Source organism: Actinia tenebrosa, unplaced genomic scaffold (assembly GCF_029948245.1).
Source record: "Actinia tenebrosa isolate PJP-AT-01 unplaced genomic scaffold, QUT_ActTen_1.0 PGA_scaffold2__45_contigs__length_23673736, whole genome shotgun sequence".
In the NCBI taxonomy this organism is placed as follows: Eukaryota; Metazoa; Cnidaria; class Anthozoa; order Actiniaria; family Actiniidae; genus Actinia; species Actinia tenebrosa.
In genome coordinates this window covers 15,192,558-15,264,646 of record NW_028292579.1, presented here as the reverse complement: position 1 = coordinate 15,264,646, position 72,089 = coordinate 15,192,558, and the positions used below count along the sequence as shown (strand labels likewise).

General features: G+C 38.1%; 4 protein-coding genes and 4 pseudogenes across 4 annotated transcripts in view; 4 read left to right on the top strand and 4 right to left on the bottom strand.

Moving 5' to 3' along the window:
• LOC148909379 (uncharacterized) overlaps positions 1-391 on the top strand; it is an 836-nt gene extending 445 nt beyond the window's left edge. Inside the window, exon 1 of the mRNA XM_089034669.1 lies at positions 1-391. This exon is cut by the window's left edge and continues 445 nt beyond it. Coding sequence (XP_088890795.1) covers positions 1-383 — 383 coding nt within the window. The 3' untranslated portion in view covers positions 384-391.
• A 7,212-nt stretch (positions 392-7,603) lies between these two features.
• On the top strand, positions 7,604-8,201 carry LOC148909378 (uncharacterized; annotated as a pseudogene).
• A 362-nt stretch (positions 8,202-8,563) lies between these two features.
• On the bottom strand, positions 8,564-9,731 carry LOC148909377 (uncharacterized). Its single transcript, XM_089034667.1, has one exon. The coding sequence runs from the start codon at positions 9,729-9,731 to the stop codon at positions 8,652-8,654; it is 1,080 nt and encodes a 359-aa protein (XP_088890793.1). The 3' UTR covers positions 8,564-8,651.
• A 2,082-nt stretch (positions 9,732-11,813) lies between these two features.
• Positions 11,814-13,445, bottom strand: LOC148909376 (uncharacterized). Its single transcript, XM_089034111.1, has one exon. It carries the CDS (start codon positions 13,443-13,445, stop codon positions 11,814-11,816), a length of 1,632 nt encoding a protein of 543 aa, XP_088890237.1.
• A 7,180-nt stretch (positions 13,446-20,625) lies between these two features.
• Positions 20,626-22,999, top strand: LOC116299447 (uncharacterized; annotated as a pseudogene).
• A 17,734-nt stretch (positions 23,000-40,733) lies between these two features.
• Positions 40,734-42,479, top strand: LOC148909375 (uncharacterized; annotated as a pseudogene).
• A 14,769-nt stretch (positions 42,480-57,248) lies between these two features.
• LOC148909374 (uncharacterized) lies at positions 57,249-59,766 on the bottom strand. Its single transcript, XM_089034671.1, has 4 exons — positions 59,563-59,766; positions 59,318-59,424; positions 58,881-58,990; positions 57,249-58,548 (listed from the first exon to the last, which is right to left on the bottom strand). Exons 1-4 carry the CDS (start codon positions 59,607-59,609, stop codon positions 58,222-58,224), a joined length of 591 nt encoding a protein of 196 aa, XP_088890797.1. The 5' UTR covers positions 59,610-59,766; the 3' UTR covers positions 57,249-58,221.
• A 4,254-nt stretch (positions 59,767-64,020) lies between these two features.
• On the bottom strand, positions 64,021-68,066 carry LOC148909373 (uncharacterized; annotated as a pseudogene).
• Positions 68,067-72,089: the final 4,023 nt, after the last annotated feature.

The window sequence follows — 72,089 nt, the reverse complement described above, 5'->3', positions numbered from 1 at the left end:
TACAACGAAGAGCGTCACGCATCGCACTAGGTCAAAAACGACAAGAGATGGCATATGAAGACAGATGTAAGATACTCAAATGGAACTCTTTGCAACTTAGAAGGGAATTCCTCTCTCTAGTTGAGTGCCATAAGATTGTACACAAGATGAACGGTCTAGATTTCAGTGACTATTTTGAACTTTGTAAAAGTACGAAAACGAGAGCTAATCACCAATTTAAAATACAGACCAAATCTGCTAGAATAAATTGTTACAAATATTCTTTTTTTGTGCGAATAATCAAATCTTGGAATGATCTTCCTAATAACGTAGTAAATCATACAGATGAACCCAACGTAAATAAATTTAAAACAAGACTTAAGAAACACATGAACATTTTTTGAAGTTAGTATTGTACATATATATATATATATATATAATTAGTTCTTAAAATTATTTATTTATTTTTAAATTAGGGGACTTATATAGGGCTAACCTCAATGTCTTCCTTTTCAAAATATGTAATCTACATTTTGAATAAAGTATTATTATTATTATTATTATTATTATTATTATTATTATTCTTCGTCGTTAATGTCGATTTGACCTTCTTCGGTGGTGGGGTCAAAATCCGTTCCTTCTACTTCCATTATATATGATAAGCTCAAAGTTAAACCCCAACGTATTACCTAAGCAGGTTGGCGGACTAAAGGCAGAACGAACCTTTCACCGGGTCACCTTTACCCCCAGCAGCGCAAAGCCAAGAGAAACCTTGTATGTAGGCGTACCCCGTTTAACGGATAACCTAGTATTGGTTCCTGGTACCTTGGCTTTAAGGTTTGACCTAGCAATACAACCAGGTACGAAAATAGAAACTTACGTCGTTAATAATGCAGGCCGCAACTTAGTCTCTAAGATGAGGATCAAGTTTGCTGGGGAATCCCTTTTGGACTTAAATAGGTACGACTTATACACCGCCTATAAGGACCTATGGTTAACGGCCTTTGACCGCGCACAAAGAATAGAGCAGGGAATTGGCAGCGTTATCTTACGTAAGGTTCGCAGCGATACTAAGACACAACCTACGGATTCTGGTGACGCAACGGCAGTAGCAGACGCGACGAGGGTGAAGGCCGCCTATGGCATTAAGTATGTTATCCCGCTGGACTTCGAGGTGATTACAAACCATGGCGCGTATTATCCCAGACAGCTATCCGAGTTACAGTTTGAAGTAACCCTAGCGGATACCACAAACATCTTGCAGATGGACGCATCTGAAACAGCACTTACCGGAAGTATTCACCCCTATTCCGTTACCAACTTAGAACTGCAGTATGAGACCGTGTACAGCGAAGAGCTGGCCCGTAGCGCTGGCATGGAATACAGCTCCGGCAAGGCATTCCTTTACGACCACGTAGTGATGTACAAGACGTTCAGCTTCCTGGATAAGACGGACGAGGTTATCAACCAAAGCATTAACCTCCCCCGAAGAAGTCTCACGGGGTTGATGCTGGTGTTTGCCAAGCCCTATGAGGCCGGCAAGCGCGACTCCGAGGCGTTCTTTAACCCCAACATTACCAACGTAGGGATAAATGTCAACGGCGTTCCAAACAAGGTTTACTCCCAGGGAATAAAGCCCGCAGACATTTACAGGGAGGCAATGCGTAAGTTTGGCGACCAAATTAGCCCTGAGGAATTCTTTAATGATAAGTATGCGCTGTGGATTGACATGCGCACGACGAACGATGAAGACCTACATGGTCAGGGTCTGCGGTTGGTAAACACCCAGGACGGCATCATCTTGGAGATCAAGCGCACAAAGAATGCCTCCGCGGGCGACGGCGATAAGATAAACTGCTACATCTTTGTCGTGTCTGACGCGCAACTGAGCATAGAAATGAACCAACTTAAAAGCGTTGCATATTAAAATATCTTTCTAATATACCATGTTGCGGGTATTCGAACAAGGCAACAACGAACTGCAATGCATCGTGCAAGGCGATAAACCGTACTTTAAAGCGAAGTCCGTGGCTTTATCATTAGAGTATGCAAACTCCAGAAAGGCAGTATCAGATCACGTATCAGAGGAAAACAAGGTAACTCTGGGGTCTATAAGGGGCGTAACTCAGAATGACACCCTTAACGCACAGCCACACTCCGTGTACTTAACGGAAGAGGGCCTCTATGAATTGGTATTCGGGTCTGAAAAGCCTATAGCTAAGAAGTTTCGTAAGTGGGTGCTTGGTGACGTGCTGCCAACATTACGTAAAACGGGTAAGTATGAGATCGAAAGGCGGTTTAACTGCCCGAATAAGTTGGTCTTCAAGATCGAAAACGAATTCGACCTGCATAAAAAGGTGGTGGACTACGTCCGCAGGTTTTACCCTCAAATGCTCGTAACGCCCGGCCTAGGCGAACTGCAGGATTCGGACGGCAAGCGCATAAAGTGCTGGCAGAAGGGCTACCAGCGCGGTCAGCCTGATCTGCTCATCCTTAATGCGCATGTGCGGTACCGTGGTTTCTGCATCGAGCTGAAGACTCCGAAAGGTAAAGGGGTATTGTCTGAGGATCAGCGCCGCCTCTTAGACGGCTACGAGGAAAATGGATTTAAGGTGCTCATTAGCAACGACTACGACAGCATCTGCAGAGCCATCACGGAGTATGCGCGTGAAATTCGTCTACCTTGTAGGTGGTGCTGCAAGCGCTTTAGGAACGCAGACACTTTAAAAACGCACTTAAAGATATTTCATAGAATATATGGCGTTTGAGGCTGTGAGGCAGATACACTGGCGAGACTTAAAGGAGGGCGCAACGTACGAAATAAAAAATTACGTAGCCTTTGAAGACAGGCTACGGTTGTTATTGGCGCATGAGGGTGTCACGTACAGCCTGTGGGCGCCAGATCGCGTTCGTTACGTCATCGAAGGACAGGAGTTTACGCATCTGAGGTCGTATGGTAAGAAGGATGGCCGCTGGGCCTTTGACGTCGCAAAGTGCATCCTTCCTTCGGTCCTATGCGGGTAAGTGCGTTTAAGTGGGGTTCGTCGACAATGAGGGTCGGCGACTTTTTTTTAACGCAGTCAGCAGGGAGTTCACACGTAATGCAGTCCATGTATACTTAAAGTTGGAACCACGCCTAGAATGTTAAATTGTTAAGGAAGGTCGGAAACCCTCCTAGAAACCGCCTCAGAATGTTAAGATGTGGTTAAATTATTGTTAAGGACCCCATCAAACTCTCCCAAAAGATGCCTCAGAATGTTAAGATATGGTTAAATTATTGTTAAGGAAGGTCGGAAACTCCTCCAAAAGATGCCTCAAAATGTTAAATGGAGGTTAAAACATTGTTAAGTATACATGGACTGCTTGAAATGTAAGAAGGTAAGACTGCAATACCATGTTTGGCATGGAGTTTGCACAAAGAAGCCGATCAGCAAGGCCTGCAATGACTGTTTTGACTACATAGTGCTGCTTTGCCCCACCTACGTGAATAACCGCACCTGGACGGGCGTGGGCGCGAAAGATGACGACTTCTTTGTAGATATTTTGGACCCCAATGAGTTATCCAGCCACCTTAAGTTCTGGCACAAACAATTCCCTAAGGATACTCAGACACTCCTCATACTGGATGACATTGCCTGCGGGGACGACGTAAAGAGACGCACTTCCGAGCTCGTTAAACTCGTCTTTAGCGGCAGACATGACAATATCAGCGTTTGGTTGCTCTCGCAGCAGCTTACCAGCGTCTCTAAGCCTTTTAGGGAAAACATAGGATCTCTCGTAGTATTTTATACTCCGAGCAAGTCTGACCTGGAAACCATCTTAAGCGACTACGGCGGGGAGATATCCAAGGAACAGCTGCATGAATACATGCGGCATCTAAAGACGCACCAACATTCCAAGATGATCTTCTCTTTGAGGTTTCCTATTCCATAAAGATCTCCGATCTTTAACTCCTAATGTATATGGAGATTGAGCAGTTGATAGATGAAGTCCCCACACAGCTAAGTGAACAACTTAACATCCTTGTGTCTTCTGGGAAGTGCAAAGAAATGATAGGCAAGGAACTTACCCATGAGCAAGTTAATAAGCTGTCGGAAGAGGAAGTCAAGAAGTTTCATAAGAGGTACGAGGCTGCCCTTGCAAGTAAGACCACGGACGCCGTCGCAGACTCCGCTATTAAGCTGGCAACTAAATTACTTGGACTTGCACTGCCCATAGACGACGTGGAGCAACTGCGGAAGGACATAAGCGAGGACTATTTCATCGCTCAAGAACTTAAGATAACCTGCGGTTGGTTGTCTTTGAAGTGCGGTAAGTTAATGGCAGTCGGCTCTGCGGCTTTGCACGTAGCTCAGCACTATGACTTGAAGGAACTTACGACGTCTTGGAAGGACTTTAAGAAGGAAAGGGACGTTGAAAAGGTCTTCCAGGCGGCACTTGCCGAGGTCGACAAAGAACCTAGTCAAGTACCTAGTTAAGTCATCCGCGGGAGTTACTCAGGTCGCCTCAAGTACTTAGTTAAGTCATTCCCAAGTACTTACCCAGGTCATCTTAAGTTACTTGGTCAAGTCCTTCAAGTCCTTAGTATAAATGAGTGAATCAGAGTCGAAGGTAGAGCAACCTCGGGAGGAGCAGCAAATCACCAAGGCTAAATCTCCAGGCAGAGTCGCTGCCGGAAAGAAGCTCGCAGAGATGAACAGGAAGAACAAAGCCAAAAAAGAAGAAAAAGAGGAAAAAGAAGAGGAATCCTTTATCAATCCTGGGTACGTCATAGGCGCGTTGGGAGTTGCTATAGCAGCAGGCAGCCTCTACTTACAATGGCGGGCTACGAAGCCAAAAGTAGAACCCGTGCATGTGACGCAGGAGCCTAGAAGCAAAATACCCGTAATGGAGTAATAACCTTCTCGCTCTGTAATATAATGTCAACCGCGTTATTGAAAACTGTTGAAGAAGCAGCTATTATTACTTCCATTGTTGCGGGTATTGGTTGGGTAGGTAAGAAAGTGCTCAAAGAAGACTTTACTGAAGACCCAAGCAAGAGCTTCGCTAACTTTGCCAAGATGACCGCTGCCGTTGGCGGGGCTATCATAGTAAAGGATTACCTACGGAAGGAAAAGTACATTCCTAATGTATAGATGGCTGCGATAGGAGGTGCATTAATTGCTGCTTTAGCATTCACCGGCGCCAGTTACGCAGGTAAGTACATAGAAAAAGCGGTAACTGGCGGAAGTAGTCTCGAAGCCGAAAGGAAGAGACACGACTTAGCGCTGGAAAAGTATCAAAGGGACGTGGGGGCTTGGAATGAAAAAAGACAAGCTTACAGGGATTGGTTGGACAAGAACTACCAAGACAAAATGCAGGCGGATAAGAACTTCGAAAACACAGACTACGCCTTTAAACTCTATGCGCAGGCGCACCCAGCGGCATCGACGGGGTTAAAAAGGCCTCAGTTTAAGAATTACTACCAGCCTTCTAAGAAACAAAAAGACAATGAGCTGGTATTTGTAGGAGTTGCAGGACTGGCAGGAGGCGTAGCTTTGGCGTATTTAGTCTAATTCAGCAAGCGTAGCTTGCTTCTAGAAGGAAACTGTGTTTCCTGAAATATATGATCGTCTTTTTGGAAAGCGACAAGAATGACTTTACCACTTACTTGAATCCTCCCATCAAAGCCCATAAGGTTAGGCTCATAAGTTGCTCTTTGTACAATTCTTGGTATAATTTAGTCAATGCCTTGGTCACCGTACTTAAGGCGCCCGGCAAATATCAAGGTGAAATGCTACCCGATGGACATTACACGCCAATCACCCTTGCTAAGGAGCTCGCCAAGCGCGGTTATACTCTCACCACGGGATTACCACACGAAATGACCCTCAAACATAATATGCCAAACTATTCAGTAACTTTTGGAAAGTTTGACCCATTGGGATCTTTATTATGTGCCTCGGGCAAGTCAATTACCGACACAGCCATACCTGTAAAATGGAAAGTTGCATCCTCTTACGAAGTCTATTGCGACTTGGTTCATAGTTACAGCAATGGAAAAAAGTCTTCTCTTATGTCCAAGTTTCTGCCTAAAGGTAGCCCATTTGACCTGGTAGAATACACTCCCATTTCTTTGAGCTATGACTTGTCTCATTTAGTAGAAAGCATAAACATCACCATTAAAGTGGACGGAGAGACGGTGGATTTCAACGGACGCAAGATCAATCTTGTTTTGGAATTCATATAATGGGTCGAACTGAGGACAAGCTCAAAAGGATTTACTATGGGCCCGAAGGCTATTGGAAAGGAGCGTCAGCTATTAGAGAGCTTACGAATCAACGACCGTTTGCACGACGACGACGCCGTTTATGAGAACACCGTTACTACGCATGCGCAGCAGGAAGTGACGTCATGTGGACCGTCGTCTTCAGACCGACGACGACCTCTAAAGCAGTAATTTGACGTCGTCCTACACCTCAAGGTATGTGATGTATTTTACTTATATATTTTCGAGTCTTTTTAATCAAAAATCTTTGAAAACCATGTAGCATTTGTAAAATTTCGCTTTTTATTCCTTTTATAGTCTAATGTGAAGGTTTTCATATTTCTTTGCCTAGTTTTACAAGCCAGAAGATTATCCAGTCATCATGGCAGCCAACAACACAAAGTAGGTTTGGTTTTATCGAGATAAATTTGAGATAATTACGATAACAGTCATTGATTAGACTGAAAAGAAGAACTTTTGAATATATAATAACAATAATCTCTAATCAATAATTAATAAATTTTAAATATTTATACATTTTTTCAAGATTGTAAAAAACGAATAGAATTTGTCCATTATATAAGAATATATATTGAATATATAAGAGTGAATATCTCATTCAACTTTTTTAAATTGGCTTATAAATGCCGGGCTAGAATGCAGCAATCAGTTTTTTTAGTTTTCGCCTTTGAATTGAAATACGTTTTATCTTACATTGCATTTACATTGCTTCTTCTTTATATTCCTTAATAAATGTTATTGGTGCTTCAGGTAATGAGATAAGTAACTTCTTTTACTGAAATACAGCTGGCCCTACTTATTAAAAGTTGAACTTTTCAATGAATGTACAGTCAGTTTGAAAAATAATTTGTTATTTATATTTAAGCTTACAAGTTTAAGCTTATGAGCAATACAACCCCGTTCACATCAAAACGGTGTTTAGTTAAACTGTGTTTTATTAAAAGATTGAGAAGCTAGTATAACGGCCTGCAATAAAATCAAACGATCTAAAATATGCTCAGAGCAAGATGTCGGATAGTTTACATGCATTAAGCTTATTTCACCAAAAAGGTTGTTCAGTGTTTGTAGATATTTCTAAAAACCTGATTAGCTAAACCACTTTAAGACATGTGCCTTGTTTGGTGTAAGCCGGTGTAAAAATATTTTTATCATTGAGATAAATAGAAATAATTAGTCAAAGGGAAAACATAACAACAACATAACACACACAGACACACAAAAAATAACAAACAAACAAATCTTCCTCCAAAAACAAAAAACAAATCAAACAAAGACTAAAGAAAATTGTGCACTGAAACTTTTCTGTTGATTCCATTATAATTTGTAATACTTTTTTTTTTGAATAGGATTTCACAAATGAAATGGTCAAGTGATCACGATGTTTTTCTAGGAAGAGAGATGATGCTTTTTGAGTTGTGGAAGTTCAAAGCAGGGAGCCGGGAACGAGGAAACTGTCTAGACAGAATCGCAGAGAGTCTAAACAGTCGCCAAGAGAAACCTACATTTACTGTTTCTCAGAAGGCCATTCGGGACAGGATGAAAATTATGGAAAGGGCATTTAAGAAGAAAGAAAGGACCGAAAAAAGCGCATCTGGGATTTCTCCAGAAAAAACCGAGCTGGATGAAATTATGGAAAACTACATTCAGTTAAGAGACGAGCAGGAGGAGTTGGCCGAGAAATCATCAGAGGAAGATAAAAAGAAGATGGAGAAAAATAAGGAGTTGGCAGAGGAAATGAGAAACAAGGCAATGGAACGCCTCTCGCAACAAAAGAAAGATGGCAGTGACACACCAAAAAAGAGAAGGAAACAAAATGATGCCATGGAATATCTAAAAGAATCCACTGAGAAAGAATTCGAGTTAAGAAAGGCAGAGTTGGAAATAAAGAAGCAGCAGGAAGAAAGAGCGAAAGTTGAACAACAAAGAATGTTTGAGCAACAGCAGGAAATGGTAAGGCAGGTCCAAGATCAAATGAAAACCCAGCAACAACAGTTTCAAATGTTCATGCAAATGTTCATGAATCAGCAAAATACCCAAGCTCAGGTATTTCATGAGCTGTTGAAAAAAGACAAGTAAAGTATACATGCCTTTTCATTGATGATTCAGTTACGATTTGTTCGATTTCGATTTTTTTAATTTACAATCAAGTAATTGAATTGCATTTTTGAATGAAATGGAACATCTTAATTGTCAATTGGTAAAAAATTAATTTTGACAAAATTATTTGCCTTAAATTGATTGACTTAAAATGACATTTGTTTTTATAATAAGTTATTACTGATTATAGCCACATTTTATATTCAGCTGGAAATTTTGTTTGCCAGATATCAATAAAAACCATAGACTACTGGTCTTCACTGTTCTTATTCACTTGGCTATCAAGGGTAAAACATTACTTAATCAATTAGATGAAATAATCATGTAGGGCAGGCGGATCGATACCAAAGTACTGTGAAGTAATAGATCCATACAAAATTGAGCGTGCATTTTGCATTAGGGTACATCCTATGTACATCTTGCCAACTGCGCTTAGACCTATTTTAAGGTTGTTCTTAAAATCCAAAAATTTAAAGTAGCTTATTATGTCCCCAAAAATCCATTCTACTGAGACTCTAGCAGAGCTCATAGATTTGTTGTAATCTCGTTGATTTTGTGTAAGTACTGCACCTCTATAAGGAGTTTGTAGCTGTGGTCGTAAAGGATAAGCAAGGTCTCCATATATGCACATCGTTGAGCCAGTAATTGGGTTATAAGAGAATCTTTGGAGATCTTGCAGTAAACCAGAAGAGGCTAGCATACCACTATCGTGACGTTTGCCTTCTACTGGACCAAAAAGGTTGCCGACTAATCCATTCGGTAGAGCAACAGATTGAAATTTGATTGAATGCACACGTTTGTGTCCATTGTATATAATTTGCTGGTTCCTACCAGGACGACACACTGGACGAACCGTTCCATCTACAAACCCCCAACAGTTGTCCAAAGCTGCACCTGACTGATGAACTGCATCAGCATACAAAACAATATTTGCCGGGGAGAGAAGAGTATGATTGTACCTTGTAAGTAGATGATGCCAGCGGTTATAGATCCAGTCAATCATGTGATTATAAATGATACAAAGTTCAGGAACTGGTCTAGCAAAGTGAGGAACCAAATCTCCATATCGGCAAGGGTAAGCAAAACGTTTCAGATAAATACATAGAGCAGGAATTGATCCAACTACCAAGCCATTGTATGTTACAATTTCATCTGGTAATTGGAGCTCCTCAGCAAGTTTATAGATGTCTTGCCTGAAGAATCGAAATTGGGCCTTGCATTCATCATCTGTTAACAAGTCTAGCTCAAAACGGTCATAGTTCCAATAGGGAAAATCTGGGTTTTTTGAAGTATAGGCATCGTAAAGTAAAACAAACTCTCTGTTCTTAATAAATCCTTTTCGGTAAGCATGTAAAATACAAAGTCTCGTCTCTCTGAAGTTCGGCATGTAAACAAGGAAACAAAGGATAGAATGTTTCAAAAGAAAACTGTTAAATTTTACGAGTCAAACATAAAAACAAAGAAACAACAGTTACAAGTCTCAAAAAACCGATGAAAATTGAATTGAAACCTTTTGGCGGGAAATTAATGTAGACGCGCATGCGCGTTTTCGGCATGCCGTCGTGCTACCTTCGTAAGCTAAATTCTATTACGACGCCACTTACGACGCCAACCTAGTTGGTGACGTCACTAGAAGTCGTCGTCGTGCAAACGGTCGTCGATTCGTAAGCTCTCTATTAAGAAACTTGCGACCGCGGCCAGGGTATCAGAAGAAACGGCTAAGAACTGGCTAAGAAAACAAACCCTCTGGCAAGTTTATCTTCCCGTGCCTAAGTACATTCCCAGGCCCAGCTTTACCGTAAATGCCCCCAATGAAGTTCATCAGGCGGACTTGCTTTTCTTACCGCACGACAAGGTGAGAAGAAAGACCTATAGGTACGCTTTGACCGTAGTTGATATCGCAAGCAGATACAAGGAAGCCGAACCCATAACCAGCAAGGATTCTGGGGAAGTCGCAGAAGCCCTAGGTAGGATTTATAAGCGCGTCTTGAAATGGCCTAAGCTGCTGCAAGTGGATGCGGGGACAGAGTTCATGGGCGTGGTTACTAAGACCCTGAAAGACCACAGCACTAAGATTAGGAGAGCCGAAGCAGAGTACCACAGGGGTCAGAGCATTGTTGAAAGATTCAATAAGACCCTGGCCGAGCGCCTCTTTGGGTACCAGTATTGGAAAGAGCTGGAAGATCCCTCCAAACGCAACAGGGAATGGACTCAGAGGCTTTCCCAGGTCGTCGCGGCTTTGAACAACGAGGCGGCCAGGGCTACGGGGATGAAACCCAAGGATGCCATAAAAAAGAAACACGTGGAACACAAGTCCTACGTCAGAAGTTCGAGGGCGGTCTTCCCTCAGGAAAAGAGATTAGGCAATGTCACGGTTCGATATCTCTATGAGCCGGGTGAATTAGAAGGAGGATCCAAAAGAGCTACGGATCCTAATTGGTCTTTGGAAACTTACCAGATCCGAAGTGCGATAGCTAAGAAGGGTCAGCCCATCTTGTATTATCTTTATGATGGTCCCACGCGTGGGTTCGTCAAAGAAGAACTGCTTATCGTGTGATTACCAAAGCGTGCGTATGGATACCATCGTCGCACATCCACCTCTTACCATCAAATGCTGACAGCGACACCTTCTCTTGGGTGACGTTGTGTATTTGATGTTTAAAGGACCGCAGGGAGTTCATCCGATGCTTCTGCGTCTTCTGCGTGCGTAGGACGTCAATGTAGGACTGATGGGTGATGTCCTTCTTGACTACGTATTTTTTTACGCCCTTGGCTTTCTTGTCTGCGCCGTCTGTCTTTAGGACGCTGTACATTTTGGGTTTGAGACCCACGTATTCCAAGATGGGCTTGCCCAGCATCTCATCTTTCATCTTCCCGATGACCTTCTTGTTCTTCGCAGAGTACAGGGGATGGTCGCGTGGGTAGCCCGAGGTGTCGTACTCGTCAATGTCTTCGAGGCAGTCCGCGTAGACGTCGGGGGTTTCTATCTCCATTATTAGGGAGTCGGTATCGGTGTATAGAAGGCGGCATTTATCGCCGTACTTTGGTTTAAGTTTGTCGTAGTAAAACTCGTACATCAGAAGCTTAGACAGCTCCAGCACGGTAAAGCCGGTGTATACAGGCTTGTTGAGGAATAGGTTTGCCTTCTTCATGTGTATTACGAAGAAGTTTAGCATGTCTACGTAGCGTACGAAGCCTGGCTGAGATACGTAGGCCTCTGCTTCCTCCCGCGTATTTACGATCTTTATGGAAACGCGCTTGCGAATGTTCTCCATGGTCTTACCAAATACGGAGTTGTTCATTAACTTAAAGAGGTTCTTCTCAAAGTCGTTCTTTGCCGCGGTTCGCTTTTGCGTGTTAAAGTCGATATACGGCTGCATCCAGGGCTCTTGGCGGAACTTCAACGCGCGGTGGACCTTTGTCACACGCATTCCGTGGCGCACGTAGAATTGTAAGTTGCGGTAATGAACTACGTACTTTTTTTGTTCATTAAGTTCATAGTAAGCTTGCGGTATGGCTTGTACGTGGGGCAAAGTTTCTTCTGTAACGGGGGAAGTTGTTCAAAGGGTATCTCAATTGCCTCGGGCGCTAATGGGTAATCGTCGTGAAGGTCGTGAAGGTGTTCTGGGTATTCCAAATCCACCTCAAGAATAAAGCCTTTGCGGCTGTCGGGTCTTATTTGCATGTAAAACTCCGGTTCGCGTGGCTCAGTCCATTCAAAGTCGCGCACTGGAAGATATTGGGACATCGCCCAACCATAGAGGTTGTTCGCGTCTAGATAGAAAACGTAAGTGCTAGGTTTTTCGGGGTCGTGCCCCTCTACTTGCGGATTATTAGCGTGTGCATAACGCCTTGATGGCCCACAAACCCCACCGCGAATTCCGTCCTCCATAAATCTGTACATCTCGTAATCTGTTAAGAGGTCTAATTGGGCGTTCGTGCTCTTTAACAGGGCACTCCAAGATAACCCAGGGGCGGTGTAGAAGTTTGCTGGGTCTAATCCATAGTAAGACATCGCCATCTTCCGAAAGCTTTGAAATACGTCGGCTAATAAAACTACATCCGAGAGTAGGTAGACGTCGTGGTAATCTCCCATGTATTTGCAGTCGTGCTTCTTCCAAACCTTCTTTGCGTGCTCGTACTCTTCGTCTGATATTCCAGCCTCGTTTAGGGAACTGTAAAACTCTTCCTTTGGTGGAAGGGGTTCTTGAAATCGCTCCCAGGAATCCATGTATTCGTAGGGGTAAACTCCCTTGCGCTCTGCCTCGTAAAGGTCTGAAATTGGTGAATCTTCGTTATACTTAGCTAGGTTCGCTAATGAGTCTGCCATGAATTGTTGGGAATCTAAGAACTTTAACTTACCAATTGTCACAGACATGTACCGCTCCTTGTTATTTGGTATGCACTTAACTTCGTGGCCGTCAACGCCTTGTAAGAGGAGGTGGGAATCGTATCCGCGAAGGTTGTGAAAGAATACTGGGATATCCATGTTTGGGTCAATCTTGTTGCGGCATCTCCAATACGTTGCACCTTTGTACGCCCCGGTTAGTTCGCAGTGGTCTAAGACTTTATCTACGTAGAAGTCTTCCTCAAAAGGCTTTTTACAGTGAATGCAGTGCGTGGTTGGCTTTCCGGCCTTCTCACCCTTGCGTGCGTACTTCCCGCACTTGGGGTGTGCTTCACCAAGGTAGGCGCCGTCGTCTGACCAGCACTTCGTAACTCTCCGTCCAAATTGCAGGAGATTATGCTTGCATACGTGGCACGTCATTGACTTTGCGTATGCGGCTTGTTCAGCTTTGGACAGCTTCGGTTGCTTCGTGGTGCGTAAGCGCTGCCTAATGTCCTCTTCCTCCTCCTTAATGGCTTCTAGAAAGAGTGCGGCTGCATTCTTACCACGGTATATGACTGGGTCGTCTGCCTTGCCGTCGCTGCGCACTACAATGTAACCGTAAGAGCAAATCTCGTGAAGGCCTTTACGCTGCGTATTGCCTGATTCTTGGTATTCGTCTGTAATTATTGCCTCGAAATCTGCGTAAATGACGTAGGGAACTTTGCTTTGTCGCTTGAAATCCTCGTAGAATAAGTCTTTATCTGCTGGCATTTGAATACGCTGTGCAACTTCCTCTACGCCAAGGCAGATTTCGTCGTGCTTCTTTAAGGCTTTTAAGTCGGGAAAGGGAAGCAGGCAGGACTCGCAGAAGAACTTCTTACACTTATGCTTGGTATGTCTGTAAAATAATCGACTTAGGTTCTTAACCCAGGAATAATGACCACCTTGCTAAGATAGGTGAATGCGCTCTCCGGGGTGCTTTGACAACATTAAGGGTACAATGGTCTCTTCCCGGTCTCCATAAACGTTTTATCGCTAGGTCGTTGCGCTCCTCAAAGTCTGGTATACAACTTAACTGCATTGGAAAGGAAACGTCAGTCCAATCTAGGTCGTCTGTTGGGTAATTACTCGTGCGCGCTGTGTTTTTCTCAACTGGGTATAAGGCAGACCTGATTGCCCACTGGAAGCATTTATTGTCGTCATTCTTAACACTTATAATTGCTTTCTTTCGCTCTATCCAGGCTGGTAAAGGTACGTAAGACCCACCTCGAATTGGTACGTACCGCGCCATGCTTATTTTCATCTCCACTATTTCGGTTACTGCCCATCCCGATCCTTCTCTGGTGTAGTTTGAGAGTGTCTCTAACATACCCTCGAGGACGGTCGACAAAATCGGTGTTAGGTTAGTAGACTCTAGTACTACTAATGACTTGGAGCGTAGCCAGACCGTAGTTTCGACGTCGTCGTTCTTTATCAGGTCTAATTCTACCACAATGCTTGCCTTCAGGGCACCTAATTCTTCAACTCCCTTTGCTAAGGCTCGTCGCCTTTTCATTCTGGACTTTACCCAAAACTGCCTAAGGTCGATTTCTCCTTCACCGGGAATGGAAACAGTGTTGAAATTGTATTGTGACTCCATATATAATAGGAAATATTTTATACCTTATATAAGGTCATCGTAGTCGTATGTGCAACTTTGACAATGCCAAAACAGTCTCACACGGGTCTCAAACTCCTTTCCACACAAACATTCGTAAGACTTTTTGCATTCTTTCTTTTGCATTGACAAGTGCTTGGTTAGGTCAGCCTTCCTTTTGAATTCCCTCTCACATCGTTCGCACTTCATATATAAGACTTAAATCTTACGTTGAAGGAGAACACCCCCTTGGGACCCGAACGATCACCGCAAGGTGCCACTTTAGACAGCGAATACAGGGGTAGAGATTGAGTTGGTACCCCCAATCCTTATACTACTCAAGGTTGACTTTGAAATATCTCGGCCAAATTACATTTAAAGTATAAAATTTTTATCTTATAAAATAAGAATCATTAATCTATGAATTAATATACAATATTCGCGTGAGATCTGTATATAGCAAAAAAAATCTACACACACCAAGAATGCTTCACTGATGGTATCATGAATAAAATACTCTGAAAACATTATTCAAAAACGAATACTCTACAATCGTGAATTGACCGCTTAACTCATTAAATGATGAGGAAAAAATGCTTTTATTATAAATAAAGGTAATTAAAACTCAAGAATTTAACACTTCAAAACAAAAATTCTACATAATCTTCTACAGTGACCATCCTTGAGAAAAAGTCTTCATGAATACTTAAAAGTCTGTCCTCCTCCTCCATAGACAATCGTACACCTGTAAAGTCGACTTTTACAGAACAAAAATTGTACTTGAAAACTTGAATTAAAGTCTCACAGCATTCTTCGTCGTCTAAACAATAAGCGATGTTTAATAGTTCCAGATGTTCATGTCTTTTGAAAGCAGAGTGACAGAAAGCATAGTGTGTAATAGTGGAGCAATCTGGCATGATAAGGATTTTCAGTTTTGGGCAAGTATATGGTAGCATTAGAAAAAATAAGTCATCAATTTTACAATGACTTATGTTTAGAAATACCAGATTTTGCATCATTAAGCCTGTAAAATCCATTCTGTCTCTTACAAATTTAGTTAACCAAGCACAGCTTAAATATTCAAGTGACTTGGTTCTCCTAATGCATTCATGTACAATGTTCCAGTTCAGAAAGTGGCATTCAACGATGAGCACTGTTTTTGTTGTTTTGAAAACCATCTCACAAAATATTTTCTTTGTTACTTGGCGTTGGTAGCCTAAATCAAGATGAGTCCATGAGAATCGGTCTTTAAACAGATTATACCATCGACGACAAACCATGCGAGTTTTTGAAACTTTCTCAAAAGTTGATAAGAACTGAAATATGTAGCATAGGATTTCATCTGGCAAGTTGTTTATTGCACTGGTGAACATTTTTACCCTTTACAAAATAAATCTAGCTCACAATCCCAATGAACTCCAAGCGTAAAACAAGATAACTCTTGCAACTCATACACGTTAATGTTGAGTTTAGAAAATTCACCAAAGGCACGATATCGCGAATAAGAAACGCTGAAAACTCACCAAAAGCACATTGTCAAAGATGGAATAGTTTACTTGAAATTTACCGAAAGTTTAAATTGTAAAAATAAAAAAACAATTTCTGAACAAACTAAAAGAGCAATTTCAAAAATAAAATAAGTTCAAAAAACTAACCAAAGGTGCGTTAAAAAATATTATTAATGATGAAACTGACTCAAAGGTTTGTCTTGAAATTTAAGTTAGCTTCATCACCACAAAAAAACACAATATCGAGAACAAAATTAACCAAAAACTCACCAAAGGCACGTTAACGGGGTATTTATACATAATATTATGGGTTCGACAGCTTCAAGATCACTCTCTTAACCACTGTCATTACACAGGCTATACTGTATACTAAGTTCCGTGTTTTTTCAACAGATATTTTGGTGCTGCGCTAAGCCGAGTTCTCCGAGTTGTAGCAGGGAAAAACCTTTTGTTTTCAAAACACTTTTTCCTGCTGCAATTGACTACTTTATTGCATGGACAATATACAGGGACTGGATATTATATTTTATAGTATATATATATATATATATAAAACGACAGTATAGCCCAAGCAATGTCTAACTCGAATTGCAAGTAACAGTACATATGGCGAGGACATCAGGAAAAGAACGACTAGAAAGATCTATAGAACGTCGTAAAAGACTCAACAGAGAAAGAGCAAGACGATTTTATGAAAATAGAAAGAAAAAGAGATCTCCTTCTTTTAATCGCCAAACAAAGAAAAGATTGCTAGAAAAAGTAAGGAAAATTTTTCCATCTACTCCAGAGAAGAAAGCTTCAATCGTCAAGAGTTTACTCGAAAGCCCAAATTCAAGGCAAATATTAATCGAAAGTGGTCATGTAAATACAGAAAAAGACACGCACGAACAACAAAGAATATCAACTGTAACTTCAGCCATCAACAATGTAAGAGAAGCAATTACCACCATCAAACACAAAAGGAACTCTGATGCTAGAGTAGCAGTAAATATTGGCATTTCAATGCTTTGTGGAAGGAAGTCAAAGTGGACTGCAAACTCGCCTCTCTAAGGAACTTGGTATAATCAGAAGAAGAATAGCCATGAGTGCGCAGCATCGCTTAAATGTGTTGTCAAAGGAGACTACCACAAACTGGACGTACCTTACCAGAAAAACTAGAAATGATGCCGTCCCTGAAGAACGAAAACTCGCATTTAACTTTTGGAGCGATAAAGGTATCTCTCGACCAACTGGGAATAAAAGAGATATATCAAGACTGCGAGTTGGCCCACGTCAGTATATAGAACACGAAAAACAAATTCTAGAAAAAACACAAACGGAGGTTTTCTTAGCATTCAAGCAAATGTATCCCAACATTGAAATAGGCCAAAGGTACTTGAAAACTGCAAGCCTTTCTACGTTGTTCCCGCTCGTCCAAAAGACCGCAATTTCCTGCTGCTGCAGGACTCATGTTGAAACTCAAATGTTGTTCAAGACCTGCATGAGATATCGACAGACACTACAAAGAAGTGATGATGCACCAATCTATTCACACTTGACCGATCTTGTTGACTCAACTTTTTGTGACCGAAAGGAAGAAAACAAATACCATGATAATCACTGTCTCTCAAGGACATGCAACCAATTCGGAACAAAGAACTTTTTCCTTTTGCCCGAGGAAAATTGCAAAAATACCAATAGTAAGCTCAATGGGAGCGATTCGAATACGTTGACGTTGGAGATAAAAAAAAAAGCTTCAATTGATTAGTAAGGAAACTTCACCTGGCGAAATGTTTGAGTACTTTATTCACCTACTGGAAAGCTATCCAGCCCACCAGTTCAGAGCAAATTGGCAGAACGCTGAGTTAAAGAAATTGATAGACAATTTACCCTTAGGTCACGTTTGTTGTATTCATGACTACTCAGAAAATTACAGCTGTCAGCATCAGGACCAAATTCAGTCACTGTATTACGGACAAGTCCAGATGTCCATCCACGTAACAGTAATGCACCGTCACGCTATTAAGGAAATTGATGGAGAAGAAAGTACTCCTGATGATCCTGCAGTCATAACTGAACATTTATATGTAATCTCACCAGATACAAAACATGACTCACACTCAGTTCACAATTGCAGATCACATCTCGCAGTATTTGAAGGACATAGGATGTGCTGTTGAAACCATGCACGAATGGACAGACGGATGTGCTGCACAATACAAGAGTCGTCACTGCCTCGGTGATTTGTCCATGCCTGTTAAGGATTTCGGTTTCTCAACTATAAGGAATTATTTTGAAACATCTCACGCTAAAGGGCCACAAGACGGAGCAGGAGCTAATCTTAAACACAAATGTGATATGGCAGTAATAAGGCGTGAAGTGGTCATACAAAACGCTCGAGATCTATTCAACTTCGCTGAAAACAATTTAAAGGAACCATCACCAAGTCGGTATCAATCTCACAATGTCAGGCTAAAAAGACGCGTTTTCTTTTATGTCGAGAGTCAATCACATGATCGCAGTGATCGTTTATTCAAAGAAGTCAAAGGGATTAGAAGTATTCATAGTGTAAAATCTACTGAAGAGGAATTGAAAATCTCTACCCGTCAACTATCGTGCTACTGCTATCATTGCTTGGATGGTGATTATTCTTATTGCCTCCACAAGGATTATGTTCCTCACTGGGAGTCAAAAGAAATGGAAAATGAACAGCATGGTCGAAGAGTTACTAGAGCTATAGCACAACAAGTGACACCAGAACATGTTTATGATCTTATTTGCATCATTCAGTTGTAGCCATTGCCTCTGGAGATAGAGGTAGTGACTACTATTTAATGAAAATATCCGAGTGCAGTCACACTTTAGAGTCGAGAGTAAAAGATGACTGGGGAAGTGAGTATCCTGTCGGGGCAACGGTTGTAAAAGTTGAATTTTTCGAAAACGAATTGATAATTCAGAGTATGGCAAACTTTTACTTTTCAAACTTATCAGTGAAAAATGTGCAATCGTTTATTCGGCAACAATTACATATATTTGTCAAGAAATAAAGATTTTTGATGAAAAAAGGGACGTTTATGTTCTATCAATCGAAGAACATGAAAACATTCTCGAATCACTAAATGGATTCTAAAAATGTTATGTATTTTTCATTGCATATGTACATCATTTTCTGTAGTACATGCGTCTATTTTGTCTCATAAAAAGTTTTTATAAGTTAGATTTATACTCTCGTGCACTTTACATGTAAGAAAAAAATAGTGATTTAATTAATATCAAACGTTTACTCTTAAAAAGTTATAGAATAATTTGTAAGCATATATGTTATTGAAAATTTCGATATTAAAATGTATCAGTAATTCAATAAGGAGAAAAGCAAAAAATCAAAAGAACATATATATAGGCGAAATGTTCTGATCACAGAATGTTGTTGGAATAATACGTATGATTTGTTCATAAACAATGCGGACGGATGAATGAAGCACGATACGGACGATAGGCACGTCTTACTTAATGCACAATTGGGGCGAAAAATTCAAAATATTTGGTACGATACGTATGGAACTTTTGGGATGATAGGTGCGATACTTTTAGGCACGATAAGGACGATATGCGTGAAAAGTTTATTCTTGATTTGGGAGAAAGGCATGTTTTAACGCGGGTGAATTTTCTTGCTATTTTTCAAACGATTCTAACGCTTGTTTTTTCAATTTTTCTCAGGAAGTTTGAGCCCTAAGCTGTTGAAGGTTTCCACAATTGTAAGGAATTTCATGTGCACCTGGACACGACAAAATAATTTTAATAATGACAGAAAATAAAGATTTCATTCGAAATTTACCTCAATCGTTTTTTTCACAATTAATGATACCTGTTTTATTTATCTCTCTAAATTCTTAACCTTTTGTTTTAAAGCAAAATAAAGTTATTTTTAAGGTGCACATGAACTGCAGATTTTTTCTGTGAAATTTCATGAACAAATGTTTTGTAGTTTTTGAGAAAATATGCAAAATATAGCGTTAGAAATTTGTTACGCGATTGTACACCAATAGCGTGCGCATGGCCCTATCAAAATCAGTGCAAATTGGTCAAACTTGTATCGGATAACTTCAATATTAACACTCGCTTTTCACAAAAAATATCTTTTTACGTGAAAAATATTGTTTTATTGTCTCTGTATGATATCAAGGCTAGTTTTATTTCTGATTGTAAATTTCAAATTTTATTGCTTGGGTTAGATTAGAAGGTAATGCTGATGCAAAGCAATTTCTTGATCTATATGCAAATTCTTCCATCAATATTACAATGTTTGAATTAGTCAAGTAAGGAGAATATACAGTCTGATCTTAAAGTTTGTATATGCAATTTATTTATTTCAAGGAGAAAAAATTGAAAGAGAGCTTTGGAGATTTGCCTGGAATTTTAGGAAAAGAAAATAAACAGGTTAGTTTCTAATTTTGCCTCAAACTACTCTTTATGTGTAATTTTATTCATCTATCCTTTTTTATTCTAACAGCAGAAAACCAGATCTATACCAACTAGCATTGAAGGTATCAATAAACCAGCCACATCAGCCAGAAGAGTAAAGGAGACCATTCAGGCAGCATCGATAATACATGGTGCCACTTCAACTAATAAAAGGCCTGCATTTGATGGTCTTTTTGATACCCTTCAAAAAAGGTGTAAGATTAATGAGTTAGGTGATTATGTGCTCTCCAACAGCATAGTAACAGAATATATAGTCAATGAAGTCCAAAGGAAACAACAACCCGAATTTTATAAATCCCCAGTTAACACCATTAGAAGCATTGTAACATATTAGAGTACAGGTGTTATGGGTAAACGCAAGTACCAGACTGATCGATTAGCATCCACGATAAAGGCTGGTGCCAAAAAAAGGGGAGGGAGAACAGCCATTATTTTTTTGCTCAAGTGCCCAATACCCAAGTTGCTTACATACAAAGCCCTTATTGATGAGGTTAACAACATTGATGTGGGGTCAGTTCTTTCTGTGAAAGATAAATTTGCATCACCTGATTATGATGAGCAAGTCAGTGGGTGCTATAGGGATCTTAGGAACTTTCTTCCGAGGCTAGCCTCCTTCTGTTTAAAAACACAAACCTCTCGCAAAGAATCACTTAAATGGTTTGGGGAGACGGAGGGAACTTTCATAGTTGCCCTAGGGGGAGATGGTTGCCCATTTGGCAAACATGAGACAGCATGTTCATTTTTAGCTAGTTTCATTAATGCAGGGAAAAGGGTTGCTTCTAGCAGCGATAATTTTTTAATATTCGGTGCCAACTGTGAAGAAACATCAGAAATTGTGCACAAATATATTTTAGAGCTGTGTAAACAAATTGAAGATTTGAAAGGTAAGGTCTTTGAAATCAATGGATTGCATGTGACATTTAAATTTCAGGAACTCCCAAATGACATGAAAATGTTGGCTATGATAGGAGGGGAGCTTTCCAATTCTGCAACTTATTTCTCCACTTTTGCAAATGTAAGTAAAAATGACTGCACTGACTTAAAAGGTAAATTTGGATCTGATTCTGAATGCAAATGGAAGGCCTGGTCATATGATCACAGGGTTATGACTGTAGAGGCTGTCAATACTCTCAACACTTCTTTGAAATCAAAACCCCTGTCAGAAAAAAAAAAAAAAAAGGTCAAAGGTGACAGAATTTATAGCTAAACAGAAGAGTCGCCAAGAATTTACTCCTCCAATTGAAAGACTAATTGACACAGCCCATGTAGAACCATTGCACTTGAAGAATAATGCATGGCAGTACTTCTTCAAATCCCTTCGTAAAGAGGCTGTAGGAAAGACTCACATCCCTTCAAGTCAAACAGAATTTACTGACCTTCCACCTGATTGCTGCTTGGTCCGTGTCATCACTGCTCTCCAGTATGAGGCAAAGGCTTAGCGTTTAGCAAGGAAAGTAAAAAAATGGTTTGACGAGACGCAAGGTAGGAAAGGAGACATATCCTACTGCTTCACAGGTATGAAATCACGCTTATTTTGCCATCACTTTATGAGACTGATAAAATATCTAAGTTGTAAAACTGATACCCCAAAATAAAAACAAGAAGTTTTGGTGTTGACATACATTGGATTGAGGTTAAGAGACTGCTGCTCAATTTTCAATAGATTTGATGTAAAAGAAGGGGCTTTGGACAATCTTCAAACCCTGGCCTTGGAATATTTTCGTGCCAATGCCTTATTCTTACCATCATCAATAAATCCCACAATCTGGACCCTTGGTCATGTTGTACCAGTACAAGCGAACCAAGTGTTCCAAGCATACAAACAGGGGCTTTTAACAGTTACTATGGAGGGCAGGGAGGCCAAACATATTTTCTTACACAGATTAAGTCAAAATACCTCATACCAAAATAGGTGGTATGAGATTTTCAAACACGAGTTTATTATGCTTATATGGTTACCTGAACAAGGGCATTATACCTGCTCTTACACTCCTAGCAAAAGTGTATATATTCCTTCTAGGGTTTTTACTGATAACAACTTTTGCTATTGTGGGCTAGAAAAGACTGATCCAGAAAACACAAACTGCTATTTCTGTGGGGATCCCCTATTCCCTTTGATTCATGCAAGCGTTACGCAGGGTATGGCGGTAGAGAGTTTGCTTAATGGTCGTGGGTCGTGGGTCGTGGGTCGTGGGTCGTGGGTCGTGGGTACGAAGTCGTGGGTCGTGGGTATGAAGTCGTGGGTCGTGGGTATGAAGTCGTGGGTCGTGGGTATGAAGTCGTGGGTTCCAATTTTTTTCCAAATTTATCATTTATAAATTTAAATTTATCACTATACTTCCAAAACAAGATCGTGTGGCTTTGTTCCTATAAATTCGGTGTAATTGTGGGTTGTGCAAGGTAGTCTGTGTCTGATTTGCGTGACAGTGTTATAAAAATACACTAAAATTGGTGCCCTGGAAAACCTTTTAGCACTTTCTTACATTTCATTTAAGTATATTGGCCTTGCTGTTTAAACATAAATTTAGCGAAGAAGGAAAAAAAAAAAAAAAAAAAAAAAAAAAAAGAAAAAAGAAAAAACAAACAAAAACCACTAGTCGTCTACCTTGTTCGCTTAAACGAGGAGTCTTCAATGGACTTTATCCGTATGTTACCTAGAAACTGGAGCGACAAGCCGCTGCAAACGTGTGAAGTCGGATGGACAGCAAATTCGCGTTTAGTTCGGCATTACGTTTCTCCTCGTTCTATGTGTTTCGTTGCGAGAAAGCTTGTTTCACTATATCTTAGTAGTTCTCTTTGTGTTAATATGGAAATCCTGAGTAAACGACTTGAAAGTGCGGGGTTTACCGTTACCTACGACTCCAAGGTTGATGAGGACTGCTTTTATGCAGCGGCAGCGTATCAGTTGGGCTTAAATACCAAGAAGGTCAAAGAAGTTATATTCAGTAACTTAGAAAAGAACCGATTTGATGTAAGTATAATCAAAACGATGTTTTATTCTTGATTTTCGAATCAGAAAAATCAGAAAGAAATTCGAATAGAGTCAGCTCTTTAAAAAATCATCTCCACCATCTACATGGAATGATGAATAATCGCCGGTTTAGGAGATTCCAACACGTGTCTCCATCTTCATCTTCATCACCAGTCTCAAACCTTATATTCAGTTTTATTGGAACCAAATTTTAATTTTATGTCCTAATGTATACGAGAGATCTAGTATCTTTTCGTATTGGGTGCGACTGGAAAGAGCCTAGCTATGCCATAGATTGAAATATTTTACTCTGCATGGCTCACGGTGTGTGGACACTACAAAAATTTTTATGAATTTCGAATCATTCTCAACACACTTCTAATTCGATCGCTTTTCACATAGTCTATTTTTGCTTCTGATTGTTGGTGTAAAGTTTATGGAAATATCTGATAAGATGCTCCTCTCGTTTTCTATTATCACGCCAAAACTCAAAATATTTGCTTTTAACAACTACCAATGACAAAAAGGGAAAACTAATTCGTTTCTTTATGTTATATAGAGCTCTAAAGTTGGTCGAGTATGACTATATTCTAATAGACGATAGGCCATTCATAGACGGGTATACTTCTAAACAGATCTGTTTGGACGTCTTCGGTCGGTCTTTTGTTTTGGTTAAAGTGGCAAGAGCTCTTGACAAGAAGCAGTCCAAAACAGCGTCAAGTGTTTACTTGAACAAATTGAGAGTTGTCAACACCTTTTTGATTAAAGACCTTGTGTCCGAATTGCGTGACGTTGAACAACACTTTTTCCCCTTCCTTATAGCGTGCTGATTATTTCTCATTATTTTTTATATATAACATACGTTAACTAGGGTTTTGGAAAATGTTTGTAAACTCAAAATGCTAATTAAAAGCCATGGTAAAACGCGATCGCAATTCCTGCTAAGGGCAAGGTTCAACGCCCAGTTTAAACGTTGTGTCTTATTTGACCTATCGACTTAAGTTGCATCTCACACGGCAAGTTTGATAAAAAAAATTTAACGCAAGTTATTCGAATAACTATCTTCTAATATCTATTTTTCATAAATCTGCATAAAATACCACATACTTTTCGTTTCATTTAACTTGTGATGAAGGGGCTATGCTCTGAAATCATTTGCATTCTACGGCGGTTTAAGGTGTCAACTTACCGCTGGCTTACGATATACGTACAATACCCTAGGTGCCATGGTAGGCTTAAAATAAAAAAGAAAGGAAATATTTCTACAACATTATAAAACTGATAAAAGGAAATGTTAATTCAGATAGACAACTGCTACGAATATTTGATCTACTATTTATATTTGACATGTATTTGTATATTTTTTATGTATTTGAATATTTATAAGGAATGCTTTTGTTCGTTAATATAACATTGACTGATGTCGCTGTTGTTTTTGGTCTTTTTTCTTTCAGAAACTTAGCCGCAGAACTGCAGCCTTAGGACGAGCGAACTGGAATACAAGCAAGAAAGGGAAAGAAGCAGAAATATTAGTAATGGACGCAATGTCTAGCGAAGAGAGCTGTGTAGAAAGTGACGAAGAGGGCAACCCTAGGGTTACCAAATACTTCGTCAAACGGCTATCCTGGGAAAGTAGGGGGCTAAAAAAAATAAAAAGCAAATTAGACAAGGTATACAGAAAGAGCCATTCTAAAAGGGCTAGAGACAGAATCCTCCCATGGGAGAATTCTGATCATCTAGCTGTTCGGGATGTTCCCGGAAATATCCCTGAATGGGCCTACATTGATTATAGTATTGCACAAGATTAATTTTATTGTCAGTTAGTATACACGGACGTCTATATATGTAATTCTAGAACTTGCTGCCGCAGTTAGAATTTCATTTACAGTGTATATCCAGCTGGTCAATCCGTACATTCATATGCTGTAACAGCAATTTTTTAACATCACGCGAACTTATCTAAAAACAACGAAGCCAATCCATTGCATGTATTGATTGTGGTTGGTTTGGAAGAGGGGACTTTCGTAATCGGGCCGTTTGTATTTGTATTATTTAGTGATCATGGTTAGTTGTTATGTTATTCAAGGCAATCACACATTACAGATTATATTATATAGAATATTCATAACTCAAAAAAAACATACATTTACGAAAAAAAAAATTTTGATAAAATCAAAAATCGAAAATCAGAGAAACAGATTTAAAAAAAATGTCTTTATAAGTCTTAAAAGGAGACTTAAAACCATTTTTGCTTAACCTTTACTTAACATTTAGAGGTTAGTAAACCTGTAGTTACCATGTCTTTATAGGTCTTAACAGGAACCTTAAAACCATTTTTACTTAACCTTTACTTGACATTTAGAAGTTTAGTATACCTCCAGTTACTATGTCTTTACTGACATGATTAAAATAATAATCACGGACCTTTAATGTCACCTCTAAATGTTAAGTAAATACTCATTTTCGAGATTTACTATTCAGATTAAAGGACAATTATTTCATAAAGTGGTCTTTAATTGAGCTTTCAGGGTTATAAAATCTATTATTTCGTCCTGTGTTTGACTTAATGTATATATTTAGGCACTGCGGAGCTCCCGATACGGAAGTCACAGGTAAAAATAAAAAAGTTAAAATTAAGATCGGGCAAAAAATCTTCAATCATTTTTATTCGAGATGAAGATAATTTCTCCCATTATAAAAACAATGCAGTGACATCGAATCGAAATGCACTACTTTGTTTTCTTTGCGCGAGTATACTCTCCCACTTAGGAATTTTGCACATAACTCACCACCACCCCCAGGGCCTAGTTTTGTTCTTGGAAGATTCTTGGACAAAGTTTTTCAAGGCCGACAGTTTTAGGCTTTGAATCTCTTTTAGTTAAAAAAAACGAAAGATAACTACAGATAATCTAATACAATATCAAGTTTAGTAAAATTTACCTAGGATGTCTTTCATTGAAATCGAAAATCTGAAGATTTAGGGCAAATAAAGACCAAAAAACAGACTTGAAAACTGGTTAAGGTGGGTAGAAAATAACCTTACTTTTATAATTACGTCTTTTACAGAAAAAGACGAAGCTTACATACAGTTAAACATGACAAGAATAACTGAGACAAAATAGAAAATAATACAAAAGGCAAGGCAAAATACAAAATGACGAATTTCTTTTCAATAAAATTGCGTTTGTAACGTTTTTGAATATTATTTAGCTTTTTAAAGTGAAAGTATAGGTCTATACAATAACATCTCTCAAAAACACAAATTTAAGAGCAGTATTCTGTAAGCATAGAGAATACCTTGGCAGGGCAACCTCACCAAATCTCATAATATTCCATGCACAAATAGGCATTGAGGTACTATTCCAAAAAATGCTAATAGATTTTTGAATCTCAACATTCCTGATTTTTTTAGGGCCATCAACTCTTGAGGTGGTTCATGACCCAAATTTCAAAATCAATTTAATGGATAAAACCAGGTCACCAAAACAACATTTTTAGTTTGATATTCAGACTTTTTCGGGTTTACCATTGAAATACATCTTCGCTTGAACACAAAACAGCATTTTAGCAGAAATTAATAGCATTTTCTAATTTTGGGCTTCCTGTGTTAGGAGCCATGTTTTGCTCGGTTATTAAAAAGCTGAAATTGTTCAAATTCAAAGCGCTCTAGCTCCCTGGCCATACATCCAAATGAAATGATTTTAAGTTTGCAAACAAAGCAAGTACTCGATTTCGAAAATCCAGAAGGGCAGCTCTGGCAAGGCAAATTTTGCCTAAAAAATCCCATGTTGAATACACCATGATTGCGTGAAAATACAAAATCATACCCGCATTCGATATCAAAAGTATTTCTTAGTTAACAAAATATCAAAGCAAAACCAGTTGAAAAATGACAACAAATATCTATATTTTCAATTTGTGCATTGTTTATGTACATATATGCCACAAATTTTGCAATTTGAGCCCATTTATAAGCACAATTTTGCAACTTTCTAGATTTTAGATCCAACAATTTCTTCTCACCTTCAGTCTCGCTTTTGTGTACAACTAGAATATTTGTCTATACTTTCAATTTGTGTATTGTTTATGTAAATAAATGTCACAAATTTTGCAATTTGAGCCCATTTATAAGCACAATTTTGCAACTTTCTAGATTTTAGATCCAACAATTTCTTCTCACCTTCAGTCTCGCTTTTGTGTACAACTAGAATATTTTTCAGCATTAAATAGTACTCAGTTGTCCATCTTCAGATTAGTTCTGGGGAATTATCGATCAAGAAATATTTAACTGGGCAGTAAACAGAGACAGTCGAACGATAATTTCACAGCTGATTGTTGAACGATTGGACACTAAGCGATGGGAAAGCTTATACCATTATCGTCGCGGCATTCCAACTGATTATTAGCGAATATTCTGAATTCAAGGCTCTTTCTCCATTTTTTTTGAGGAAATCTGTGGCTGATAGACCGCTAAATGTACAGTAAATAGCAATGTAAAGACAATTTCTGCAGACCGTGGCTGTTTACAATATTGTTATGCATGAATTCATGATGCATACCGCTGACGGCAAACTAAAGCGCGGGAATCAGGTGGAATCAGCTGTGTTTACCTTCTTTAAACTATGAGTAATAAGTGTGATTTTTCAAATCTTTTAAATAATTTAGATGCATGTAAAGAGGAAGAAAGTTTTATTAAGTTAAAAGAATGCGATCGTGATATATCAGGTTATTTGAAGTACCACAAGGTTAATTTAAACGAGAATCTGAATGGCAGCTGATCCTGGCTCGAGCAGGTAACACAATCCATTATGTTGAAATAATAATGTTGTTTAGTGCATATCTATTGTATTTCGTGAACTGAGAGCTAAATCTTTTATTTTAACATTGCCTAATTTCTCTTCAATCTTTTAATCTTTAGGGGATGATTTGTGTGGTTTGTTTTCTTTCCAAATATTAGTTTTTGCAACACAGGAAACCCATGAATTGGAGACTCCAAACTAATTTGGAGACATGCGATATGACACTCTACGCCTTTCTTCTAGGCTTTTTTAACCTGTTTTTCATATATTTTTTAAAAGAATTCTCCTAATTTTACAATTGTTCAGTGGTAGCACATCATTTAACAAAGTCCAATGTTAGCATGTCTTAATGTCAAAGGTTTTACCAAACAATACGATATGGTATTTTTTAATTTATGCTATTATATTTCTAGGTATACTCGAAAATGTTGAAAAGTTTCATTCCTTCAGCATTTGCTCTTTTCATCGTGACGAATATGGGATGCGGTGGAAAACTGGAAAAATTAACTGCTGTGTGCCCAATGCCATTTCGACGCATCCAGCCAAAAGCAGGAAAGGCGATATAGGCTGCTCACATCAGTATGCAGTGAAAATCAAAATTCTGACCGGAGTCTGTATACCAGTTGGATTGCGTAAGGAGAATATCATTTATTAATACTTTTATGCGCAACCTAACGGGTGTGTTTGTTTCCCTTTTTTGTTAGCAATTTGCAGACATTGCCGTGAGAAGCTCAATAGTATATCCATCATAAATATCGACCGTCCTGAAGAAACATTGGTGGAGCTCTGCGAAACCCAAGAAGGGAGCATTGAAATGTCTTTGAAAGGACAACAGCGTCTTCGCTCTACAAGAACAAAGATATATAGTGATCAGCAGGCATGCACAAAGTGACTTTATAAGATTATGATTTTAAAAGGTCAACCAAGTTAACCATTTTGTATGCTTTCATTAGAGCGTTGAAGAACCAGACTACGACACGGATTTGAAAATCAACCTAACAGCTCAAATGAGGCAGAGGTAAAGTTTAATTGCAGATGGCACGCGCGAACATGTCTTGGAATACCGAAGAGAATTATTGAACAATTTTCTTACATGTTGTGGTATTGATCCTTTACCAAAAGTCGATAAAATGAGTGAGCATTCAGAACGAACTAAAAGATTGTACATTAGCAAAGCATGTGACATCATCTCCGTGGTTATCAAACTGATTTATCCAACCAATCCAGGGGGGCTTTGGAAGTCTCTCAAAGAGAATACTTCTATAGACAGTGCGCTTGGCATAATTCCTGAGGAGCACCAAATCTCTCCCGAGGAGTCAAAGTACCTCCAGTCATTGAGTGAAGCATATGAGAATGCAACTACATGGGCTACTAGAAGGCAGATCTTATCTGTTATGGCAGACCTTGCTCCCTACAAAACGTTGGTCAAATTCATTCCAGGTCTGACACAGTACCGAGTTACAGAAGCAAGGAAACATAAAACGTTATATGGTCGTGGTACTCCAATTTCCTTCGGTACTCAGAACAGACAGAGAGTTGACCCGTGCCAATTAGAAGACTTCATTAATTTCGTAACAAGCTCCTTTGTAGTGCAAGGTTTACCATTTGGCGAGAAAAACCTGAAACTTGAATCTGGAGAAGTCATTCGTATTCCAAACGTTATCAGAGTATCAATAATTGAGAGGATAATTGACCAGTACCTTAGTTATGCCAAGGAGACAGAAAAGACACCACTGAGTAGAAGCACTCTAAGGCGTGTACTATCAGTTTGCAGCGCGTCAACCAGAAAGAGTCTTCAGGGTCTGGACTACTTCTCAGCTGATGCTGGTAAGGCATTTGATGACCTCGCGCTTATTGTAAATACTCTAGAAGAATGTGGAATGGATTCCATCAAAGCTGAAGACATCAAAGGCAGACTTTTATCAGGAAAACAGTACTTGAAGAGTGACTACAAGGTAAGCACTCCTGAACCACCCAAGACATGGAAGTGGATAACGCATACACAATATACAACACGGTATTTTATGGTACTAATATTTTTTTGATAGGTGCACGTATCTGAGAATTCAACCATTCCAGACCATTGTATAAAGTATTCTCTCAGTAACAGCAGCAAGAAAGTTTTTCAAGCAACTTGTGATGATCATTTACACAACCAAACTCAGGACCGCTGTGAAGGCTTCAAAGTCACTCTCGATGAAATCAAATCTGAAGTTGAGCACACTCGTTTTTCAAATGATGACGAGAAAGACAACGCCACGTATATAGTTCGTGAAGCCTGCAACAACATTGAAGCATATAAGAGACATCAATTAAGGACAATAAATCAGGACAAGGCTAAACATGATGTTATGGAACTACTCGATGAACACACCGTGCTCATAGTTGATGACTTTGCGATGAAATTCCTCCCCCAGCATTTTCGCGAGTCACAAGGAAACTGGTTTGCCAAGCGAGGGATTTCTTGGCATCTTAGCCATGTAACAACAAAGAGAGCAGGTATTCTTCATACCCAGTGTTTTATTCACATTATCGAGAAGTGCAAACAGGAAAGTAGCGATGTAGTTTCGATGATGGAGAATGTAATGGCTCAACTCAAAGCAGAAAACCCAGGCATTACGAAAGCGTACTATCGTTCTGATAACGCTGCTTGTTATCATTCGATAAACACTATTGTGTCTTGTCAAGAAATCAGTAAGCGTACTGGCATTCAAATTGAGCGTTATGACTTCTGCGATCCACAAGGCGGTAAGGGTCCTTGTGACCGCTTTGCCGCCACAGTGAAAAACCATGTTAGAATCTATATGAATGAAGGCCATGACATTGTTACTGCAAAGGATTTTAAAGAAGCAATGGAGTCACATAACGGGATTCCTGGCGCAAGAGTAACACTTGTACAAGAAGACATCGTCAATAGTGAAAATGATACGCCTGAACAAAAGTGGGAAGGAATAAGTAGCCTGAACAATTTCCAGTTTGATGAAAAGGGTGTTAAAGCTTGGCAAGCATATTCAATAGGCGAGGGACAATTTTCACTTTGGTCAAAGTTTGAAGGTAAATGAAAATTGAGATAATATTTATCAGTATTCTGTCTTTTTCTGTAGATATTCCAAAAAAAAGTCTGATAAAACTGGGCAGTATTCTTCTTAACCGATCAAGCTGAGCATCTCGTGATACTCATCTTCTTTTTGTAGGTTCTGGAGGAACAACTCGTACTGAATGGTTATCTAATACATTCTCTGGAGATGGGTTTAAAGAAGTCCAGGTGATAAAAGAACCAAAGAAAGTAGTCAAAGCATGTGATGAAGACGAAGGCTCAGAGACTGCAGCAAGTGAAGATTCAAGTGATTCGGTTCACATTTTTACTTGCCCAAACGAAGGCTGTGTGAAAGTGTACCAAAGTTATGGAAAACTGGCCTGGCACATAGAACATGGGAAGTGTGAATACAAGACTGAAAGGGAGTCTCTTCTAAACAAAGCAAAAGTCATGTATGCTGAAAAGTTACTAGTCGACCATAATGTGAATTCGCAAGGTAATGTAAAATCAGGGGTCCATGAGAGCGTTCCATCTACTGACCCACTTCTTCGGGGCTGGGCTCTTCGTCTAACGAGAAAGAAGTCGAGGTTTACAGCAAAACAAAAGGAATACCTCGATGAAAAGTTTGAATCAGGAGCGAAAACCGGGAAGAAGTATAATCCTTTGCAAGTATCTCTGGAAATGAGGACAGCAAGAGACAATGAAGGGAAGCGCATTTTTAGTGTCGACGAATTTCTTTCTGAAGATCAGATTAAAGGATATTTCTCTAGAAGCTCATCAAAAAGAAAGCGGGGCAATGTTAGTGATGAAAGTGAAAGAAAGCAAGCTTCAGCTGTAGCCGAGGAGATGATGTTACAAGACATACGTCAACTGGTGGATAGAAATATCCAGATATCTCATCCAATTATAATTGATAACTATAACGTGTGTGACCTGGTAAAAAAAGACAGATTGAACAAACTTTCAATCCCACTGCTCAAAAACCTATATGAAAAGCTTGATCTCAATTTGACCGAAGTAGGCTCGGGAAAAAGAAAGGGTCCTTATATTGCACTACTCAAAAAACTTGTGGCGACCTGTTCCTGCAGTCAAATCTAAACAACGATACAATATTACGTATAATGCAGTTGTCGTTAATTTTTTAAAAATTTTATCACATCACCATTATCATATCTACTAATATAATTCTCATAATTAATGATATTATCATCTTCCATCATCATTATACTTTGTTTCATCATCATTATTATTATTATTATTATTATTATTATTATTGTTATTATGATAATTATTATTATTGTTATCATCATTATCAATATTCATATTATTATGATCGTTGTCATCATCATTATTATTATCATTATCAATATCATTATCATTATTCAGTTACGTTTGTTTCTTTCAGTCCTTTTAATGATTAAATATTACAAAAAGTCGAGAAGTGTGGTCAGCGGTATGCATCATGAATTCATGCATAACAATATTGTAAACAGCCACGGTCTGCAGAAATTGTCTTTTCATTGCTATTTACTGTACATTTAGCGGTCTATCAGCCACAGATTTCCTCAAAAAAAATGGAGAAAGAGCCTTGAATTCAGAATATTCGCTAATAATCAGTTGGAATGCCGCGACGATAATGGTATAAGCTTTCCCATCGCTTAGTGTCCAATCGTTCAACAATCAGCTGTGAAATTATCGTTCGACTGTCTCTGTTTACTGCCCAGTTAAATATTTCTTGATCGATAATTCCCCAGAACTAATCTGAAGATGGACAACTGAGTACTATTTAATGCTGAAAAATATTCTAGTTGTACACAAAAGCGAGACTGAAGGTGAGAAGAAATTGTTGGATCTAAAATCTAGAAAGTTGCAAAATTGTGCTTATAAATGGGCTCAAATTGCAAAATTTGTGGCATATATGTACATAAACAATGCACAAATTGAAAATATAGATATTTGTTGTCATTTTTCAACTGGTTTTGCTTTGATATTTTGTTAACTAAGAAATACTTTTGATATCGAATGCGGGTATGATTTTGTATTTTCACGCAATCATGGTGTATTCAACATGGGATTTTTTAGGCAAAATTTGCCTTGCCAGAGCTGCCCTTCTGGATTTTCGAAATCGAGTACTTGCTTTGTTTGCAAACTTAAAATCATTTCATTTGGATGTATGGCCAGGGAGCTAGAGCGCTTTGAATTTGAACAATTTCAGCTTTTTAATAACCGAGCAAAACATGGCTCCTAACACAGGAAGCCCAAAATTAGAAAATGCTATTAATTTCTGCTAAAATGCTGTTTTGTGTTCAAGCGAAGATGTATTTCAATGGTAAACCCGAAAAAGTCTGAATATCAAACTAAAAATGTTGTTTTGGTGACCTGGTTTTATCCATTAAATTGATTTTGAAATTTGGGTCATGAACCACCTCAAGAGTTGATGGCCCTAAAAAAATCAGGAATGTTGAGATTCAAAAATCTATTAGCATTTTTTGGAATAGTGCCTCAATGCCTATTTGTGCATGGAATATTATGAGATTTGGTGAGGTTACCCTGCCAAGGCATTTTATATATTCTTGGTATTTACTGAATACTGCTCTTAAGCTCATTTTCACAATCATCATCTTGCTCGAACAGCTTAATAAACAGTTGAATATTTCGTGTAAATTCATATTTCATTCAATAATTAAATAAATTATCTGTAGAAAGATATAAAATTATTGAATAAAAGTCTTCTTCGTTTGCCGATGGGTCCCCGCGATAGGAGGCGAACGTACGGACGGAAGTGACGTCAGCCAAGCCATGAAAAATCAACTCGATGGTTTACCGTTTTTTCTTAAGTATGGTGCTCCGCTCGCGCAGGCCTTCGGACCGCGCGGGAGCTCCATTATTAAGAAATTAGAATTGGCAACTTTAGCCTTGTTTACAACCGATTACCGAAAATACTATCTATCAGTATCAGTCGACAGTTCGTGTTTCTTTACAAATAACTATTCAGATTTCTATAAGAAATATACGGAACAGTATACTAAATTCGATTCCTACAGATTCCAACAGGATATTCTAACTTGTAAGGAGCCAGCTTGTTGAAAGACAAATTTCTCCTTCATTTTATAATAAAAAATAATGGTGGTCGGTACACTATGGGTCCACGACACAATCTGCACGCTGGAATGCTGTCTCGGTATATCTATGACAGTCACTCGCAAAATTTGCCGATCTGTTGAATATTTCAGACCAATTTTTCAAAGCGCTACTGAATAGTAGTTCTTGGAAGAAATAGCCAAACATAAGTTCGAGTTCACCTAGACTTTTTCTGGTATTGATAACGAAGAGAAATCGAGCCGGTATCTTTTACGCGCATAGGATAAAAGTGCCCTAAACATTTGCCCATATCACCGTTCAGAACTTGGTGTTGGATGGCGCAGGAGGAAGAACATTTGCAGAGTACCAGAAGAACTGGCAAAGCATAAGACCACCAGCAAAGGAGAAAAAGGAATAGGAAAAGAAGTGTCCAAGATTATTTTTCACAAAACAGAAGTACTTGCTCCTGTTGGCTCAGGTAACTGCTTTTGCTGAAATTCAAGTTCACATTTGTAAGGAATGATCACAGTAGGCACGAACTGAGACTGTCGACCAGTCAAGACACATAGCCTGGATATCTGGTGTCGGAGGGGTCGGAGGGGTCGGAGGGAGGGGATAGGGGGGTGTTGGGGGGAGGGGGGTATTGTGACTGATTAGTTTGACACTCCACTTTTTTATCTTTTTTTATATAACTCTAGATATTTGCAGATACTGTAGATCCATTTTTGATTCGCAAGATGTTACTGCCTTGTCGAACGACATGGAACATATTACTTTGGTGAGTAACTGAAATGACGTGTATATAGTGCAGTAAACGCTGAAATTCAGTACTTGTGATGTACAAACAAGTGAGATCCTTCTTCAGATTAATGCAACAATAATTACAAGAAGGGCCCTAACTATAAAAGGGGTTCAAGTATTTTTTCAAAGGGGGACCCAAATAATAGAGGGAGCACAGAATAAAAAAAGACTATAGAAAGACGTTATTACGTTTTATGCTTTAATTTTACAAAACAAAAAAGGAAAAACGCCGTCTATAAAGTCGCCATGTTTCCAGGGACTGGCCCACTTGCCATCCCCCCCCCCCCCCCCCCCCTCGAGGGATCGAACCTGGGTCGCATCAGTTTGATAAAAGTTTGTTCTTCAGTTCTTGAAGGTCAGACTGGCATTGCATTTCATCTAGTTCTTCGTCATCACTCATCGGCTCTTCGTCATTGTCAACGTTGCGCTTAGATACCATTCGTGAAAAAAAGCTAGCTATCTGTTTAGTAGTGAGAAACTCATCACTAGCAAAAAGGCTTTACTGAGGCTTTCACATATTCATCCCAAACTCTGATGCCGTCAAGGTCACATGATGTTTTGAATTTTGATCCTATTACAAGTAATTCTGTTTTATAGTTGTTTAGTTTTAGTTGATTTCTAGACATTCACTCGTCAATTTCTTTGATGCAGGCTTCAACTACTGATACTGAAGTACTCTTGTTTTCTGGTGTAAAGGAACAGCATATCTGTGTATTGTCCGCATAGAAGTGGCACAACAAAACATGTCGTCTCACAATATCACCGAGTGGTGAAGTGTACATTAAATATAAAATCGGACTTAAAACTGATCCTTGAGGGACGCCATAGTTCAGTGTGGTCCCTTGCAGCGCTTTACCTGCGATACAAAAACGTTGATACATCCGACATAGTAGATTGTTATGTCCAACAGTGTCCAATGCTGCAGAAAGATCTAGTAATAATAATATGACGTAGTACTTGTTATCAATTGCATTAATAATGTGGTCATGCACGTTGATTAGAGCTGTTTCTGTAATGTGAAAGCGTTTATGAGGCAATGTTTCATATTTGGTCCAAAGACGTGAAATACCACCTAAATAAACGTACTGATGTTTATTTTGAAAAATTTCACTTTTATTTTGAGAAAATCGAGAAAATCCATTTTGGCCTTCGGCGCCCTCTATTCAGCTTAAATTCGAGGTGAAAATGATAGGTCTGGAAAAAGCGCTCGCGTATAAAAATGAAGCAAACTAGAGAAGATCTGTTTTTGGAATATGGTAAAGGAAAGATTAATGATTATTTTAAGCTAAGATATGAATAGGGAAACGCGATCTAATAAGTCGTCAGGGACTATTTACAAACTACATTTTTCGGGTTTTCAGAGACTTTAATTTCACCCTTAGTTTGCAAAGCGCATTTTCATGTGCACCGGGTGTTCGGATTTATCTGAAATTCCAACCATAATACCTTCGAATGTTAAGCTAAATCATATGTAAAATTCAGCTTGGGTTATTAAATGAGCGCGATATACGAAACTCTCGAATTCGGATAAATTTGGCTTGTTAGGGGTTTGCATCCAATCATTACAATGAAACCAGTTCGAGGCAGACAGAGCTAACCGGCCTATATTTTCAATATATGCAGTTCTGACATTTGATTTAATAATTTTATTTGTTGAATATTGAGTGCAATACATTGTATTTCTTTGCCTTTTCTCGACATTAGTACGTTTAAAATACTGTGAACCTTAGTACCACTTCGAAACAAGCATGTAAACACATGCGACGGCACGACTTATATGATAATTTACAAACTCCCAAATAACATGTAAATTAGTACTTTACGAGTTCTAAAAAATTGTTAGATTTATGTCAAAACCAAGGCTTAAAAAACCACAATATAACTGGGTGATCCGAACTAAAAGATAAATTGCTTAAATGTTTAAACCTAGTACTGAATTTCGGGGTTTTATAATTTTTGCTCGCCGTAATACTGACCTGAGACAATGCGTATATTACCTTTAATCCAACTCACTTTTCAACACAGAATGACAAGTGTTCTACGGTTCCTTGCAGAGGTATTTGGAAATTGCCTAATTTCGCATCAAAGTATTTTCTTTAGACTAAGATTTCATTTTGAGGAAGCCCGAGATTAATTTTCACAGCCTTTTTCATTCTGCTTATGGACCTTCCAGACTTCGTCGTAATAATACTTGCTTCAGTATCGATAATGGCAATGCCGGAATGGCGTAAATGGAATCTCCAATCTCTTGAAAAATCCCGCTATCCGCGATTGGTTTCGCGTTTAAAATCCAAGTTTTTGTTTCAACAATTAAATTCCGACGAAAAAATTACATGGGCAAATAGCTGCACTTCCAAAAAATGATGTCTATAAAGTATAAGTGCCCCATTAAAAGATTTTAAAGTTCTTTGCGTTTCCCATAATTCTGCACTAGCAAAAATTAGTTTGCACCTCTCGACGCAATGGCAGAAAGCTCACTTGGTTGTTGTAGTATCCAATTGTATGTAAGTAGCAAGTGCTCTTATGCTTCAAGAGATAAGACAAAATCTTGCAAAATAATTCCTTTGGCGTCTTGTAAAAAAGATATAACATGTCACAAGAGGTCCTACGGTATAGTTGATGTCGAAAATGAAGTGGAACTAATACTTGCTCGTTGCTCTATATTTTCGATATCACCAAGCCTTTTAAATGATTTAACAATTTGCCCTTTACATCGCTTTACGCTTGGTCTCGGATGGTATCGCTGTTCTCAGAAGTGCCAAGTTCCTTCTGAAATTTCGAATCACAATAGTTCAAATCCAAGAAAATGGCCTAAAGGAGAGTGAGGAATTGGAAAGACGTTCTCTGAAGTAATTCTGGAAAAAACCGGAAAATTTATAGCAGTTGGTTCAGGTGAGTCAACCTATAAGTACATATTATATAAACATTATCTAGGGGGTAAAAAAAGGGACCATTTAGCACATTTCAACTGCTTCCCTCAAATATTTCTCGAATATTTATTTATGGCTTTTCCCGGCGGATCGCGCTATATCCTGGCGCTCGGCTCAGTCCGGTCATTTGCACGAGATCTTCGATTCGGTCTAAAGTATTGGCTTTAAATTGCACTTGTTTGCATATCCTAATGTATTTAGAATATAATCGGTGGCTTTTCTGAAATGGCATTTTAATTCATGAGCAAAATCTCGAATGTTTTTGTAACAAAACAACCAGAATTGAAATGTAACATGAAGATCGCGCTAGATAAGCCGGTGTCGCCTTAGCTAATTGATTATTAGTTTACCGACTTTCATTTTTGGCGGGAAAAAAACCATACAATAAATGGCAATACAATGACAAAGCTCGATATAGGATCTTTTGAACAGCAGGCCTATAAGTTTAGTGAAAGTAGCTTAGCAAATCCCGCGAGCACATTTTCATAGCAAAATGTTTGAAGAAAACGAAATTTACATCAGTATATATAGGGCTTGTTCGGGGGCTTACAACACCCCACTCAACCCACCCCTGGACCCGCCCCTGAAGAAATTCTCTCATAAAAATAAACTTTCCCCCACTTTATGTAATATAAAGGGTTTGGTTTTCATGATCCTTTACTGAGAAGTAGTTCAGATTTTTAGTACATGTTAAAATCACAAGGGAATAAGCCGTCAAAATTTAATTTTTAGGGTTGTGTCGCAGTTGCAGACGAATTCTCGATGCTGTTTGTAAAGAAAGAAGCCATATGACGCAATTGTTGACAGATATTGATCCTTCTACCAAAGATGAATTTGAAGAAGAAGACCTCGGTGAAGTTACTTTTCTTTTGAAAAAACTTGCATTGGTATGGTCATTTACCTCTTCAAAACTACTGGGCTACCACCTACCTCCGATTGTTGATATATTCGTCAAAACTTTAAAATGAATTTTTATTTTAGTGTTTTTAGTTTAAACTGTTTTAAGTATATGTAGATGATGGCTAGTAAACACTAGCGTGGACTGCGTCGGTGTTTCTAATGAAACAGTTATCGTAGAATGATAAGTTATACACCGTAGTGAAAATAGTAACTGACGTTTCGGACGTTAGTCCTTCGTCGGAGTCAATCATTGACTCCGACGAAGGACTAACGCCCGAAACGTCCGTTACTATTTTCACTACGGTGTATAACTTATCATTCTACGATAACTGTTTTAAGTATAATTTATTTTATTGTGAATTATATTTCGGCTATTTGAATGATTTTAAAATCCTCGTGTTCTATATGTTGCAGACGCCTAACAATTGCTCTAGCGACGTGAAGGTTGCTAGTAATGACACCCCAGGAAGTCTTTCAACTGATGAAAAACGATTAAGCATCTATATTCCACCAGACAGTGATAGCTCCTAAGACAATGGCATGAGTTCGACCACACCTTTACGACAATTAAATGTATATTTAGAAAAGCGTGACGTCAGTCCAATACGTAGCGTATTAAAAACGCCTTGGGATCAAGCATCTGGCAGAACAAAGAGAAGATATACCCAAAAAGCCAAGAAAGTTGTTGAAACTGTTATGAAGGAAATTGCACCAAACGACCCGGACATGCTTTTCGACTCTGTAAAATCAAGCGACGTCGTCTCAAGTAAACATGAAGCTGAAAGTATTGACATTTCCTTACTAGATGCTTTAGCCGAGTGCTACGAAAATGCAGGGAATTGGGAGGTTCGCCGTCAAATTCTTTCCATCATGGCTGACAAAGTCCATTTTCTAACGCTACAAAAATGGATACCAGACCTAACATGATACAGATATTACATCGCTAAGAAGCATTTACTTCTACATGGGAGAGGAACACCCGTCGAAAAATCTATCCATACGAGAATGTGCGTAACTCCAGAAAAATTAGAGCATTTCCTTTCGTTTATAACCAGTCCGCATATCATACAGGAGCTTCCATTTGGAGAGAAAACTCTTAAACTTTCAACTAGTGAGATCAAAGTACCAAACGTAATCCGAACCATCATCCCCGAAAGAATAGTTCAGCAGTACAATTCCTTCTGTAGCGAAATAGATTTTCCTTCACTAAGCCGCAGTACTTTACACAGAATACTTAACGTGTGCTCAGCATCACAGAGAAAATCGTTGCAAGGCCTTGACAATTTCAGTGCATGTGGCGCACAAGCCTTTGACGATTTAGAACAAATGGTTGAAAGTCTGGGGGATAGAGGCATGGGAATGTCATGGGCCAAGCTCCAAAAAGACAAACTGAGGTCATCCAAACGCTACTTAAAAGGAGACTACAAGGTAAGTCATAATAGTCTAATTTCATTGAGGCGCATGTATAATCATTAGCAACATGGTTTTTCATGGTATGTTTATAGGAAGGAAGGAAGGAAGGAAGGAAGGAAAAAACATTTTTGCCCATTTTGTTGCCACGAGGTGGGTCCTGGCCCCTTGGCGCGAAATCTGCAAATCGTTTCGATCTTTGCTCTTGACCATGAGACATTTTAGCAAAATAATAATACTACCTAACTACCTTGCCGATATATTTTAATCCGTATCCACTTATTATGTTATTTTAAATGTTTGTTTGCTTGTTAGGTACATGTCTCTGCGACCTCTAAAGTTGCTGATCATTGTATTGCTTATTCACTGAGTGATCCTAAGGATAAAGATTTTCAAACCCTTCGTAAGGATCATACACATGAGCTTCAGTGTGATCGCTGTTCCGTCCTCAGTCAAGTACTATAAGAAATTAAAGATTCGGTACAGTGCCCTAAGGTAAAGTGCAGTTCAGATGACAAAGAAGAGATGGAATATATTATCAAACAAGCTGATGAAAGTATTCTGGCGTGGAAAGCCCACTTGCTGAGATCCATATATCAAGATGAAGCCCGACTTCGTGTTCTTGATAAACTAGATCCAAATTCGGTTTTACTCGTACAAGACTGGGCCATGAAGTACCTACCACGCAAGTTTCGAGAAAGTCAGAGCGACTGGTTTGCAAAGCGCGGGATTCCGTGGCATGTTACGGTGGCTATTCGTAAAGTTCCAGAAATTCAAATGATCACCTTGGTTCATCTCTTTCCAGCGTGTACTCAAGACAGCTCAGCAGTACTTGCCATAATGGATGATGTAATCTATCAGTTGAAAGAAGTTATGCCGACGCTCAAGTCTATTTATTACAGACAAGACAATGCCGGCTGTTACCACTCAGGCCTTAGCATGTTAGGAGCTAAAGTTGTTGCAAATCGTTATGGAATATCCCTGGAGCAATTAGATTTCTCCGATCCACAAGGAGGAAAGGGTCCATGTGATAGAAAAGCGGCTAACATAAAATCGCACATTAATTTCTACATTAACTCAGGACAAGATGTCGAAACAGCGCATCAGATGAAGACGGCTATTCAGTCTTGTGGTGGTGTTCATGGCGTTAAAGTATCGCTGTGCAGTCCCCCTCCATCCATACCAAAAGTGAAATGGAGCGGAGTTAGTCTTATTAACAACATCAAGTACGAGAAGAAAGGATTGCGAGTGTGGAAAGCTTATGGTATTGGCCCAGGCAAATTTCTTCTGTGGAAAGAATTCGACGTTCCCAAAGATAATGCCATACCAAAACTGGCTATTGAAGATCAAGATGGCACAAATGGTACCACCGCAGGTTTCGTCCAGGTAAAGCCAAGACAACAAAAGAAAGCCAAACAATCCAAGGAAAATAAAGGCTCTGGTGATGACACATCTGATAATTCCGAAGAAAAAGATTCTATTCAACTTTTTTCTTGTCCGGAGGAAGGGTGTGTCAAATCTTACCAACGTTATTCAGCTCTTGAGCATCATGTAGATTGTGGGTCCCATAAACGAGTTCTTGAACAGACAACACTCCTAGATAAGGCAATGTTGGGTTACTCAATGAAGCTTGAAGAAAGTATTTCCTCAGTTCCTAATACAGATGAAAATGCTGGTGGTGCCGTTACTGACGCTGAAAATCCACCACCGTGTCTCAAGATGGGATGGGCGCTTAAGTCGACCGAAAGAAAGAAACGTTTTTCTTCCAAACAGAAAGATTACCTAGTCAAATCGTTTAGAATTGGAGAAATATCTGGTCACAAGAAAGATCCCAAGACGGTTGCAAAGGAAATGCGATAAGCAAAAAATGAAGAAGGAGAACGTATTTTCAAAGGGAACGAGTTTCTCACGCCACAGCAAATTTCAAATTTCTTCTCTCGCTTGAAAGCAAATGCGAAAAACCACGACACCGAAGATGATACAGACACTGATGACGAAGATATTGAGAATATAGAAAGAGAGGAAACCCTCAGTCAAATTCGTGCTGAAGTCGTAGAAGAAGCATCTCCATCTCACCCTATAGTGTACGATGTACATAACATTTGTGATATTTCAGCAAGCTCGAAACTACACAGGTTTTCCGTGAAAATGCTTCAAGGAAACTGTCATTACTTTGAAATTCCTACGTCCGATATAAAAGTGAAATTGAAGAAGCCATACATTGATCGATTAGACTCGATGGTAAACCTTTGCTCCTGCAGCTCAAAATAATTGATGGCAAAGGCGGATATATTCTTTAGATCGTCGACTTTACAGGCAAAGAGATATTCAACATAATTACCAAGTGTTTGATCCCCACTGAACTCGCTTCCAAGATTTTCTACAACCTCTCCAGCTCTCCGGATAAAACAAAACAAATGTGAACTGAACAGAATGGGTCGTTAAATCATGCTTAAGTATATTCTTTTCGGTGAACTTGACTGTGTAGTTCAGACAGTGACCCTCACAACAAATGTCTTGAACGTTTGACACGAGCATGACTGAGATTGTCGGGTGACTTGTTTAGTTTTTGTTAACGAAGTGGTCGGCTTTACTTATACGGAATGGAAAGGAACGCTGAAGCGTGCAATAGTGGCTTATCGAAGTCTTGACCAGAAGAGAGAGGGGGGGGGGGGGGGTTTGTACAATTAAGGCACTAGGACTAGGTGCAAAACATTAGCTTGTTGATATCGAAAGAAAAAACTAAAATTATCAAATAATTAGATAAATAAGACTTATTCATTTTCACCCGCAGGAAAAAAAGTACGATTTTTATATTTGGTCACATTTTTGGGTTGCCCACTCCCTTGCAATGATCTTATTTCTTGGATTTTAAACGCGAAACCAATCGCGGATAGCGGGATTTTTCAAGAGATTGGAGATTCCATTTACGCCATTCCGGCATTGCCATTATCGATACTGAAGCAAGTATTATTACGACGAAGTCTGGAAGGTCCATAAGCAGAATGAAAAAGGCTGTGAAAATTAATCTCGGGCTTCCTCAAAATGAAATCTTAGTCTAAAGAAAATACTTTGATGCGAAATTAGGCAATTTCCAAATACCTCTGCAAGGAACCGTAGAACACTTGTCATTCTGTGTTGAAAAGTGAGTTGGATTAAAGGTAATATACGCATTGTCTCAGGTCAGTATTACGGCGAGCAAAAATTATAAAACCCCGAAATTCAGTACTAGGTTTAAACATTTAAGCAATTTATCTTTTAGTTCGGATCACCCAGTTATATTGTGGTTTTTTAAGCCTTGGTTTTGACATAAATCTAACAATTTTTTAGAACTCGTAAAGTACTAATTTACATGTTATTTGGGAGTTTGTAAATTATCATATAAGTCGTGCCGTCGCATGTGTTTACATGCTTGTTTCGAAGTGGTACTAAGGTTCACAGTATTTTAAACGTACTAATGTCGAAAAAAGGCAAAGAAATACAATGTATTGCACTCAATATTCAACAAATAAAATTATTAAATCAAATGTCAGAACTGCATATATTGAAAACATAGGCCGGTTAGCTCTGTCTGCCTCGAACTGGTTTCATTGTAATGATTGGATGCAAACCCCTAACAAGCCAAATTTATCCGAATTCGAGAGTTTCGTATATCGCGCTCATTTAATAACCCAAGCTGAATTTTACATATGATTTAGCTTAACATTCGAAGGTATTATGGTTGGAATTTCAGATAAATCCGAACACCCGGTGCACATGAAAATGCGCTTTGCAAACTAAGGGTGAAATTAAAGTCTCTGAAAACCCGAAAAATGTAGTTTGTAAATAGTCCCTGACGACTTATTAGATCGCGTTTCCCTATTCATATCTTAGCTTAAAATAATCATTAATCTTTCCTTTACCATATTCCAAAAACAGATCTTCTCTAGTTTGCTTCATTTTTATACGCGAGCGCTTTTTCCAGACCTATCATTTTCACCTCGAATTTAAGCTGAATAGAGGGCGCCGACGGCCAAAATGGATTTTCTCGATTTTCTCAAAATAAAAGTGAAATTTTTCAAAATAAACATCAGTACGTTTATTTAGGTGGTATTTCACGTCTTTGGACCAAATATGAACCAAATCGATATTTTCAGTTTGGCCGCCGATTTTCGATTTTGTTTGATTTTTACAGACATGCCCTCTTATATGCCGATTGAAGACTTTCCTCCAAATTATTGTACTGCATATGTTCTTTCATTTGGTATATGACTGTTTTCTCGATCATCTTTGATAAGAACTTTGAGTACTCGAGTACTCTTCATGATTTAAGGAGTCCTTTTTTAGCTTTGGCACAATTATGGCTTCTTTTAAACTGTTAGGGACAGTTGCTGTTTTTAGGGACATGTTGATAATTTTGGTTAGAACCGGAAGCAGAATATCCGTAAGGTTATTCAGGATGAAGGCTGATATGGAATCAAGCATGCATTACTTCACACTAGAACTCTTCAATATTGTCTTTACTTTATCTTGAGACATCCTTTGAACCTCTTTAAGTTTTTTTGTTTTTCTTCAAGTACGTTAGGTACTGGTGTGTCATTTTTACGCAATTGAAACGTGGTCTATGTGTAAGGATATCTCTAAATCATAATGCTTGATTGTGCAATGCTACTAAAAGACATCCCACTCTGATCGTCTGAAATTAGAACATTTCTTTAATAGAAGTGTTTGAAAAATGGAATTAGAAATATCTTAAATGTAATCACTAATTTTGTCAATACTTTATTGTTCTTGTCTTTACAAGTAAAATGTATGTACTCTCATTTTACTGTGCGGTCTTCCATTTATGGTATGTTTCTTATATGCTATTTTAATATTATTGTACTGAAACATAAAAGAGAAAGAAAAAGAAATATATCCTAAATGAGTCTTCTTATAAACACATCTTAGCTAGCATAGAATCTTGTTCAGACAAGGGCGCCAGGACAGACGGATTGGGTTTTACATATGTGTGATTGTTTCAGTTATTCGTAGATTTCTAATTGAATTGATATATGCTTGTTTCTAAATGGATACTAAATAGTGTTCACTTATCTTTCCATCCAACGGTCTTTCTGGTTCGAATCAGCCGTACGATATGAATATATTTACCACGTCCACCAACGGTCTTTCTGGTTTGAATCAGCTGTACGTACGCTCTGAGTATTTACCGCTGCACTATCCGTGCCAAGCAGCGCCGGCGCCGCTTCGTTAGCGATTACTCACCTTTAATAAGTTAATCAAATTTACCTTCAGTACAGTAAAATAGACCGGGGTAGGAAAGCAAGAGCGGTTCTTTTGTGCTCTCGTCTGCTCGGATAATCCAATTATTTTGGCAGTACAGTAAGGTGGTCTTATGCTTTGTTTACACAGCAATGACAGATATGACTTTGGCGAACGCAAAACGAAGCCCGAACCACGGTTCGTTCTTCGTAATACGAACTCGAGGTCAAGCTAGCCAACGATCATTGTGTTCAATTTACAAAGTGTGTTATGGTGCGGTTCGTAGGGTCATAGTCATTGGTAAGGTAGTGGGTTCCTGAAATATCTTCAAAATCAATAACAAAATAAATGCCCGAAATATTTTTAGATTCTCAAAAAAATAAATGCCCTATCTGGGCCCATTTGTAGCCAACCGATCGACATATGATATATGATCTGTGATATAGTTAATATGTATCGTCATCTAACTTTCTCTACACTAGGGAATGTTGATTATTATTGTGTGTGTTCCTGTCTAAGTACAAACGGCTTTTCCTCTAGCAGGGTTTGCTTTCGATTTCCCATTTGATTTGTTCCTATGATCTATTTGCGATTACTTTATACCGGCTATTGCAAAAAGTACGTTACACTGAGGCACAGACGGGGCTGTTCTCGAGGACGGGTCTGTCATCGAAAAAGTGTCGTATTACGAAGAACGAACCGTGGTTCGGGCTTCGTTTTGCGTTCGCCAAAGTCATATCTATCATCGCTGTGTAAACAAAGTGCCCTATGTACTGCCAAAATAATTGGATTATCCGAGCAGACGAGAGCACAAAAGAACCGCTCTTGCTTTCCTACCCCGGTCTATTTTACTGTACCGAAGGTAAATTTGATTAACTTATTAAAGGTGAGTAATCGCTAACGAAGCGGCGCCGGCGCTGCTTGGCACAGATGGTGCAGCGGTAAATACTCAGAGCGTACGTACAGCTGATTCAAACCAGAAAGACCGTTGGTGGACGTGGTAAATATATTCATATCGCACGGCTGATTCGAACCAGAAAGACCGTTGGATGGAAAGATAAGTAAACACTATTTAGTATCCATTTAGAAACAAGCATATATCAATTCAATTAGAAATCTACGAATAACTGAAACAATCACACATATGTAAAACCCAATCCGTCTGTCCTGGCGCCCTTGGTTCAGAAGACAGTGATAGTGAAAATGATCAACCACAGAATCATCAAATTAGGGATGAAAGTCGCAGGGTAAGTTAAATGACCTTTTTTTTTTCTGTCCGATCAACAAAATTGATATCATAAGATTTTTACTAGTTATCAATATTTTTTAAAATATATTTGAATTAGATTTATTAAGGTGGCTCCCCTGAGTAATCCTTGATTCCCACCGTCTCTCTTTGATCGCAAAATGCGCTAATTTCAACTAAATGTCCACAGCAAGTATATACATAGATATTCAAATTTCTTTTAACACTTATTTTATTATGATCGATCATGTAAAAGGTCGCGTTTAACGAGTCATAAAATCCAGATCACGTTCTTTGCTCTGGATGATTTTGATAGGTTTCTATGAAGGCGTTTTTGCGACTCAAAAATTTCTCAGGCGAGGCACCTTAAGACAGACGTATAAAAAAAAATCGGTGTCTTTTTCACGCTCTATATTGACATCATCACCTGTTACAGCAACTTCCGCCGCTTTCTCCAACAGTCCTGCACTTTCTTACAGTCCAGCATTTTCTTCAGTACTGTCATCTTGTATTGGCCAAACGCAATCCATCATTTTCTCTAAAGGTCGTTCTGACCAAAATGACACATAACGGAGCAAAGGTGGAGTTTATCGACGAAGACCAAATATTCTTCACCTTGACTGAAGCAACCGCAAATGTGCCACACATAACAGCAATCGTGAAAGATGCTTTTAACAAGCCAGATATAATCTTGGTAACTTCAAACGGGCTAGCTGTCAAAGATTCATCTGGAACCCAAGGTAAGAGCGCAGGAAAACGTTTATCGTATTTCAATCTACTTTTACTCCTAATACAGCTTTGATGCATATGGAAAAACGATATTATACTTGCGTTTACAAATATTGAATTGCGTTTCTTTTTGTTCTTTGTAATTATTTTGCTAATTCAAAGTTTTTAATCTGTTTTTTAAAGGATTAATGTTTTGGAAAGTTCCAAGCCGAAAACTTTATGCCATACGAAAAGTGGAAGCAAAAGGCACGACTGTGAGACCCAAGAGAAAACATAAAGAATGTGAATATTAAAATGAAGATGACCTAGATTTCCTAAAGAGCCAGATTGTTGAGCTTGGAAGATTTGTGCAGGGAATGTCTGTTAAACGTGATGAAATGCACCAGTTGACCGTGTCAAAAGGTGAGGGCATCAAAGCAGCAATTGATCAGTTCCTAAAGTGCAAGATATGTCTGTCATCACCAGCACAAGCACTGTGTTGTCATCATGCTGTGAAATAGTAATTGGATGTGCAACTTGCTTAGATAGGTGGCTGGAAGAGGATGAAGAGAGAGGATGCCCTTTCTTCAGAGCAGCAAGGTTTGACTTCAAACCAGTCAAACTCAGGGGTGTGGACACTATCGTACAAGCTATTTATTAAGAAATTCTTTTTTATTGAGGAACACAATGATAAGTTAACATAACCACTAAAAAGTATTTGTTGTTCATATCACATTAGCCAATAGGTGATTTAGCCATAATAGTTGCCACTTGAGTTTTGGTGGACTTTACTGTTTTGCTAAGAAAAACGAAATTGAAAGATTAAGAAAAACAAGTGTTAGTCAACATCAACGAGTGCCAAGTCAGAAGACAAAGAATGACATCTTAGCAATTTATATTATTAGCCATTTAAAGGTGGAAAATAGTTGGCGTCAGTTGAGTTTTGGTGAACTTCCCGTTTTCATGAAAAGTGAAAAGACCAAGAAAAAAGGTCAAGTTACATAATATTGTGTTTTGTTATGTTAAAAGACCACGATAAAAACTTGATTGCAATATAAGTCATTTGATTGACGTGTAACACACCGTGGGTAGAACTCAAATAAATATTAAGACTTTCAGTAAAGATAATGACTAGGATAGTTATATCCAATTCTCTAGTTCACGCTTATGCCTGTGCAGCAAGCGATTGTGATAAAGTAATATAATGAATTAAAGCTCTTTGAAATAAAGAAGGATTTCCATTTACTAGTTGATTAAATATTGCTTCATATGAAGCAATATTTTGGAGAAGCAGTTGCTCTCTCTGCATCGACAGCTCCTGATTTCCTTGTAAAGGATCCAGACCAAAACTGCCAAATCTTGTGAGATTTCCTCCATTACCTTCATAGATCTGTGCTTCAGTCAACCCATCAGGGACCTGTTCTTCTGTCAAATTTGCAATTCCATTATTTGCTCTCATCATTTCAATAGGTGTTTTCCTTTTCCAACCTTCAGTATACAAACAAGATATGAAAAAATCTTAATGGCATCAGAATTGTTTCGGAAAATTAAAATTCCACGTAAAACAACTGTCTTACTTGCAGGTCTGCAGTTCCATGACTGAATTAGACGATTGATTTCAACTTGAACCACGTGGGTTGTAAATGTAGAAACGCAGAACTTTGTGCACTCATCGTCCATTCGCAATTGCGCAGCCCCCACCTTATTGTTTAGACAGCTCTTTACTGGGTAGTTAGCTCGTTGGTTGACCTCGCTCCAAAATCTTTCAACTGGAAGGTTCTTTCAGGGAATAATTTTTTAGTTATCATATTCATCCACAGTATTATATTAGATAGTTAGGTATTTTCTTGAAGATTATAAGCGATGGCATACGGACCTTTTTTGAAGTCGTTCGTCGATGTGGATCTTTAGTTGGGTCATTTCTAAGAGGGACAAGCAATTCTTGAATGCCCAACGATAGGTAAAATTCGAGGCCTTGATCTGTTCTTAGTTGATCCCAAAGACCATACTTCATTACGACAGACCTAAGGATTGGAGGTAAACAAATATTAGAATAGAATAAATAAATTGCATTAAAATTCGAACTTTCGTAAAAGACATGCGAATTGGGACGGGTTTTTAAAAGTCGTTATAGCATGGGCTACATTTGCATCAGTAATGTAGTGAGGGCCACTTGGATCCCTTAACATTGAATAGATTACCGCTGGCCGTCATTAGAATGCTAGATCGGCCATCTTGGATTGTGTATTTTGCTCATTCGTGAGTAATAGGACTCTTTTCATTGTTAAGTCTCCTGTAATGTTAATCGATTATCATTTATCACCGTTCCCTTGTAATTTACCATTATACCCCATTGTATTTAATAGGGCTTGACATCGTCATCTTCAAACAAGTATTGTTTCATAAAAAGGTCACGTCTAAAGTGATGGAGTACTCGAAAGTAGTGATGGTTTTACTCGAAAGTTTATACTACATAAGCCATTACTGCACACTCACTGTAATAACTGTTTATATTTAATATTTATTTACATATCTTTCTATAAAATCTAGAATACTTATAAATATAAACAATTATGATTTGTTATATTCATTTCTATTAAAGTGTGTAAATATATCGAATTGAATTGAATTGAATTAAAAGAAAAAATATTTAGAATTCTGCAAACCATAGGACCATGTTGACGTTAAACCACCAGTACCTGTACAATTTCCATAGATGGCAATGTTGTTTTTCACTGGCACTGTGCAAAATCCAACTACCATCAGGGAATGTCCGTCAATAGCACACACGTGTGTCACTCCATAGTCAACCAGCTTCTCATTCTGGTCACAGTGTAGTTTGTACCCAAAATAAAGAGCTTTATATGGAACAGGATTACGTAATCTTGCTGTGTCGTTAGCTCGAGCTCTGTGGTAATGTGGAGCAATTTCCCTCGCTGTTTCCGATAACCGTCTTTGGCTAACGCGAACGCCATTTGATTGAAAAAAACCTTTTATCATTTTCCCTCCATAGGTTGGACCCAACTAAAAATGAAGTTCAACATGCCAATTTAGAAACGAAAGAGTTGAGAAAGAAATATTACAGTCCTAGATTTACTATACCTCTGATATTGCAACCGGACCGGTTTCTTTCAAGTACTGTTTCTCAAGTCCAGATCTGTAGTGAATCTCCTTTTGATTGCAAAAGCGTCGCACCGACCGCTCGCTTAATCCCCTCGTGTTGGGAAGCAATTCGTTAAGCACCTTACTAATTTCCTTGTATGATTTTCCCTCAACTACAAGCGTTCGTATGAATTCAGGATCAAATCTTTCCATGATACGTATGTCCTCCTACCTGGACTCATGTACTATCAGAAAGGAAAATTATACAAACAGTACTCTTGCGGTCATACCGTTTTGGTAGCCCGCTTATGTATGCTACGCCTGTGATTGGATAAATGAAACAGGAACTGTATACTTGTCGCCATTTTAATGATCGGCAGTTGTCTGCATCCAACAAAGATTAACGTGGGAGAAAAACAGTATTTCATTCCTCTTCATTTAACTTTGTTTAAATTTGGGATTTTAAAATTGAGAATGATCCGAACGATAGTCTTGTTAGCGCAAAAAATGAAAAAATGAATTCCAAAACTAAAAAGTTAGCAATTTAATTTGCTAAAACCTTAAATGGCCATAAGGTGTGGGATTTTTCTCTCAGTATCTGTCAATTTTTTCAACTATTTAAACGACAACTCGAGAATTGAAAAAATGGAATTCAAAGTTTAATTTTAATTAATAACAAAATCGATAATTGGGGCCAAATTTAATAAATCCATAATTCAATCTTATCAAAAAAACGAATGGAGAAGACGAAGGTACACACATTATTTCAATCAAAAAACGCTAATTTTTTATTTTCAAAAATTAAAAAAATTATTTTTTTGGTAATTTCGTGTTCTCAAAAAAACAAAATCAAAAAAATTGGTGAACGAAATTCAATTTTCTTATTTTCAAAATTGAAATGGCCGGAAGGTACACGGACCATTAAACCCGTAGAAAAAGTGGTTGAAAAGTGAAAATCAATGTTTTTATAACAGAGAACAAATAAAGCATTGATGAACAAATGACTAACATGTTTCTTGTGTATTTGATGTCTCCTGTGTATTCATATTATATATTCATTTAATATAGATTGATTCACTTGAGTGTTATCGACTAAATATGCACTAAATTGCGACTATTAGTTAATGACTATTTTGTTTTTATTTCACAGATTATGTACCATCGCTCTATTGCATTTATGATGCTTATAACCATTTATATTAAAATGATCTTTTCTAAATATTGTAGGCTCAAAGTCCATCAAGATGACAGTAAAATCTCAATTGAGCTTCCAAAGTAAAGTTCCACATAGCAATGACATCTCAGTTAGACGATTTTACAGAACAAATCAACATCAAAAATCATCAGACACATTCCCGTACTGTGCTAAATGGATGCAAAGGTAAGTGATGTGAGCTTTTGCCATTGTAAGTTATTTCATATAGCCCTAAAGATGGCAAATATTAGCCAAAAGCTTGTCAATTAAAATAAAACTATAAATGTAGATATGAAATCATAACTCAAATGGATCCACTTGTAACAATCCTCTTTGTTAATTACTTTGTTTCTGTGAGTTATGTTGGCTCAGACCAGCTTGTGCTTCACAATAAAACTTCGCTATATTCCTTCAGAATGCATGCCGCTAAAAGTTTACCACCAGCCTCTGATCCTCGATCCAGCCGCATGGTCTGCTCTTAAACACCCAATCCGTCCCCTGAGACACCACATACATACATAAAACTCGCTTCGCTACACCTTTCCCCTTTTTTTAACTAACGACTGACCTATGAGAAGAAAGTAGTTTCCTTACCTTTTCTTTTCGTCAAGAAATATTATGACCCATGATACAAGTATTAATATTATGGTTTGGACTTACCCTTGCACCCAGAATCGTCTATTTCGTTTGGGTCTTTTCGGACGATCTTCTTCGAGATCCTCATCACTAGATTCAATGGTTTCAGATCTCATGGGTCGTTTGTTCTGTTTCGGTTTATTTGTATGTGAGCGTTTCTGCGGTTTCGTCTTCTTTTCTTGGACACGTAATCCAGAAGGACAACGAAGAAGTAAAGTTCTTTTCCGCCCTATTCCGTCCTCACTCTGAATATGATATACTGAGATATCTTCATTAGGTTTTTCTGTCACGACGAAAATGTTTTCTTCCCAAAGATTGTCAAGCTTTCCTTTAGGGGTCACGTTTTTCACGAGAACTTTGTCACCAGGTCTGGGTGTACTTGAGGGGGGTTTGCGACTGTCATATGTCCTTTTCTGGTGCCTGGCTGAAACGTTTGCCTTATCCTGAGCAAGTTTATAAGCATACCGCAAACGCTCTTTCAGATCTTCTATAAAGCCAGATCGTTTCTTGACTTGAAATCCATTAGGGTCATGGCGAAAGTAAACATCTATTGGCAACCTAGGATGGCGTCTGAACAAAAGGAAGAATGGCGACACGCCGGTGCTGGAATGCTTGCTTGCATTATACGCGTGCACAGCAGGTGCCACGTAATCATTCCAGTTAGACTTCTTCTCTTGATCCAGGGTCCCTAACGTCTGAAGAAGTGTTCGATTAAAGCGTTCACACATACCATTTCCCATAGGATGATAAGGTGTTGTTCTGGCTTTTGAAACATTTGCGAAACTACACAATTCGCGAATAACTGCTGATTCGAAGTTTCTTCCCTGATCACTACGGATTCGAGCTGGGAATCCATAGTGCACGATGAAAGAATTGAACAAAACTTTAGCTGTTGTCTTTGCCATCTGATTTAAGGTAGGCACTGCTTGGGCATACCTGCTGAAATGATCCGTGATGACTAAAACGTTTTCGTATCCTCCTTTGCTTCTTTCTAATTTGAGAAAATCCATACATACCAGCTCTAAAGGTCCTGTCGTCGTCATGGTAACCAAAGGCGCAGCACTTTGTGGCTGTGGGCTTTTACGTAGAACGCAGGCTTTGCAGGACTTAATCCAGTTCTCGACATTACTGGCCATTCCAGGCCAATAGAACCTCATCCTAGCCAAATCTAAAGCGCGTTCGGTCGAAAAGTGTCCTACTTCATCATGTATCCCAGTAAGGGCTTTTTCTTTTACCTTCATTGGTATCAGCAACTGGAGTACCTGTTCCCCCTAAAGGAACTGTTCTCCCACGTCTATAGAGTACGCCTTTGTCAACGAGTTGATCCCAAAACTTGAGTATCTTCAATACTTCTTTCTCTTCGTTTCTCGTTTCTCTTCTGGATGGCTTTCTTCCTAGCTTCCCTTCCCAGAACTCTATCACTCTGCACCATGAAACGAAGATCCTCATCACTCAAAGGAGGCATTGTAGTCTGGGGCTGATAGCATACGCCAACATCTTCTGTAGCGTCAGCATCAATGTTAGTAAGATAGCTTTCAATATATGGAACCTCACTTCTCAAGGAAAGAGACCGTGAGATGGCTCTGATGGCATCGGTGTTGATAACGCGCGAGTCATGAAATTTTTCGATCATAGCCCATTTCAAACACAAGAATTCGAGCTTATGCGCGGGATACCTTTGTTAAGACTTCCTCAAGGCTCTGCTTGCATAGGCAATAATCTTCTCATTACCACCGTCCAATTGGCTAAGAGTCGCTCCCAATTCATTTCCACTAGCATCTATATTCAAAACAAATGGCTTGCTAAAGTCTGGATAACTAAGAACAGGAGGTGATGACGACATGTTAACTATATTCTCAAATGCTTGCTGGCATTCTACCGGCCAAATCCAAAAGACTTCGCTGGCTTTACCACTCTTACTGGAGAGAGACTGCAACAACGGCGTCACAGGATCATTTAAAGGTTTAACCAACCTCGCATAGTTTGGCACAAACTTACGGTAGTAACCAGCAAATCCAATGAATGTCCTCCATTCCTTAAGGTTCTGTGGTTTCGGCCAGGTCTTGATAGCTTCGAGTGTTTCTGGATCAGTTTCTATACCTGCTGCGGAAATCACATGACCTAAATACTTTACCTTGTCACGGAAAAATGAGCACCTTGAGGATTTCAGTTTCAAACCATACTGCTCGAGCCTGGCAAATACATCTTCTAATGTTTCAAGGTGTTCTTCAAATGTTTTGGCATAAACTACTATGTCGTCAATGTAAACAACACATTTCTTGAAGTTAAGGTCTGACATGCAATGCTCCATCAATCGTTGAAACGTGGCGGGGGCATTCGTCAACCCGAATACCATCCGATTGCATTCAAAAAAACCCAATGGACCTACCGTGAAAGCGGTTTTCGGTTTATCCTCTTCTTCCACTAGAGATTTCCGATTTAGCGGATTAGCGACAGTATATTCCACGCTCATTAATCCACCCAGAATATAGCCCGAGTATCAGGCCTTCCGAGGGGGGGGGGGGGGGGGGGGAGAGAAGGGAAGGAAGCCGGCTCTCTCTTTCCCCTCTCCCGGAGAGCCTGATACTCATGCTACCCAGAATATAGGTTAACTCAGTAAATTTTTTGTTTTCTATTGCTTAACGAGCACTATTTTTTTACTTCATATTCTGAACTGGTACTGTTTTATATGACCTTTTTGAACTAAAATATGGTTTATTGATATGAGTACACAATCAGTCTATACTCAACAAACAAATTATTTTTGCTGACGAACATGTATTATATCAACTAAAATTGTTAAGGCCGATTTACACGGTACAACGTTTGCTTACGAGTGTCGCATGCAACCTGCTTACGCCATCCTTACAACACGGCTACCACTGAGGATTTTAAGACATGATTTAAAACCCTACAACAATCGCATACGACAGTGGTAGCCATGTTGTAAGGATGGCGTAAGCAGATTGCATGCGACACTCGTAAGCAAACGTTGTACCGTGTAAATCGGCCTTCATACTTCAGTGTTCTCAAATCTACAATGAAAAATCCAAGTTACACTTGTAAGCAAAGTCTTTGGAAAGAAAGAGGTTGACGAAACGTTATCAAAGTTTCTCGAATTTTCCACAAATTGTATCGTTAGGGGGAAATCAGTCTGTAAAGAAACGAGTTGATATTCTCTTTCCTACAGTCCTCTAAGAATTATTCTCCTTCGATTTGCAAGAAATCCACATGTTGCTACTACGATGGGTTGGAACGGTCTCATGTGACGAAAGATGTCTGAGGAAGCCGAATATACTTTAAGAGAACCAATAGTGTGCTCCACTCGGATACGAAGTGATCTCAGGGCCCTGTTAGCATCTCGCTGCCTTCTGTTGTGGGCAATACGTCTTGGTGTAATGAGAGGAGGGCGGTTAGCATATCCCCCATCAGCAAGCAGCCTTGCTCGTTGTGGAAGATTTCTTATTCTCCTGTGTTCTATAGCAGGAAGTCGTCTGAATGTTTCTGCATCGTTCATACGCCCCGGAAAACTGAAAAATGTATGCATTTATCTTTCAGTAGTAAACAAATGTGTCAGGGTAAACCATATCGTTATGACCATCATAATCATTCATTCATTCACTCATTCATTCATTCATTCATCCATTCATCCATCCATCCATTCATTCACTCACTCACTCACTCACTCACTCACTCACTCATCCATCGATCCATTCATCCATTCATTCATCCATTCATTCATTCGTTCATTCATTCATTCATTCATTAATCACTCATTCATCAAACTTACCCAGCTACAAGTAGTACTATCAATCCGTCTGCATCGATTACTATTTGCGTACTTATAAAGTGGTATTTCTTGTCGCCTCTATAAAACTCTGCTTGTCTTGGGCCAGATGGTCTTTGAATTCTGTGTGTCGTGGCGTCTATCATACCTACAGCGTTTGAAAAATGTGGCAGAGTGTCCAGAAAGTTACTCCAAACCCTTAGAGAGTGCCATGTGATAAAATTTTGATAGCGGACAAACAGAATTGGAACGATATGATAGATTTCTTCAGCAACGGTACTTTTGCTTATTCTAAAGATGAATGCGAGGACGTACAGTTTCGGGTATTGCCTTAGCCACATAACAACCATGAGGACTCTGTTTGTGACGTGAAGTTTGCAAGCTCTTCGTCTATTAGTTGCTGGTACTCGAGGTGTATGTCTTGGAAGAGTAACGTCTACGGCTCACAGGGCGAAAATAAATATTTAAATATTGAGTAAAGGCATATTAAAGGTGTGGTAACGGAACCTTTACATACCTTTATTCAAAATGATTAAAGATTTTAAAGCCATGTATAGTTAGCTTTAAAACATATCAATTAAAGGTTAGTAGTGGAGGCTTTACTACTTTCATTTAATGGTATACTAAATGTATGTAATGGTACCTTGCATTACGTGAGTAAAGTATAATTAAACATATGTAAAGTTATCTTTATCATCCTTTAATCATTTTATTAAACATTGGTAAAGGGAACTTAAACTACCTTTAATTATCCATATTAAAGATAGTTAAAGGTACCTTTATCATTCTTTAATCACTTTATTTAAATATCGGTAAAGGGAACTTAATATACCTTTAATAAGCCATATAAATGATAGTTAAAGGCACCTTTATCATTCTTTATTCAATCCATAAACATTGATAAAGGGAACTTTAGGAACCTTAAATTATCTTTATAAATAACCCATAAATGTGCCCACCTTTTAGTTCCCAAATTAATTTTAATGAAGGTAACTAATTATCTTCATTCCTTGTTATAGATCATTAAAAGAAAAACAAAATTAAAATGCTCAGAATTTTCCTTCAATCGTACTGATTTTATTGAATCCATAATAACCTTAACTTACAATGAAAATATATGTTACTAAAAGATATATAAAAGATGCTATTTTTATGTAAAAATAGCCAAAAATGATTTTTACAATAAATATGTCTCATTCTCTATATCACAAAAAAATCATTAAATTTGTTTCAGCTATGAAATATATAGTAAGCTAATAATTGGGTATTGTTTCATTTCATTTTCTCTATCAAAGAGTATAATAGTTTTTGTTGATAAGGTAAGTAAAATCTCCCTATGATGTTAAAATTACTATACTAAATAGTTGATAATGTGGGTACTCCATGCATAGTCTCTATTTCAGAAATCAAGGTCGACCTATACAAATTTTACCACAAAAATGGTAATAATTATTTTAGTTACAACTTTAGTGTCTACCACTAAAGCACTATAATTGGTTATAAATATGAAATTCTATTGCAATAATTCATAATTCAATAATTCATTACAAACACATGATTTACCAAATAAATAGATGAGAAATTTAATAGAGGATAGTAGAGGAAAAGGTTCCATGCAAGACAGTGGCGTATAAACTCAAACTGAAATATTAAAAACTGATTCCTGTTACATTCATGCCCTAAAGAATTTTTAAGTTTTCTTACATTTCACAGGTAGAGTAGTTGACAAAATGAGCAGCCCTGTTGTATAACAGATGGACAATCACTCATAATATATTGTAATTACACACAACTAGGAAAATAAGGAGCTAAAACAGACAAGTTAAAAAGAGAGTTCTTGGACATTTGATCATATCATTGCATGGAATTTGTGCAATTTGGTAGGAGTAAGAGACATTGCTATTATTAAGAAAGAAGCCAAACAATGCACTACCTAATAAAACGTTGTAGCACATACTACAGACTGTTTTATATTGTGACATGAAACTGAATGGAGGTGAAACATGAAACATCTGCACACATGTTGACAAGTGCAAGAGATACAAATCAGAAATTAAGAAATGCTTTTATGATTAGGAATGTCACAAAATTATAATTATTACTGAAGGCAAGCCCAGTCTGGGCAATCGTTTGGCTTTTGTCTTCGAGAAGGATGTCCATTCCGCCTGGGAATAACTCTCCTTTTAACTAAATCAGGCAAAGAATCCTTATGATGTTTGTCAAGAGACTTCTTTGCCTTTTTTAGTTCCTGACTTTCCCAGTTTAGAGGTTTAACAATATATGCCACTGTCTTAAATGGTTCCTCTTCCTCTACCTCACTTTCTTCACTCGAAATATAGTCAGGGTGGAGGCAACTGGCTATTTTTGCCTTCTTCTCATTACTCCACTTCTTAGAGTCAAGGCTTTTAAGTCTTCTTCCCAGCTTCTATGAAAATAAAAACAAGGAAAACAAAAACCCAGATCAATACAAAATCGTTTATTATTTGATGAATCATTACTTGTGACATGGAAAAATGGACATACCTTTCTTATTCAAGGTTGAGGACACAGGCATCATACATTTAACATTTTTTGGGCCAAATTGGGTAAGACATTATATTTATCCAAAGGTTTTTGGTTTTATTTAGCCATTTTGATTTGGCCAAACCTCCAAACTAATATATATCTACAACACAGATAAAAAATAATCACCCTAGGGTTCAGTCCATATGATTGCAAATCTAATACTAAGATATATGTAGGGATGCATTTATCTACCTCTTTCTTGCGATTCTGCCTTCTGCATGATCGAACATGCTCCTGGTTGTTACCCTTGGCCTTTCTTTTCGCACTTGCTCTCAATGATCGCATGTATGTTTTTAAAGCAACTAGAAAAAACAAATAGCATACATAGTATTAGTATTAGTTGTCATTCAATTTTATAAGTACAATTTTATAAAATAAAACCTCAATGCTCAGGGATTGCTTTGATCATGTTAATGGCAGTCCTATCCAATGACTTTTAATTACTTATTCATCTATTATGATCAATTAAGGCAGGACAATTCTAATTATGAAATTTGGGGAGGAAGGCACAAATTGCATTAAAAATAATTTTTGAAAACCCTATGCCACATCTGCAACATACTAATCATTTTAAGCCAATCAAAGTAAAGATATTCAATTCATGTTCCATAAAATTACATTTATCTTACCTTTCATCTGTAACACTGTCCAAGGACACTTTCCTTCCCCTCCATAAGAATGGTAAAGCTCATCCTTCACCTGATTGAATATGACTAAATTGTGATCTGAGTCTTGGCTAAAATAAAAAATAAATAAATAAAATAAAAAACACAGAAGATTCGTTCCAATCAATTTAAAAAAACATTACTACTTATTTTTAACATCAGTGTCAATAGGTCAAAGAATAGCCTGAATGCAAAATAAGTGAATTTACCTTTCCTCCAAGTTTAGAGATAGGTTTTCGGGATCTGCTTTTGCCATCTTTTTTATTTGTTGTCGAAAGTCATTCTGCAGCAACGTGAAAAATGAATTAATTATTGATCAAGCTAGTCTCGTGGTATTTTAGGCGGGAAAATTCACCAACGGTTAGAATATAATTTTTAATACAAAGAGCGGGTTTGCTTGTTGATAAATTCTTTCTTACTACTATATATCAGTTATTAAATTTATTTCGCAGTAAATGCGCTTAAGGATGAATAATGATTATAATAACATTAGCAGGTTAAATAAAGCAAGCTGAAGGATCATCGAAGAACATTGTGTAAATTTGAATTTCAAATTATCTACGTTCAGTTTTGGCGCGCGAATGGTTAATTCTAAGATTTCTTCGAGGATTTTGTAAGAATCAAGAAAAAATGAACATCAACAGGGAATTACAGCTTAATTAGGTTTTCGGAGTGCCTTTTCTCTTTTCCTAAGTACTTTTGGATTAAAAATAATTGCAGTAAGCATACCGGACAATGATGTCACTAGAGCGCACGATGCAGAGGTCACCAGGGAGTTTAATTTTTAAAAAGATTTTTGTGTCTGTTGTTTTAAATATTAAAGATCGAAAAACTTTTAATACTTACGCTACACATCTTAGGGACTTTTGTAGGCCCTCCAATTTGGCGAACTCTTCTCGCAGCCGTCGCATTTATCGAACTTACTGTCGTCGCTAGCCCATCGACTTTCTTAGCTATGTTCTCTAGAACATCTTTCTCCTTACTCTTATCCTTGTGGATCTCCTCTCTCAAGAACTTCATTTGGTTCACAACATCTTGAAGTAGGACAACGTAGTGATCGCTTAGAGAAATATCGGCCATTATTACACTTAACTCGTAATGTTAACTAACTAGCTTTTGAGATCAATGATCGCTTGGAAAGAGACCCTCTAAGTGTTTACACTGTAATTTATATAATTATATTTTGGCGGGAGAAGAGCTGTTCTCTTTGATTGGCTAATGTCGATACCCAAACAAATATTAACACGCTGGCCCACGTGGGGAACCTTATTATTGACTACACGCTTACTGGGTAAGTGAATCATTGTAATAACCAGTAAAAAATATGCTGCATGGGTCTATTTTTAATAATATTGCGAGAATAATATACTGTTATCCATTACCGAACATAAATGTATAAGCGATATGCATACCGCACGAAAGAAAGCAAGTTATCGTTGTGTATACCTCCCTGACAGTCTAAATAAGGGGAGACCCCTAATTTAGACTGTCAGGGAGGTATTGATAGCAAATCTATAGCACATGTTTACGCGCGCTAACATGATAGGTTACATGAAGAAGACTTGATTCTTACTTGTTGGGTTGGTTGTTGCCTTCGTACCTTCTCTACTATATATTTGAATTCAACTCATCTTATTTAGCAATCTTTTGGTGAAGTAGTAGTGTTGTAAAACTGGCTGAAATGGCACATTTAAGCACAGTCTTTCACAAGGCGAGTGGCACACTTGCCATGAGTGAAATGCAACATGAACCTCAGCCATTGACGAATGCTAAACAAAGACGGCTTTCTCGTCCAAATACCATCGAAGAAATACGAGTTAAAAGACGAAAAAGAAAGCAAAAAAAGCGCAAGGAAGACAAACAGATGTCTAAGAAAGCGAAGAGGATGATGAAAGCACGAAAGCTGGAGTTGCAAAAGGAAAAAATTAAGGAATTAGAAGAGAAAGCTTTGTATGGCAAAGAGCAACGAAAGAGAGCATTATATTTTTGGAAAAAATGGCGGGAAGAGCGACGATTGGATAATAACGAATGCATGTGAGTCTCTTTTCCCTAGTATTACGTATTTTTATTTATTAAAGCAAAGTATTTTCTACATAAAGTTAGATTATTTAGGATAGAGAGCCTGCATGGTCATGATTCATGACTTCATGTTGGGGCTTTTTCATTGTTTATAGGGAGAGGGGATCAATTTTATTCACGGAAAAAGGAAAACCAAAATGTTTTTTGTGCAGACTATTCAACTACATATATATGAAATAATGTAGTGTCCCCCTACCCTATAATAATTACCCCTTGGTGCGCGACCTTCAGAGTTCGAGGTACACGGTTGGATCCTTAGAATCTCCACATCTGTTTCGACTTCTCTCTAATCCGTGTAGCTTCAGCTTTAAATACTCTTAAAACAGAGCACTGATGGAGAGAGGGGGTAAAGTGCGCACCGTCGGCTTCCATTGATAGCAGGTGAATTTCAACTGAAGGAACTACTGACGTTAAATATAGGTACTTTACCTTTTACCTTGGACACGGATAATATTATAAAGTAGCCAAGTTTCCATTTCATGTAAATAAGTTTATGAGTTTATGAGTTTTGGACAGCCTTGACAGTCTAAGGTCAAAATGGGGGCTTGGATTTGAAAATAAATTTAGTGGATATCAGCAAGATACAAGTGTTGTTGTTATATAGCTCCCTGGCCCCTCTCCCTGCATGATCCATTAACTTAAGAGTTGTAATATTAAAGAACTACAAAATGGGAAGGTTTTGCTTGCATGGGTACATGAATATTTTATTTAAAAACTTGGCCTGATTTAAAATAACTTAGTTTAATATCAAATCTGTATTATTGCTGATCAACATTCTGTCTTTATAGACAAATTCGTCAAATAGACCCAAACAATGTTAAGAGCTTGTCAAAAGAACTTATTCTTGGTGAAGGGAGATTTGGTACATGCAAGAAGGCATGTTACAGAGAGAGGATTGTTGCGGTGAAATATTTCAAGAAATCTGTAACACCCCAAATGGTTGAAAGAGAAGCCAATATGATAAATTCCTTTGATCATCCGGGTAAGTACACATAAGCACTTTTTATGAACTGTCTCTCACATTAACAAGTGCAGTGGATTGGTTTTCATTAACCCATGAAACAAAATGTACCAATTAAAGTGTAATAGTCAGAAAAAAGCAATACAAAGCAAAAGAATTAGAAGTTATTAAGGGCTAAAAATGCTAAAGTGTATTTTACAGGTTTATGAAAACAACTTTAATACACGCATCAAGAGTTCCATGCTACTGCTCTAAGCGCATGCTCAGGGGATTAAAAAGTGGAATAATATTTTGTAAAATATGCTATTTCTCGGTACGTTTGATTCAGAATTTGTTTAACGGTGGGTACATGATCTTGTATGTTTGATCAAAATTTAGCTTAAGAAAGACACAACTAAAATATAGCATATTTTACAAAATATTAATTATCAGCAGTAGCGTGGAACTCTTGATACGTGTTAAAAGGAAGGGTTTACTAAAATTAATTTCACTTAAGTTTTTATTTAATCTCCAAAATAGTCAATTGTCAATGGAAACAACCATCTTGCGGCTTGCATAGGTATTAGACATTTTAAAAAAATTCAGCTTTTTGACCGTAGTTTGATTTTTACAATAATTCATTATTATTAAGGCTCAGGTGTGTGTAAAATACAGACTTCATACGCTGGAAGAAAATAATAAATTTGTAAGCACCTCTTGCATACTATTTGAGGAAATAATTTTTTGGAATTTTATGTAGTGCATTTCACACTTTCATAGTGCAATTTACATACATTAATGATAATCAGAGGCCTGAGAAACATATGTTTGGGTGTAAACTATTAATTGCTACTCAGTCAGGGGCAAAAGGCAATCAGTGATTACAGGCAATTGCATGACTGAAAGGTGGGTAAAAGGGGGCAAGATGATAAAAGCTTTGTGTTATATAAGCCCTGACTGCCAATATATTTTTTCAGGTTTGCCATTTGTGTTTGGCATTTCCAATAAGCAGAAACCATATTCAATGATTATTGAATTTTATGGTATTGATGTAAAAACCGTGACAGTAGCTGAAGGTGCAAAGACAAATTTATTGAAAGACCAAAAAACCTGGGCAGAAAGTCTTTGGCATTGTTCAAATGCCATTGCCTACCTACACCAAAAACTGTACATTCATTGTGATATCAAAGGTGACAATATTGTCTTCCATATAGTAGATGGAAAGTACTTCCCAATATTAATTGATTTTGGCAAGATGAAGAAGGTTAGTGATGCTAAAAAGTACACCCTCTCAACAAATGAGCAAGAAAAATACAGATTATACCACAAGCATATTGCACCAGAGGTAGTAAGGGGATTTCACCCTCAATCTACAGCAAGTGATGTATATGCTTTTGGACTTGTGATATCACTAGTGTGCCACTATACCAAGTATGAGGACTTGAGACTTCTAGCAGTGCAGTGTATTCATGGTACCCCACATAAAAGACCAGGGATACAAAATATAATTTCAAAGCTTTTTTCATTTTTTAATAATTAAATAATTATTATATACTAGTTATACAATGGTTTAAAATGGCATACCATGAAATATCCCACAAGTCATTTATAGTTTCTAGTATACAATCAAGCCTATAGGCGAGTGTGGTATACAAAGAAAATACAAGTGCGAGTGGGTTACCCACAGTATATGCATCCTTGTTCTCAGTGCCTTCTCAGTGAAATTTTAATAAATTGTAAGGAGGCACTGGGGAATCCGAAAAGGATTGGTTTTATCATACTTAACAAAAACTTTTAACTAAAGAACTTATGACATATCTTTGTTCACCTCTGTCATTTGACACTGTAGTATAAGCACACTTTGAAGAAATTCTTTGTACTGGAAGAAATCTTGAAGGCCCCCCAGGAAGAGTATCATTCTTGCATGCAATGAGAAGAGGGTTTACATTGGCATAAATGGTATCATTTGATGAATGATACCAGGTCACACATGCAAAAATGTTCTTAAAGTAAACTCCGTCTAAAACTAGTGAATGAGTGAAAAAATAATCAACTGTTCCAAATGTTTGAGTGGAGGAATCTTGTGTGATACTACCATCATTTTTGGGCCAAGATGCAAGTATTCCAGTTGATCTACTGCTTCGATGAGCCGTTTTAGAACCAAATTCAAGGCCATAAATATTAATTGTGGCATACTTGTTTACTGATCTTCCAAGATTTTAGTGTGAAAGCTCTTTTTCAGGAAACATAATTTTATATACTTGTAAAAGAATAAGTATGTCATCATCAACAAAAAAAGCTTGCCTATAATTCTTAGGGATTGATATTGGTGCAATATTTAACCAATTAATGTTATGAAGTGGCAGCTTCAAATCCATCTCATAGTATTCAAGTCGAGCAACAAATGATTCACCTGTAAAATTACTTTGTTGTTCTTCTGAAAAAGCGTTAATTGATGTTACATTTCTGAACAAGGGCTCAAATTCCTCAGGCAAGGAAACATTATCAAGAAATCTAGACGTGCATAGCTTTCTCATTAATTGTAACTCTACAGATATGTTGTTCGTAACAATACTTCCAAGTATACCATTATATCGTTCAAAGCTAAAACACCAAAAGCTTTGAATAGGCCCGTAGTCAATGATTACTTCCTTGAGGTGACAATGAAGATGCATATTTGGTGTTGTAGCTTTGTTTCCATAAAGTGACTGGAATTCGTTACAGAATTTCAATAGTAGGCCATCTCCTTTTATTATGTCTGCTTCAGTGAGGATGGGTTTACAGACATACCTACAAGCTAAGGTGAAAGTCTGCCAGCACCTAAAATGGTCATCCCCAATTATATCTTTTAATGCAAAGAGGGAATAAGGAATGCCCAGTTCTTCCACTGTTCGGCGGTGTATGTTCCATAATTAGCTGAAATGTTCTTAGGTAGTCTTCCCAGATGGGGTGGAACATCCATTTCTTGTATTCGAGCATCAATTTTTCTTAATTGTGGAGCACTTAAAATACCTTCGTTAATCCAAAGTTTGAATACAAATTTAGCTGTACCAAGAAATAAATCGTGCATGGGATCTATGGCACAGAACCGTATTACATCGAAGTATTCAAGGTCCAATAACGAAGAATAAAATGATATGCCATATTTTTTTGAGAGCTCTTTAGCCTTGACTTTTGTTTTGCATTTTTTAATTTTTTTTGCATATTTTCTGTGATTTCTATTTGTTCTTTTTTCCCATTTCGTACGGTCAAATCCTGAATAATCTCTAGATTCTCCAAAAGAACCTGAAAATTTCTTTAAACATCTGGAGCAACCCAGCTCTGCAGAATGACCCTTCAATCCACATAACTTTCTTGCAGCAGGAATGTCAGAGGATGTACAGAGAACTGCAGCACGGAACTTAAGTGGTACACTAGTAATGCTATTGTTCATGAAGATTCCTGACCATAATGCATTTAGCTCTTCAACTGCTGGGTTTAAAAACTCATTCAATGTTTTAGGTTCATTTTTCATTGATGGAATTATACCTACCACAATGACATTTTCCCACTTAAATCTTTCTGATCTTGGTAAGTTTAAAAGAACAAGGTATAATACTCCAACCGAATAGTCCTTTCTTCGTTTCATTGGTTGAAAGAAATCAAAGTTTAACATAAGGCCATAATTTCTTGGGGCATCTAAAAAAGGTTTTCCATTGAATGTTTTGAAGTCTTTCCACAGTTGGCCATCATAGATGTCAGTCATTAGTGAATTACCAATATCCCTTTCTCTCCATTCTTCACATTTCTGAGGAAAACCAGCTTTCTTCAATAAATTTTCCAAAGGATTGATTATCCCATTATAGCAATAATAATGTATAGGAAAAAACTTGACATTATTGTTTTTTAGTGTGACCTTCTTTACAAGTGCGCTATCACACTGATGGGGTCGTCCTCTTAAATAGGTAATATTGGTGCAGTGCTTGCCAACTTGATGACCATGGACATCATATGTCAGACATTCATCATAATTGTAGCACTTTGTGCATTTTGGACAAACAATGAACTTTGTAAAGTTATCCCTGTCCAAGTTCAGATATTGCCGCACCATATACAATGAACAAGGAAATGCAGCAATGAGATCTGTTAGGAGTTCATTTGACATATGAAGGTTTAAGGCCTTGAAAAATTGAAGAAAAAATCTTAGCAACCATGTAAGACCATTATCACTTAGATGACAATAGCTTTGCCAAATTAGTAGAAAGTACAATAACCATTGTAATAAGGAATGGGCCAAGTGAAATCTTTTCTTTTTTCGTTTGGGCTCTGGCAAGGGGCTTGGTGTCTCAATGTCTTGGTTGAGTAAGGATTCAGGGACATCATCCCAGAATTCATGAACATCTGAATCAGTGGATTCACGTTCATCATCACTGCTCTCTGTCTGCTCTAGGTCACTGTCAACATATGTGTTACTTGTTCAGCCTGAAAATCAAAATATGTATCAAATTAGTATGGATCAGAAATTAAAGCCATATACATATGCTAAGGCAGATTAGCGTAGCAGTTTAACAAGTGCAAACGCAAACGCAAGCAATGTTCACACGTACAACGCAAATGCAAGTAAATTAAGATACGCATGCGCAGTAGTGATTGTTTATAGTTCACACGTATTTTCCTTGCGTTTGCGTTGCTCGTGTGAACCACGTCTTGCGTTTGTGCTTGCGTTTGCGTTTTCTCCGGTTCACACGTTAAAAACGCAAACGCAAACACAAACACAAGAAAATGGAAAATTTTCCATTCCTTGCGTTTGCGTTTGCGTTTGTGTTACTGTAGTTCACACGTAGTTTTCTTGCGTTTGCGCTCGTGTGAACCAGGCTTAAGAATGAATGGAACTATATCAACCTTACTCGCGCTAAATTTTAGTTATCGTATTTCTTAAGCGCGCGCATCTTAGTGTTATACGCCATATTATTCAAAATGTTTATCAAATGTTTATCTGTAGTTTTGTAAGTGGAGTGAAGAGGATAAACGAAACTGGTTTCCAATTAAATTGTTATTGGGTTAGTGCGTAAAAGATTTTCATAAGGCATTTTGCCTCCAAATATCTATCAATGAGTCAACTATGTAATAATGTATCGATAAATAATTTTCAGTTGGTGAGAGCACAGACATTTAGAAATAGCTTAATATCAATACGGAACATTTCATAAGATTTGTGTTAACATGTTCTATTATTGCAAATGAAATAAACTTTGCATTTAAAAACATTTTACTTTGACAGTTAATAATACTTTAGACCCCTCCACTACAAAAGGATATTCCAAAATGATAAAGTATTCATAGTTTAATAAAAAAGGCGATTAATACTTACAGTCTCGGAATTCGTTTGATTTTGAACTTCTTGTGTTTGTAAATCTTGAACTTGATCTGTAAGCAAATATAAGCTTTAGTTTAAGGACGAAAATCCGGGTTATAGAAGGAAAAGAAATGATATGTCATACCTTGCAATAAAGATGTGGATATATGTGATAGATCGACAGATTCGCCATCAGAATCAGACGATGAAGTATCTTCTAGAACTCTATCGTGCTCACTCGTAGTAACAGCTGTTGCTTGTCTCGAAAACAAGTTCAAATGATGTCGTCTATATGTTGATTCGGAAACGTACTCATTGCAGTGAGAGCAATAGAGATATCCAGATGGAGGTTGATTCATATTGATCGCAGTTATATAATAGTTAAAAGGCCGGAAAACGTGTATACGAGTAAATTTGAAACCGTAGTTTTAGAATTCTGAAATGACTGAACTATAGACCCGACGCGACGCTTGGAATGTTTTTCGTAGCATAGCAACCATAATCAACAAACGGTACCAATCCCTATCGGTCGTATAAAAATCAATCGTATGTATTTATCGTAGTTATTTGACTGCGCGATAAACAATAGGATAACATCAACTAAATAATTAAAAATATATAGTAAACGACACTTAAATTTCATGGTGAAATAATAATAAAAAGGATTGGGATAGAGAACGGAGAGGTGTTTGTGTATCAATTCCCATCTGGAACTCAGAATTGAGTGTGTACACTATTTCCATGTGGCACTATTTCGAGTCACTAGTACCATGCATGCCGAGCTAGAAGAAATTTTTATATTGAATTGACATAATTATTGAAACAAAAGTAAAACCGGCTTTATTTACCTTTAAGATGACGCGTTAAATAACGTTAAAGGGAAATCCATATTTAGTCACCTTTAACACGGGGTATTAAAGTAAGTTAAATTGAAACATACCTTTACTCACCTTTAAGATGATGCGTTAAGTAACGTTAAAGGGAAATCCATATTTACTCACCTTTAACATGGGGTATTAAAGTAAGTTAAATTGAAACATACCTTTACTCACCTTTAAGATGATGCGTTAAGTAACGTTAAAGGGAAATCCATATATATTCACCTTTATACTGTATGTTAAAGTAAATTAAAGTTAAGTGATACCTTTATTCACCTTTATAGCACTATTAAACGTCATTAAATACGGTTTTCATTTAATCACGTTTAAGTTGTTGCTTAAAGGTGTATAAGACACCTTTACAAACTTTAGTCTCTTGATTAAAGGCAAGTTAAGATAAATTTTCGCCCTGTGGCTATTCTTCGTATGATAGCATCAAAGGATTCTGGTGTTTCCCCGGTCATGTACTAAAAAACGCGTGGGTAGCTCCGTACTAAACGATAAATATCGATGCCATTGTTTTCGCGGTGAAGAAGCTGGTTGCCAAGAAGTCGGGCTAAGAGGTTAAATCTCCCTGTTGGTACTATAGAGACCAGCATAAGAAGTGCTATGAGCAGATTCCCTATAACATGGGTAGGAAATAGAGGAACTAGGCGTGGTGATCTTTGGAGTACAAGTTTTACAACTGTAACCACAGACCACAGCGTCATCACAACAAAGGTTGGGAAAGGAGGAACATCCATTACTTGTTTTGAACTTAATAAATACCTATAAACTTTTACAAAGGCGAAGATATGCAAATAATTTGCTACAACTTGTCAAAGCGTGCGTGCACTTAGAATGTATGCATTATTATTAACATAATTAGGCAACAAAACACAAACACAATTAGGAAACACAAGAAGGTTGATAACATTCACACTTAGCGCACGTGGGCACGTTTGCTAGCAAGGCACTCTTTTCATCATTCGTACAAGAACATTGAACACGATGGAAAACGTGAAAAAACAAAGAAAAGCAAGAAGAAATTATACAGAACTGGAGGATATTCTCATTCTTCAGGCTGTAAATACATGGGGAGAGAGTGGAAAAGCGTGTTGAGCTACATGAGACGACACGCAGAAGTGATGGGAGAAGCAGGAGACCAGTATTTGGTCGAGGATAAGTCCCCTTGCAAGGCTTTACAAGAGCGCATAAGAAAACGAGCTTCTAAACTGCTCAACAACGCTCTACTTACAAGGTACAATCTATTATTAAACAGGTGCAAAGTGCTTTCCGTAAGTTAAAAGGATAATAATATAAAATTATTCTTATAGGAGTGACGATACCACGTCAACAGACAAAACGCAGCGGGAAACACCATCAACATCAAAAATAATTGATGATGAATACGAGTCTTCTCAATCTAGCAGCGAGGAAAGTGCTAAACAAGAAATTGCAGAAATTTGTAAGGCTATTAATACTAGGGAAATGAAGTATGTGGTTGACGTGGATGACAAAAACCTACAGCATGACGACTCGACAGAAATTCTCAAGAAGATCAACAATAGAAGGGAACTTGAGAAAGAATAAGATAGGTAATTTGATAATAATTTAATATTTTGTAATAATTTGTGCTCAAATTCCTAGATATGGCTTGTAAAACGTGGTTTTCATGTGTTGTTTTTATCTTAGGAAAAGAACTTCAGTGAAGCCGGAGAACAAGTCTAGCAAAAGACAAAAAGTGACGAGAGAGGATAGACTTGACCGCTTGCTGTATGCAATCCCTGGTGTTCTCGAGTCAGCTCAAACTGCTGCTCGCGAGCATAAGAAAGCTTTGGCAAGCTGGAGGGCTATTCATGGTTTGGTGTCTTCTGACGAAGACTAGAATATTTATTTGTCTTTTGTGGCAGTTACATTTTGTACGTATATGTACATGCTAACATGATATCTGTCTGATGAAGACTAGAATATTTATTTGTCTTAATTGTAGCAATTACATTTTGTATCTGTCTGATGTAGAATGGAATATTCAGTATTATTGTCTTGTAGCTGACTACAAATTATTAAAATAGTTTTCTTGTCATTAAGTGGAAAGTCAGACTCATTTCTTGGTAGCTACGATTAACATGCAGTGAAGCTCGGGGCCCAGGGATTGAGAGGTCCTTCAGGATAAAGAGGATAGGGATGCTCGTTGACGAGAAATCGGAAAAAAATACCCTATATAAATACAAAGACGATTCAGAAGTTAGTTTGATTTAGTTTACGGCACCTATTTAACGGTTTGACTGAAATCACAACGCATCAGCTACGCAATGTACCTATTCCGTTAGTATATGCCTATTCCGCCTATAATCCGCTAAATCGGAAATCTCTACTTCAATTTGCCAGTGCTCCAACATCGAACTTCACAAACAGGAACTTTCAACTTCATTAAACTTGAGATCGAACAGGCTCGAACATCCAACTTCATCTAACAACTTGGAATTTGTAAACTCTAACTAACAACTTTCAGGCTCAAACGTTTGAACCCAAATTTTTGAATTCATTTAATTCGATAGTGTAGATTGTACGTTTTGGATGGACGTTAAATATTGCATGTTGCAATCGGATCAGTTGGAAGTTTAGTACTCAAACACGTACCAACGCGACCAAAAAGTATCATATGTCAATGTGACGTCATTGACGAAGGCTTGTGGGAACATCGTAATACGAGCGCACACTTCACTGAGAATTAAAACACGATACCTTCCTTCGCTCAGTTGTTAGCAAACACGTGCATTGATATCAATCTTTCTTGTAAAAAGTTAAAATTTTATCGTCTCTATATTCTTCATCCTAACAATGGATAAAGAAATCAAATCTATGAAAGACACTCTCCGAAGGGTCGCAGACCAGTTGGAAAGAATTCAAAGTTCCCAAAACGTTTATATTCCAGAATTATTCAATCACACGCACGATCTGCTTTAAACTCAGATTAATCTTAATTTAAAGCTGATTCTACTTCAATCGAATTAGTGATAGAGGCCAATAACCAGCCAGGAACAACAGGGCTACATCTCCCAAGGCCACGAGGACCTTCAGGAGCACAAAATATTCCAGCCCCAAGGCCAGATCTGTCCGGTAGCCTGATTCAGCCGTCAAACCAGCACAGACAGGCTGTCGAGCATCGACGGCTATTTAGTGCGTATAGGAGTAGTGGTGCCGCCGAAAAGGGAAAAGGAAAGGGCAAAGGGAAAGTGCCTACATGTACTTTGAAATTTGTGGCTCTTTCTGAGGTGAGCGCCGCAAAGCCCCCAGCTAAGGTCAAAGAAAGAACAATGTTAACGAATGCAGGCCTTGGAGAGGCGACAGTCCAGTTTGGACTGGACATGAATGCCGTGGAATGCCATACAAAAATTACAGAAAGATTCCCGAAGTTCAAGGAGACAGGGTACGAGGTACTTTTGTACCAACGCGGCGAAGAAGCGGGATTTTTTAAAGTGGAAGTGCCCCATACTCCACGGAGATTGAAAGACGCAGCGG

Excerpts from the sequence above, each read along its gene's own strand:
- LOC148909377 (XM_089034667.1), bottom strand. The coding sequence starts at position 9,731 with ATGCCGAACTTCAGAGAGACGAGACTTTGTATTTTACATGCTTACCGA.
- LOC148909376 (XM_089034111.1), bottom strand. The coding sequence starts at position 13,445 with ATGCCAGCAGATAAAGACTTATTCTACGAGGATTTCAAGCGACAAAGC.
- LOC148909374 (XM_089034671.1), bottom strand. The coding sequence starts at position 59,609 with ATGGCAAAAGCAGATCCCGAAAACCTATCTCTAAACTTGGAGGAAAG. Across the intron at positions 58,991-59,317 it reads GACAGTGTTACAGATGAAAG|TTGCTTTAAAAACATACATG; the intron begins GTAAGATAAATG and ends TGTTTTTTCTAG. Across the intron at positions 58,549-58,880 it reads GGCAGAATCGCAAGAAAGAG|AAGCTGGGAAGAAGACTTAA; the intron begins GTAGATAAATGC and ends TTATTTTCATAG.